This window comes from Strigops habroptila, chromosome 4, assembly GCF_004027225.2.
Source record: "Strigops habroptila isolate Jane chromosome 4, bStrHab1.2.pri, whole genome shotgun sequence".
NCBI lineage: Eukaryota > Metazoa > Chordata > Aves > Psittaciformes > Psittacidae > Strigops > Strigops habroptila.
In genome coordinates this window covers 72,521,364-72,583,126 of record NC_046358.1, presented here as the reverse complement: position 1 = coordinate 72,583,126, position 61,763 = coordinate 72,521,364, and the positions used below count along the sequence as shown (strand labels likewise).

Here is a 61,763-nt window from a genome sequence, read left to right as displayed (position 1 = left end):
ACAAAGTAAACCATGGTCCATCTTTGCAGAAGCTAAAAATAGTGCACGTTGGGATTTGCAGAGTGAAAGCAGTAAAGAAAAGCTTGGGAGTCAGAAGGGGAGCTCTTGTGCTGACAAGGTGACAACCAGCCGGGGGGAGGGCAGCTGCCACCCAGACCCCTGCCAGAGGGTGGGAGATGCCTCATTAATATCCTGCATTCCTGGGCTCTGCCCCTTATCTTGATGGTAACAACAACCAGCCATTTGTACCTGAAGCAGGCTGCCGGGCCAGAAAGGCCTTTCAGGTGTACAAGCTCCTGCAGCGCTGCCAATTCCTAATTACTATAGGAGGCATTTCACAATATTTGGTTTGTTTGGGGGGTTTGATTCTTTTAAAGGTCCACATGCCTGAATCTTGTCAATATGTGAGAATTTCATCCCAGATTTCACATGATTTTTTTTTTCTAACCCACAACTTGCTCTTTCAGAGACGGAAAAGTGAATCTCTGTGATTTTAGAGGCAGTGCTTGGACAAAAGCACTCCTTCTCATCTCGGGCTGAGCTGGGGAATTGTTCTCAGGATGAGACCCACCAGCCCAAGGAGCAGCTTCCCCAAAAACACTCCCTGGGAAGCTGAGGGATGAAGTGGACACACACAGCGCCGTACAGTGTTTGAAAGCAGGAAGAGGAAAATAAATACACTTCTCGCCTTGCAGAGGTGATGTGGTGGAGAGGCTGAGCCAGTAAGGACCACTCTGGTGGCAGGGATGCAGCATGCAAGGGGAACTTCAGGGATAGACCTGCTCGTCCAGAGGTTCCCATACACTGTGTGCCTCTCTCCAAACACAGGAGCCACTTTGCACAAGGGCAGCCAACCAGAAGGTTTAGCCCAGTAACAAACCTCTCTCAATTCTCTGGATCTTGGCACTCCCTTTACCGGCCTCTCCCCATAGGTGTGTCTAGGCAGACGTGTGCCCTCCGCACCCGCGGCACCCAACGTGAGCTGACTGCAGGTGCTTGGCTCTGAGGAGATGGGGAACTGAGCTGTGTGCCAGCGGCCGCGCAGCCTTCTGGAGGACCCTGGAGCAGCCCTGCAGACACTCATCCGTAATTCAGGATTTCTCTCTATAGTGTGACTCTCTTAAGTCACTTCTTACATAACTCATGCTATTTTCATTTCCCAAAGGCTTTTCTTTCATGGAAAAAAACACTTTTAAACAGATTCCCAAAGTTAGGGTTACATTAGTGTTTAACAATCTCTTAGGGTAAATTGAAATTTCCCACTTAAAACAGCAGGTAGAATTTAAACTGGTGGTTTCTACTGTGGGAAGATGTTCACTCTGAAGTTTTGCCGTGTGTGCAGTGCGATCCTACTTAGGGTTAATTATTCATTTTCTTACTTTGAAGTGCCTGGCGTGACATGTGATAACCCACGCAGCGCGGGGCAGAATTTATTTGGGAGGAAAAGTTATTCCTTGAAATTTCTAAATATATTATTGTGTCGATTTTAAAATGATCATAAAAATCCCTGAAAGGTCAGTGCATGGAAGCCTGAGGGGAAGGGTGACCACCCTTCTCCTTCCCTAGAAGTGGGCATTAAACTAATGAGAAAATCTCTCTTAGCCTTAAGTTACAAGAAATCATTTCAAGATCACCAGAGGAATACTCATCATACGCAGCGTTTGACTCAAGGGATACACACCGTCTGCAAATACTTTGTGTAACCTAGAGAAGCCCAGGATTCACGGCGCTGGTGCCTTATTCGGACACTGAGGCGGAGGCAGCAGTGAGCAGCAGGGAGCGGGAGCAGGCAGCAGGGAGGGGGAGCAGGCAGCAAAGAGCAGGCAGGAGTGGGCAGCAGGGAGTGTGAGCGGGCAGCAGAGAACAGAAAGAGGGAGCAGGCAGCAGCGGGCAGCAGTGGGCAGATGCAGGCAGCAGCAGGCAGAAGCGGGCAGCAGTGGGCAGCAGTGGGCAACAGCAGGCAGCAGCGGGCAGAAGCGGGCAGCAGTGGGCAGCAGCAGGCAGCAGCGGGCAGAAGCGGGCAGCAGTGGGCAGCAGTGGGCAGAAGCGGGCAGCAGTGGACAGATGCAGGCAGCAGTGGGCGGCAGCAGGCAGCAGTGGGCAGCAGTGGGCAGCAGTGGGCAACAGTGGGCAGTAGTGGGCAGCAGTGGGCAGAAGCGGGCAGCAGTGGGCAGCAGCGGGCAGCAGCGGGCAGTAGTGGGCAGCAGTGGACACATGCAGGCAGCAGTGGACAAAAGCAGGCAGTAGTGGGCAGCAGCGGACAGCAGTGGGCAGCAGCAGGCAGCAGGGGGCAGCAGCGGGCAGCAGCGGGCAGTAGCAGGCGGTAGCGGACAGCAGTGGGCGGTAGTGGGCAGCAGTGGGCAGCAGTGGGCAGCAGCGGGCAGTAGTGGGCAGCAGTGGACAAAAGCGGGCAGTAGTGGGCAGCAGCAGGCAGTAGTGGGCAGCAGTGGGCAGTAGCGGGCAGCAGTGGGCAGCAGCGGGCAGTAGTGGGCAGCAGCGGGCAGCAGCAGGCAGCAGCGGGCAGTAGTGGGCAGCAGTGGGCAGCAGCGGGCAGTAGTGGGCAGCAGCAGGCAGCAGCGGACAGATGCAGGCAGCAGTGGAAAGCAGCGGGCAGCAGCGGGCAGCAGCAGGCAGCAGTGGGCAGCAGTGGGCAGTAGTGGGCAGCAGTGGACAAAAGCGGGCAGTAGTGGGCAGCAGCGGGCAGCAACGGGCAGAAGCAGGCAGCAGCGGGCAGCAGTGGACAGATGCAGGCAGCAGTGGGCAGCAGCGGGCAGCAGTGGGCAGTAGTGGGCAGCCGCGGGCAGATGCAGGCAGCAGTGGGCAGTAGTGGGCAGCAGTGGGCAGTAGTGGGCAGCAGCAGGCAGATGCAGGCAGCAGTGGGCAGCAGCGGGCAGATGCAGTGGGCAGATGCAGGCAGCAGTGGGCAGCAGCGGGCAGCAGCGGGCAGAAGCGGGCAACCGTAGTCAGAAGCAGCCAGCAATGCACCATAGCTGCTCTGTCGCTACTGGAATCAGGCATGCTCAGGTGGTGCCAATGCGCTACACTGAGCAGCTATGTGTTCTTCTTGATAAACATCAGTATGTATAGCATATAAGCAAGTATAACGTTAACAATTTACGTGGGCCTTAGTCTGCTTTGGCTTCACAATAACGTCCCTTAGTGGAGAAGGTGTCTGTATGTCAAGGTTTTCAATAAATGCCAGTGATACTGGGTGGGCCACAAGACCTGTCTTCAAGAAGCATGAGCATTCAGGTGTGCCAGATGTGCTTTGGAAACACAGACGGCAGGTTTCTGTTCACACAAGGCTGGCTGGCAGATATCTGAGAGGCAGGGTCCTGCTCAGTGCAGTGCTGCAAGCAGAGCCTAGGCTGCAGGTCTGTGGGCAAGCAGCAGCAGAGTGAGCCTCTACCCGTCTCGGTAGAGTGGTAAAGTGACTGCTCTGGGGGCTCAGTCACTTATATATATATTTAGGTCAATAATCTTTGAACATCATGTCTCACATCAGACCTTCCTGTGCAGGAGATTTTATTTATGGATATAGACACAGATAAAGAGATACAAACTTCAGCTGGTTGTTCCTCATTAGACCCTTGGACCCAATTTCCTTTGGGATGTGTCATCTTAAAGCATTGCCAGAGACTGCTGTATTGTATCCAGAGAGAAAGTGACAAGCACTATATAACAAAATTATAAAATGAATCAAGTAATTTGATATTTGCAAGAAAAAATGCTTCTCCCAGAGCTCATCATTTATTAAAACCTGAAGTCAAGAGCTGAATATTTATAGTTTTGTTCCTCTTTCTGGAGCTCTCCAGACAGACATTTTGTTCAGTTGGCCTAAAAAATTAGATGTGCATTCAAAAGGAAGAAATCTGAAATGCTTTCCCAGATATCTTTCCTCTTGGAAGATATTAAAAATTTTGCCCATTTTAGTGGATAATTTTTCTCAGCTAAATAGCTGTCTGACCTTTAGTAACTTTGTGTTTGTCTCACACAGTACAATGTGGTGATATTGGAGCTCATGCGAACGGTGATGCTCACACCTTGGGGCCGTCACATCTCAGTCCAGGGTTTCTTGGTCACAAGTACTTGTGCACAAAGAGCACAGGAGCTCTTGTCCTGCAGAGCCCGTACACATGCCTTACAGCACACAATGCATGATTTGGCTGGGTCATTCCAGAGCATGTGTTGGAACCCCAGTGCTGGATCACAAGCAGGGAACTGCTGCCCTTGTGTCTGGAAGAGCCATGGCTCAGGTTAGTCCAAGGCCTTGTGCAGTCCCAAGTCTTCTCAAGTTTGCCAAGTTTTCCTCCAAGTCTCAGCTCCGTCACCTGCAAAGCACATCAAATTCAGCCGAGCGGAGGCACTTTCCTGGGACCTGCTTCTGAGACCACCAAGTGGATTGCAAACTGCCCAAGGCACACATTTACTCACACAAAAAGTCAAAGACTTGATTTTTGACAGCGTATTCTCTAACATACAGCTCAAAACTGTCATGCTGGAGTCACAGTTGTTTTAAACTGCAGTGGTACAAATAATAAGTATTTATAGATTATCACAGAATCACAGACTGGTTTGGGTTAGGAGGGACCTTAAAGCTCATCCAGTTTCAACTCCCTGCCACGGGCAGGGACACCTTCCGCTAGACCAGGTTGTTCCAAGCCCCATCCAACCTGGCCTTGAACACTGCCAGGGATGGGGCAGCCACAGCTTCTCTGGGCAACCTGTGCCAGCGCCTCAGCACCCTCACAGGGAAGAACTTCTGCCTAATGTCTAATCTCAATCTCTCCTCTGTCAGGTTAAAGCCATTCCCCGTTGTCCTGTCACTACATGCCCTTGTAAAAAGTCCCTCTTCAGGTTTCTTGTCACCTAAATAGGTATGTGCCTAAGAAATTGGTTGATTTGTTCAAAAATCTCTTTCAGGAGCTTTTTTTCCCCCCAAAATCATATAGAATAATAAAGTATGCATTATAGAAAGAGATCACCTACAATCATAAGCACACCTGGGCTTATTATTAAAGGCGGCTTGTTCAAATAAGCTCATGAGTAGTTCCTTAAAGAAAACAGACTGAAATTAAATTTAGGTAAGATAGATGCAGCAATTCACACTTCTTGTCTTTGTGCTGCCAAAGCTTAAACATTAGCAAATCCTCTCCAAATTCAGCTTGTGTCCAGGGGTGGGCAGCAGCTTTATTCTTTCCATCCCAGTGAAATCCCCACTGAGGAATGAAGCAGGTTATGTTGAATCCATAGACTTCATATTCACATTCAAAATGAATGGGCACATACCTCCACATGAAACAAAATGAACTGCATGCTAATTTTTAGATAGTGTTTTTAAACCCTAAGCTGAGGGGTGTTTGTGTAGTGTTCACTGCCCTGAAGAGGCAGAACTCAGCTCTATGGTATTTCTCATCCACTACAGTGAGAAAGGAAGGTGAAATTCAAGAAACTAAACAAATATGCATCCAACACTCCAGTGCATCAATGTCTAAGTGAACACAAAAAAGTGCTTGTGAAGAAGCCTTGGGGTTCAGCTCCTGGAATCTGCATTTTCCCACGTTGAGCCTGCTCAGGTGGCAGTGAATATTCCAGCCTCAACAAGTGACTTTCTGTCCACCTTCTGTTTCAGTGGGGCACTGCTGGACAGCTTTCCCATTGTTTTTTAAATGGAAGAAGAGCTGAAATATGTAGGTGCTATGCCCGGCTGCTTGTCCTCCTCTGCCACCCAGCCCTGCCACCATGGATGACTGCTGCACTGAGCCCAGGGAGCCCTTCTGGGATCCAGGGGCTGTTCATGAAATATTTTTTCCTAGTGATCAAAAGAGAGTTCAAAACGCCTTTTTAGAGCAGATTAACTTGGATATCCATAGCAACTGTAATCATACTCCAGGGGTTTTAAATGTTTGCCCAAATCTAGAGAGGGACTTTCGACAAGGGCATGTAGTGACAGGACAAGGGAACCTGTGGCTGCGCCATCCCTGTCAGTGTTCAAGGCCAGGTTGGACAAGGCTTGGAGCAACCTGGTCTAGTAGAATGTGTCCCTGCCCATGAAAGGGGGTTGGAACTGGATGAGCTTTGAGGTCCCTTCCAACTCAAACCAGCCTGTGATTCTATGATTCCCCTATTCACACAGCATGCACCCATGAATGTAGCCTTTGCAGGACCCCATCAATGCAGGAGCAGCCATACCTATTCTGCACAGGCTTCAGCTCTTTTCTGTCACTGCCAGACTCAACCCCTTCTTCAAGCCTGATTGACACACGTGTGAAATGACCACTGTAGTCATCCAATATAAACAGATTACACACACGCACAGATCCCGCAGTGCTTTCCAAAGGAAAACAGCTACATAAAGACCCCATAGAGGATTTCCCATTCACTGGGAGAACAAAGCTCAGCAGTGAACCTGCCGTAGGCTCCCAGTGCTGCCGCCGTGGGGGACAGCACCGTGACCAGCACTCCTGTGCCTGCTGAGCACGCATGGGGTGAGATGCACACAGCCTCTCCTCTGCAAGTAGACAAGCAAGATTCAAAAGACAAGTAGAAAGCTTTAATAAAACTGGTATGCTGCTGGAGGAAAAGGCCAAATCAGTAAGATTTCATCTCCTTAATATGGGCCACTCCTTGGACCAGGTCCTGCAGACTTCCTTTAACAGTAAATACTTCTGTGCTTTTAGTTACATGTTGAAGCCAGCTGACACACGCAGTGAAGTTTTAAAACAGAAGCACTCTGCATAAAGGCATCTGTGTGGGAGAAAAACTGGTGGCAAAAGTGACAGCTGAACTGGTTCCTCTGCACTGCTGCAGTTGGCGAATTCTAGTGCAAACATCAAAAAAGAGTTGTTTTCTTTACATAGGCAAGACAAAGCGCTGGCTGGAGCTGTGTAGAGTGTACGTCAGGGGTCAGGAAATCAGGGAGGGCATCAGCCCTGAAGTCAGAGGTGGCAGAGAGAGGCAAGTCATGAGCGAGATCCAGCAACCAGTCTCATCACGGTTGTACATGTTCATTCAGAAGGGCTCAGTACTGTGTGGTAAGAGACATCCACGGGTCTGACCTTCCAGCTGTACATGTGAGTAGTATAGGGGACTGACAATACACATGCAAGGATTGCACTCCTTCTCTGGGACAAAGATACCTCCAGTGGCAAGGTCTCAATCCTGATGGAAACATGCTTGAAGCGTGGTATTTTCTCCCTGCTGTTGAGGTGGAAGTTACTGACTTTGACAGATTTTTCTCTGCTTCTAAATAATGATTCCAAGTCAGAAGATACCACTATGAAAATCTGCTTAGCACACGGTAGCGGACTTCTACCACCAAGTTTTGCACAAGGAAGCCCAGAAAAGCAGAGGATCCACACTTAGGCTTCAGTGTAACAGGCTAAAAAAATCATCTGATTGTGGGCTATTCAGCAGGTGGCTTGCCATACACTTCCTGCAACATACACAATTATACAATGCAGCAGTGCTTGGCAATTACACATCCTCTTTCATTCAAGTGCCACAAATAATTTTGCAAGCATTCATTAAATAACTTGCACAACATCCTTGCTGATAAAGACCACATGCTAATTGTGTCTCAGCATCACAGGCTGAGGCGCAGAAAGGTTTAGGGACTCACTCAGGGTCACACTTTGAGGATACCAATAGGGATCACTGGCATCTTCCCTCTCATCACCTAATGCCGGTTCCTATATGCAACTTTCTCTGTTTGGATTTTAAATACAGATGACTGATGGCATCTTTATATTCCTGTTGGAAGGAATCCATGTGTCAAATCTGAGTGTGAGAATACCATATTTTGATACAAATGTATGCCATAAAAGGAGATCATGCTAGTAGAGCTTGCAAATTCATAGCCCTTTAAGTCTTGAAGCATCTCAAGGAGCTCTTCCCTGAGTATTTATATGATTTTCATTTTACCACCTCTCAAGTGGAACATAACATTCCCTTAATAGCACACAGAATACACAGCATAGAAAATGAGGAACCATATCCAAGGATGGGGCTGAGAATGAGAAGGGGTTTAAACCCAGAAATAGGTTAGTGCTTCATCAAAAGGCTTTATCTAGAATTCCAATTTATTTTCCCCTGCTTACTTGAAATGCTATTACAAAAATCTGCCTTATTTTCTGCTTATCACAGAGCAGAGAATTTCAGCTGCAAAATTTTATACTGGAGAGTGTGGAGTGTCCTGCAGCTTACACCCCAATACAACAGTATCCTTCTGGATAGCCAGAGTCACTCATTCCTGGGCCAGTCAGAGGGTAAAATGCTACTTACAGCTGGTTTGCTGAAAACGATCCCACAGTATGTAATTTCCCAACAGCTTTGTTTTTATTTATAAAGGGACAGTACTAATTTACAGACAGTTATTATTGGAAATGGATGAAACTTTGGACTCAGAAAGTCCATAAGCCACTGCTCTGTGTGTGTGCATCAGGGAAGAGATACTCTGTACTTGCCTCGCTGCTTGAGACAGCTGTCAGCCTCCTCTGCCCTACTCATGCAGGCTTTGTAGTGGGAACTTAGGGAATTCCTCAGCCAAAAGCATTCAGACCACTGCAATGCTGGTAATGAATCCCCTAGTTACTTTAATCCTTTTATTTCGGTTCTCTTGTATTCACAAGAGTGAGATTCTTCACTGTTTCACCCTCCTTTGAGTGCTCAGGTGTGTTTTTTCTCACGTGCAAACATTCCCTGCCAGAATGGCTGCAGCAGGCTCTGGGCAGAGAACAGCAGCCCTGCAGCAGCATCGCAGGAATGGCTGGAGAAGATGCTCCTGATCTGCTCCAGTGCCAGGGTCATGTCCCAGCTCATGTCCCCTATGGATGCCACATGAATTTAACACTTTGCCTCTTTATGGTGTGTACGGATGAAGGATATGAACACTGAGAGAAGGGGAGGATTGGATAAGGTGAGAGACAACATCTCAGGCTGCCTCAGCAGTTTCTGGTGGGAGCACCTAAAGAGATTCAGCTGCTCTGCAGCTGTGGGGCTTGCATCTAGTTTATAGAATAACAGAGTGGTTTGGGTTGGGAGGCACCTTGAAGCTCATCCAGTTCCAACCCCCTTTCACGGTCAGGAACACCTTCCACTGACCAGGTTCCCATTACACCATTGTTCCCAAATCTATTTGAGAAATATGAGTTTAAAGCTGGTTGAAATACAGTGCAGCACATATCCCCACTGTCAGTGGCTACGCACTAAGGAGTCATTTACTGTAAACTACATGATTTACACCATGTCAAGACACTGAATCTTAAAGAACAAAGGTCATCATGAGGGGTAACCATCATGAAGTCCAGACTTGAGCCTTCTGTCTTTGTCTGAGACACTGGAGGGGAACAATAGCAGGCACTTGGGCATCCATTTCCTTCTTTCCCTTTGTTGTTCTTCCCCAACGTTTTTGATATACTACATTCCTGACCCTTCTGATGAGCCACCTCTTTCACAGACAAGCTTCAAGGGCGGAGAGGAACTGCTTACAAACAGAGACCTTACCCTTTTACCTGCTACTTGTACAACCATGCCTGCCATCCAAAGGTCTGACACAGATAACCGCTCAGCATTTTCCCTGCTCCAGGAGTGCAGCCAGAGGAGGTGGCATTGCTGCTCCCATCTCCCCTCCTACACATGGTTTGTGTAAATGTGGGGTTTCCGTTCTATTTTTTAATTAGATGTCCTCCTGTGAATGCCATTGGGGGTAGAAATTTAGGAAAATGAGTTCTAAATGTTTGGATTTTCAGATCCTGTTAATCAAGGCCAGAGTTTCTTAATGAAGGAAGTTCTGAGTAGCACTTTCATTTCATTTTCGTTTCTGTGTGGAAGACTCCAGAAGTTAAGTGCTAATTTCATTAATTTATTACCTATTGAAATACACCCAGATCGGTGCAATAACTCAGCTAATGGCATCTGTAATTATTTGATTACAGTTGCTGAACTATGTTTCTCTGAATATTAAAAGTATTACGCACTACAATAAAGCCAAAACAGCCATAAAAAATCCTATGCGCAGTATTAAGCCCTCAAAATGAACACCAGGTGTACATGTCTTCCCTTCCCAACTCTAACTTTATGTGATGCTTCTAGGCTATATTTAGAGGAATATATTATTATTTCGAACAGGTTAACTAGCTTTTTCCCCCCAATATTTCAGTATCTGTGTACTGAGACATGTACATGTGCATCTTCTCCTCCAGCATCCTCATTCCCAACATCTCTAGAGCTGCTAGCTGTGGAATATTGTGAACCAAGACACTCAGCCTGCTCCAGTCAAGGAAATTTAGACATTTCTCACCCCATATGCATTTTTACAACCTGTTTCCACTGATTCACAGGTAAGGACCTGGTACAGTGATCTTTAAATGACAGAAATAAATAGAAACACACCTTTTTAAAGAGATACATCATGATGGTTCTCCCCAAAATGAAGAAACCATTATGTAGGAAACATGATGTGCCATGTGGACTAGAACAATTCAGTTTTGGGAAAAAAAGAAAAAAAAAAAAAGAGGTGACAGCAGCAAAGCGTGACTTCAGAAAAAGAATAGCGTGAATTCATGAGAAGCAGCTGATCACATTCCTGCCTCACTACGGAGATTATAGGGGCATAGGGTATAGGAAAACCACAAATCTAAAAGTAGTTTATTTAACAAGACCAAACTGGTGCCCCTGAAAACACGTCACAAGCTTTTTGAGCCAGCTTTTACTCATCGTAAATGCTAAGCTACCAAACTCGTCCTGCGAGGAGTGGTCAAGTACACACTCTTCAAACCTCTGACAGAGCTAAGCCAGCCAAGAAAACCAAACCAACCCTTCAAACTATGATAAAGCCCAGAAATTCCCTCCAGGTCCTGCAGGCTATTGGGCACTAAGCCTCCAGAACCTCTGCGCAGAGCAGACACCTCCGTTTCTGTCTTGCACAAGGGTATTTAATAAAGATCAGGAACTGCCTTGATGACAGTGGCAATGATCCATGGGGCTGGAAGACCATGTGGCTGATACAGGCTACAAAAGCTGTGCACTAACTGGGTGTTAATTTTAATTTTAATTCCCTGTTCCTAAGGGAATTAAAAATAGGTTTGAACTGAGTTTTTAGCATGCCTCATTTGTTCTGCAGGTTGTACTGGAATTATTTATGATTTTTCTTCGGCATCTCCTTAGGGAAGGCCAATGACTGAAAAACCCTCCTTCCCTATCTTATTCCCTTCTGTTTCCTCTCCAAAAGACAATTTAAAGGTGAATGAGTTAGCTAATACTTCCCTTACAGAAGAGAAGAATGACTTAAACCACTTAATTTAGCTGTTGTTGCTTGATGACTTCATATTGATTCAAGTCTGCTCTGTCACCAGAATATGTCTCACCATCTCCACATCACATGAGGCCAATAAGCCAGATCAAGGGACTAATATGACTGAAAACTGGTATTTTTTCAAATACAGTAAGATAAAAAGAATGTTTTCAGTCTGATGTGGTTTGGTATGTGATACACAATTGTGAATGCTGACATAAAAGAAATGGAAGGAAAAATCTTGCTGGGAAGGAACTTTATGTGAGTGCCTGTACGTTGCCTAAGCCTTGTTCTGTTTGACACTGCCCTCATCTCCCACCAAATGAAATGAGCGTGAGCTGGAGTGGTAAAACAGGCAGAGACGACCCAAACTATCTCAAGCTGCAAGGCCAAAAGCAGAACTTCAGATCTAGAGTGAAAGGCAATGAAAATACAGGGGGGGGAAAAAAAAGTGTTTTTTAAAGAAAGGAAGCTTATCCCATTTCCATGTTTATTGCATTTAAAGGTCTGTTTCTGTATTATTCCCAGGATTAAAATACAGGAAGAATTACAGAACATTTATTGACAACAACTGACTATAGTGTTGGGAGTAGATGAATATGCTCGAGTAAGTGCTCCAGCATCCTCATAAATCTGCACTGGAATAGACTCTAGCCATTGTATTTCTAAGGCTGTTACAACAGAGCACAGCAGGACATACTCTCACCATAGCAACCCAGAAAACTGCCCCATTAGAGTACATTTCCACTCTCTGCAACACCAATCTTTCCCTGTTTTTGTTTCTCAAAGGAAATTGATATCTTCAGATCTTGAAGTAGCACTCAAAGCTCGAGTCCCATCCAGTGCCACTGTACTCCATCGAACAGCAGCAATAGGAAACAGTAGTGTCTCTCTAAGCCGCAGAGAGTGGCTGAAAAATGGGGTCAAGCTTGGGATTTGGTGAAATTATTGAAATTTCTTCAATACACACCAACCTTCTGGAGCCCAGCGCTCGCTCTTTATGGTGTGTATTGGAGAGATTTAATCTGAGATGAAGTTCCAGTTGTGTTCTCCACATTACCCTCCCTCATGGTACCACTAGCCCCCACCATGAGGATGGGGGCTCAGTTCACATCCTGAGATCTGCTGAAAGTGATTTGAGACCAACTCACTGGGCTGCACTGTGGGAGCTGATGCTGGGGCTCCCATACAGCCCTGCTACCCCTGCTGCCATGTCTGTGGCTGCTGGCACATGTCAGCCAGGCAGCTAGAGCTGATAATGTCAAATTACATCTAGTAATCAGAACTTGTCTGTTAAACCTTGTATTCTTTAGTATTTTCACCATGTTTCATTTAAAATATTTTATCAACACTTTATGACAAAAATCTGTTCTTATGCAATCTTCCTGGTGAAAGAAGGTATTTCATTAAGCACTTAAAAAGTCAATAGGACATCGCCCTTTTCCTTGAACTAGCAAACCAGGCATTACAGAAGAGAAACCTTATACATTATCCACTGAGGCTGAATGACTCTATTACCATCCCCAGTTTACTGCATGTCCTGTTTGCTCAGGACAAATTGTTAAGAAGATTTTAAAGAACTGACACTACTGGGATCCCTGAAGGGCAGGTATTAATTCTATACTTCTTATGGAATAGAAGTGTATTATCTCCTTTATATAGGTGGAGAATTAAGCAGAGAAGCTACAGGACCCATTCTGGGGAGTGCTGTGCATCTTACTCCCACACAAGCTAGGTGAAGTCTTCCCTGGCCTGGGTCCCAAGAGATTACTGGTATTGGAACAGCTACTGAATCCTCCAATAGCTGAGCTGCAGAACTGCAAATATTACATTTAGCATTTGAAATGCTTTAAACTCAGTCAGTCAGTCATTACAACATGGGAGTAGGTGGATTGATTTCTTTTTTCCTTCTCAACTGGTTAGAAGAGTGTGGGGAGAGATGTACTTTGTGAATTAAATAATTTGGTAAGAACTGAAAGGACATTGTTATTGAAGCTGCAATCCAAAATCTGATGTCTAACCTCTGTTCGTATTACTGCTTAACTCTATGCACAGCTGTGCACAACATTCCCACTTGCTCTTTTCAAGAAAAAGTTCAAATTCAGTTGTCCTTGAGGAAATAAAATATTCAGTAGCCTCAGTGGGGGTTCTGCTGAGCCTCTAAGGTGTGATCAGGGAGCTTGCTTTTCATGGCTTATTCAGCCATCTAATTCTGCTAAAAACATTTCCTACGGAGCTCTGTAGGCACAACTGAACCAGACCCTCCTGCACTCCTGTTCATGTGCATCTAGTCCACTTGTGAGTACTGTCAGTGAGGCTGAGAGAGGCTCAGCTGTAGGACTGCTATGTGCTACCAGATAAAAGGAGGACATTCATTCTCATTGGCAACAATATCAGGTCTAAAAAGATTATGGGATCTCTGCTCTGCAAAGCTAACTCCAGCAGTGTAAAATGAGTGTTCTCATGATGGTACCCAACAAGGCTATGTAGTAAACTAATATACTAAACCTATGACCTTGTTTCTTGATTTCAGAAGCAGTGGCTTATGTGACATTACCATCTGTATGGAGGGAAGCTGACAACTCAAAAATAAAGCTACTGGAATGCGACTTTCTGCCTGGAAACAAACAAACAAACAAAAAAAACCCAAACCCAAACCACCTCTGAGCACAGGGTTAACTTAAGAATCTCTCACAATCTGTGATTCCAAAACACTCTGCAAAGAGTGACATAGCAAGATACTTTTTCTTTTGTAGCGTGTGATGCTCTAAATGAAGGAGGGGAGCTAAATGCCGAAGTGATTCTTAACTACCTCTGGGAACACATAGGCAACCCACTGTAGACCTCTGGCATCTTGCTGCTCCTTCAAGTAATAAATGACAGTAAGTGGTGAAGCACCTGGCAGCTGCAGCAATGTCAAACATCCCAACACCACAAGACTGCATAAAGAACTTCTACTTTCATTTATACGCCTTTAAGGATTTTTAAAAGCCTTGGCTTCTCATGAAGGTGCTGGAGCAAGTAATCTACTCTGCAAGCAAAGGAAACTCCACTTAGATGACCCCCACAATGTTTTGTTCCCCCCAATCTTTCATTTACTCTGCAGCCTCTTTGCTTTATAGGCCAGTCATATATCTGCAGTAAGTGATTAAGATGCTTTACAGTTAGACTTTGACCTGCAGTAGAGATTATTGAATATTGTTTCTCCTGCAGCTTTGGACATCACTTTGGGATTGAATTTTGGATAAAAACTTACATATTGGGACAAGCATAGCAGAAGCTCCCAAACTGACTTCAGCTTTGAGACATTTCTGACTTACTACTGACAACAGAAACACCAGCATATGCACACACTAATAAGGTTGTGTTATTGGAAGGAACAGTTATCTGTTCATTCATTGTATATCATGAAAATATGATGCACACTTTTTTCTTCCTTTTTGTTTTAATTGCTAGTCCTTCACAGCAAAGACCATCTCTTTAATTTGTATACAGCCCATGGCAATAGGACCTTGTTTGTGAATCAATGTGCTATGTAGAGACTGGTTTTAATTTGATGATGCACTAGAGATTTTAATCTGGAGGGGACTGGGGGGAAGCTGTTTAGAGAAATATTACAGACAAGTAGAGTTCTCCTTTCAGAGCAGTTCTTAAGGCATGAAGAAAGATTAGGTTGCTCTGAAGTACTGAGCAGGAGGACAACTGCATATTAACCATGTGCTTTATCCTGTTATGCAAGAAATACCATTTATTTCAGTGGAACCAAATATATAGAAAGGTACTACCCAGGAAAACTGAAAACTGTATCTGTGTCCTGGGTTCAGCATGGGCTTAAACCACAACAGCCTGCTACTCTTTTTGGAAGGGTTTGAATTCACATGTACATGATCTGTATCTCAGTGTAGTTATGCCGTTTTTCTCACAAAAGGGGAGTCTTCCTCCTTGTCTGGATTGTTTAATGATTTTGATATCAGAGCCCTGACATGAGGTTTTGAGAGTCTTGTTCCCACAGAGTTAAACTGCTTTCCTTCTCATCCTGAGCATGGATTTGGGGGCAAAAAGTCACCGGATCCCTACTTTAGGCAAAAATAAATTGACCAAGCTTTAATCACATAGTTTCAAATTGCTTTTATGTGACAGAATTTTAATCATGGTCTTAGAAGTGCTGCTACTAAAATGCTCCCAGGAAATTGCAGGAAGGATGCAGACACTTCATGGCAATATTCATTTTGTATTTAAGGTGACAACTTTTTAAAATTCAAACCACCATTCAGGTAGCCTTTTTGCAGTGCTTGTCTAGTTTTGGTTTTCAGAACATACCATCACCTAGGAGCACATACTGGAAAAGAAAACCTTTAAACCTATTTCCTTTCTTTCCTACTTCCCGTGACTCCAAACCAGGAGAAATCGAGGCTCTTGTGACCATAATGAACCCTCATATGTTGATGCTATTGACCTTTGTCAATCAGTTTCTGTTTCAGACTGACGAAATGTTTCCATGAAGGATGCTCTATCTTGAGGTTTTTCAGAGGGGAACAGCAGTTACAAGCCAGTGTACATAAAAGCCCAACTGACCACATCAGCAACAGCTTAAACTATCTATGTGATATGCAACAATAAGTGCACTGCCATTCTCTGTAAACCAGACTTCTCATAGGTACCTGCTGCTTGCTTGCTCGGACATACCACTTCAGATTTACTTGGGCTGAAAACTTTTGCCTGAGAAACATTACAATTTCCAGCTGAGTAATTTCCTTCCCTGCTGACCTTTTTTTTGGAGGACAGCATACCTGATCCCAAAGGACAAAACGGTAAAGAGAAATGAATATACTATCACTCGGACCTGGTTTTTGCCCTTTGGTGAAATGAATACCTGTTCCCTTCAGTTCCTCTAATATCTCAAATTGTCATGAACGTTCTCTTGCACAAATATCCACACATTCGGCCGCAGCACTGTGAAAACATTTCCATGTCTATATTCAACCATCTACACATTCAGGTATTTTAAAATGTTAGTGTTCACTTTGAATGGATTGCATTACCAATCAACTCTTCTCTTCCCCTGAGTTCATATTTTCATATTTAAAAAATGCCTTCCTTTATTTATCATTAAATTCAACTCTTAGTAAGAGTCTGCAAAAGGGAATAAAACAAGTCTTCAGAGCCTTCTACAATTAGCATACCCTCATCATGCCCCAGTAATTATCTCCCCTGAGATTTCAGTTGGGATGCCACACTGCTCTCATCACTGCTGCAATCCCATGGGGGAAATTAAGAGGCAAAACACCAAGATTACTCAGACACCACATTCACCATGCACACACCATTGAGCTCCCAGTCTTTCTGCGTTTGACTCTAGCCAACAAATTATTCGCCAGCAACCAAACCAGCACAGCTATATTTGTTCCATGCCACCGATGTCAGGTCAAAATGGGTTAGCATGAAACTTGTTCTTTATTTACAGGGAGGAAAAATTATTTACTGAATCAGTATTGCTCAGAGGATACAGGTACCAAGCTGCTTAGTATCAGGGAGAAGAGTGTTTGGTGTATTAAGAGGTTTTGCTCATGGTGCTTTTGTTCCTTTTTCTTCTCTCCTTTGCTGCCTCCCCCCAAATTTACCCAAGAGAAGTCAATTAATATTGTCTTCATTCTCCATTTAATGCCACTTCTCTGCCTGCAGGACTCCTTTGGTACATTATCCTTCTTGTCCCAGAAAATGCTTGACTCCTTTCCCAAGACCCTAACACCCTTTTTATCTTGGGGTGGCATAAAGAAGTCTGTAGACCAAGCCAAAGTGCTTCCAACCATTCTATCAAAAACGATGTAAGTTCTCTAATTTTAAAATTCAGGGCTACTAGAAAGAAAATGAACTCTACGCCAGCCAAAACCAGGAACCCAGTTCTCAGCTGCGCTAAGTCTGTTCACACTGTTATCCCAGAAATTGCCAATGGCCACTTCAAAACGATTGATACAGCTCCAACGGTATCCACCCCACTTGGTGTAAAAAAAGCACCCGCTGTGTCTAGAAAACAGCCTTCTTAAAAGCTCAGCAGTTTTTATCAGCTGTAGATGTTTCTGAGAACTGTGTGTAGCTGGGCTTCTCCAAGTTAAACCAGGAAATTTGGGTGCTACACTTACCCCCAGGACTACCTAGTGATGCGTTACAATTCCCTGCTTGATTTATACTGAATGGGCAGCAGTCACAGCCAAGTTTCAGGACTGTATGCTTGATAAATCACGACTAACACCACATTGTATTGCAGTAACCAACTGTTTATTTCACAGTTGCCAGCATTATGCAACTCTTCAGAAATATTCAGAAAAACAGATGTGCGGTACACAAAACCCATGACAGCCGTGTCCCCTCCTACATCAAGCTCCATGCAGTAACTTCTGATCTCAGATCTTAGAGAGCATCTGTAAAGTCCGCTGAAGTTGACTTTTTTGCTCACCTTTTAATGGGGGAAATGGATAAAGTATCCTATTTTTGGAGAATTACTTGAACACAATTCCATCACACATTCCCATTTGATGCCTTTCAATATTTAAACAATTTAAAAGTTCAAGGAATTAACATTTCCAAGTTGCAGGTTTATAAAAAAATCCTATTCAATAGAGAAGATAGTTTCCTCTTCTGTTGTTTTCCTTAAAACAGTTGCATGGAGAAAAATCCATGTTCCACCATAATTACTGGCCTACTGATCAATATATTATACACAAACCCAATTGTCATTTATGGTCAATTTTTTTTTTTATAATGTATTCCTTTCTTTTCTGTGCTATCTTTGTACATTCATAAAAGCCCAATCGCTTATACCTAGGAGCACTCCTAAACCTGCTGAAGTTCATAATCCTAAACAAAGATTGGACAGAGTTTTACCGAAAAAGGAACAGAATATGCATGCCCCTGTGTATGTGCATTAGTGTTATGAAATACATACCAAAAGCCAGTGCCAAAACTTCAGTTTAAGAATGTGTGCACAGAAGTACAGATAGTCTCATCCTTTCTACTCATCTGGAGTACCACGGCATAACCCACAAGCACGAGGTCCCTAGTAGCTAATCTCAGTGGTCTACTAAATACCTATGAAATAGTTTTCTGTTGTCCTTAGAGATACCCCCCATCCCAAATGGTTCTAATTATTTCCTCATCCCACCTCCTCCCTACTACATGTGATTTAGACTGGAATTAGACTGGAATTCCTGTATGTTTTAGGAAGTTGTACGAAGATCCAAAACAGGAACAAGCATGGACTGAATAAAATAGACTGTCAAAGCAGTAAACAATCCATAAAGCTTGTGTTTCTAACATCCAGTGGGTTTGTGAAGGGTGGGTTCACCAGGCTACCAGTTTGTGTGTAATACTGGTTTATGTGTAATACCAGTTTAGTAATATGGAAGAGCTGCTCGGAAACCCAGCTCTGCACACGCAGCCGTGGCATTGCACTCAGGACAGCGGATGCACAACCAGCTGCAGGTATGTCCTGCCTTTTGCACTAAAGCAACAAAACCCGAGAGATTAAGCTATTTTATAGAGGCTGGACGGGGGAATGCGAGGTGCTTGCGTGCTGGATTGCTGCTTCTACAGCAGTTAACGGCGTGGCTCGCATGCTGTCGTTGCTTTGATTGAAAGGAGCAGTGTGGCTGGGGGAGTTCGGGAGATTATTCTTACAGGAGCGTTTCTAGGAAATCGTGAGGTAAAGGAGTGCCTCGAACATGTGCAAAACGCCGGCATTTCCCTCTATTAGGATTTTTCCCGGTGCGATGCAAACAGACCGCAAAAAATGACAACTAATGTAAGAATGGCAGCGAGGGACTCGCAACGGCTCGGGTCCCCAGCGAACATCTCCCGGCCGGCCGTGCCCTTCCAGGCGCCGCCGCCATCTTCCCTCGGGCCTGGCCTGACCCCGGCCGCAGGCCGGGCGGAGGAATCCACCTCCAGGGGAGGCTCTGCCGCTCAGCGGTAGCGCGGCGGCCGCTATCACCGCACGCGTTCTGGCCCCGACAGCAGCGGCTGCGGGGAAGCCCGAGGCGGGGCAACGCCTCACCCCGCTCGGGGAGGGCCCCAGCGCCAAGATGGCAGAACCGCCCTGCCCTGCCCTGCCCCCGCGGGCAGCGCAGCCCGCCCAGCCCCGCGGCGGCCATGGCAGGACTCCGGGCCCCCAGGCAGCCGCCCCATGCCCTCGACAAGCACGACACCCCCGCCCCTGCTGCCGAGGGGCGCCGCCGGGCGGAGCCGCCCGCGGACCCAGCGCATCACACCAGGGGGCGGGACCAGCCCGCGCCGAGCGAGTTGAGCCCACTGCGCCTGCGCGGCGCGGCCGACGACACTGCGCATGGGTGTGTGACGGCGTAACCAATCTTGCGGCCGGGCACCCCCTGTTGGTGACGTCACGCCTGATTGACGTGCGTGCTGTCCAATGAAAGGTGGCGATGCCATCCCTATGAAGGGTGCCGGCGCAGCCGCAGCCAGTGGAACGCCGGGGGCGGTCGCTGGGCGGTGGGACGTTCCCGGGCGTTTCCGACGGGCTTTTACTGCGCTCGGGGCGGTGCCGGCGCTTAGTGTGTTTGGAGCCGGCGGTCGAGCGGCGGGGCTCGGCGGTATGGGGGTGAGGTAGAGCCGGCCCGGCTGCGGAGGACAGGCGAGCGCGTCTGACTGGCGGGGCCGAGCCTGCGCGGCGGCGAGGAGCGCGGAGCCGGCCGGAGGATGGAGGACAAGAAGGAAGAAGGCGAGGCGGAGATCCAGGAGCACGGGCCCGAGCACTGGTTCAGCAAGTGGGAGCGGCAGTGCCTGGCCGAGGCCGAGCAGGAGGAGGCGCTGGCTCCGGAGCTGCAGGACGAGGAGGCGGCGCAGCCTGAGCACAAGCAGCAGAAGCTCTGGCACCTCTTCCAGAACTCGGCCACCGCCGTGGCGCAGCTCTACAAGGGTGAGCGCCGTGGGAGAGGTGGGGGGGTACGGGGCTTGGCGGGCGGTGGAGCCCGGGCGCGGCGCGCTGGGGCCGAGGTCGGGCCCGGGGAGGTGGCGGCGGGGTGGGCGCCGCTGAGCCGCCGGTGGTGGGGTGGGAACGGGGCCGCGACGGCACAAAGGGGATGTGGCGGCCTGGGTAGAGGGAGGAGCGGGCTTCCGGCCCGGGGGCTCCGCGCCCGTCCATAGTGGCAGACGGGAAAACAAAATGGCGTGAGGGGGAGCCGCGGCCGCTGCCCGGACATCGCCCTTCGCGGCCTCCAGCGGAGCGGCCCAGGCCGCTGGAACAGTTGGGCCGGCGGCACCCGAGGGTTGGCTCTGGCGTCGGCCCGGCCTGCCCCCACCCCGGCTGGCGGACGGGTCGGCACGGGAGGGCGGCCGGTGGGGTTCGGCCCTGCTCTGCCGGCCCCGGGGCGGCAAGTCGCCTCGGCGGGGAGCCGCGCCGGGAGGGCCCCGGCCGGCGGGGGGAGCGCTGCGAATGCCCGGGGAACGACGGGCTCCGGGGACGGGGAGGGCGGGGGCCGGCCGGGAAGCCCGGCCCTGCCGGCGGCGGCTCCCGACGCCCAGCCCAGGGAAGAGGCTCCGACAAAATGGCGAAGTGAGGGGCCGGCCCCATTGTGCGGCGGGGGCTGCGGGCGGGGGCCGCGCAGGCCGCTTCCCCGGCAGGCTGGGGGCAGCGCTGCCGCCAGCCCTGGGCCCGGGCCGCTGCTGGCCCGCCCTTCTCGGCCCCGATCCCGAGTTGCCTTCAGAAGGTGGAACAAAATGGCGAAACCTAACATGGCCGTTCAGAGTTGGTGACTCCAAAATAAACAGCGTCTGTCCTTCCCTCCCTGCAGACCGGGTGTGCCAGCAGCCGGGGCTCTCCCTCTGGGTCCCCTTCCAGAACGCTGCCACTGCGGTCACCAACCTCTACAAAGGTAAGGGGCTGCCCTCCCCCTGCTGCCCCGGCAGCCTCTCCGCTGAGCCGGGCCCCACTCTGCCTTTTGCCCCGGCTTACTCATAAGCAGGACCTGTTAATGTCTCTTATTCACCCTGATAAAATCTAACCCGAGACTGCTTCCTGAATCTTGAAAGTTTTCCCTGGGCCACTTTAGCTGACAATAGCTGAATCTTTTCTGTTGCCTCATGTCAGTAACTAATAAATTAAAAGCTGTTTTACTTCGTGAACCTCAAAAGAGGGTATTTTTAACGTGTGGTGCAGTCTTGTGAATTCAAGGGAAGATGCAGCAGTTTATTAGAGTACTTAAATTTCCTGCATTTTGTTTTTTTTTGTGGTGTATTAAATAGCGAACCATAGTTTGGGTTTAGTGTTTGTAAAATTCTGCATAGATGTATGTGACAAAGTTCTGTCATCTTTGTGTCTTAAGTGACAGTGTCTTCTTAAGTAAGCTTACTAATTTATTCTAAGTGCTAGAATGTCATTATGACTGTGGCCAGGGTGGCTGTAACAAAGCAGTGTTAGCCAAAACTTAGCTAAGGGTGCACTCTGCATGTGGCTATGCTTTAGTGCTGTTCTGTGTGTTTCAGTCTGTCAGGATCTGTTTCTGAGCCCTGCTGTTCTTTGGGTTGTTGCAAGAGTTCTTGCGTGCAGAGGAAACACAGTGGCTTCCAATGTGTTTAAAAAAACTGTATGAAAACAGTAGAATGTAGAAATGGTATCTAGATCAGCGGAGGCTTAAACTGGCATGGTGTGATTCCCACTGTTAGTCTTTCATTCCTAGGAAAAACTTCTAAAGTTCCAAGTTGGTTTTTCTAGTTTGACTTTTTGAGTTGTGGGATGGTTGGGGTTGTGGCTTTTTTTTTTTTCTTCCCCCCCCCTCTCCCCTTGCCCTGTACAGCATTACCTGTAGTTCTGTCTGTATCTTTCATTTGTCTCCAGCTTTCCCATTTTGGCTTTGCCGTAAGCATTTTAACTTAGTAATGTGCTTGTGATGGCTGAGCAGGTTTCTGATAGATGTGGACAAAGCAAGGAGGAAATGTGGATGCATAAAGCTCTCTGCCAGAGACTTCTGTAGAAAGTGCATTTAAGTGTTGAGTATATATTACAGGTCATATAAAGGGGCAGCATGTCATATAACAGGGTAGGTTTTGGCCTGAGGGAGTGGGTCACTAGATAGTGGTCTGGGACATGAGTCACTTGAGCATGGTGCTAGAGTAGCAGCAGGTAGTGTTAATAAATTGCCTGGAATAATTGTAGTCTTTTTTTACAAATGGCATTGCTCTCCCTTGCAGTGTCTTTCCTACAAAGAATTAGGCTGTTTTTTAGTTAAATAATTTGATTACTTGTGCTATAGGCAAAACTAAGCCCTATTCTTCTGTAATAATGTGATTGACAGAAGAGTGTGTATGTGATGATTAGGGAAACTAGAATTTAAGTAGGAAGCTGTCTTCAGTCAGGTGTAATGTAATACTTCAGAAAGCAACACCTGAAACAAATCTTTTAAGCAGATCTTTAAGTGCTGAAGTACCTCTGTTACTCAGAACTGCTGTCTTTCAGTTCTAAATTTCTACTTCCAAATGGGTAGAAATTTGTTGAGAACACTGGCAAAACAGTCAGATACTGGCATACCGGATAAGTCAAAGTCTCTTAATGTGAATTTGCCTTCCCTAGTGATGAACATGGCTCTTTAAAAGTCTTCTGTTTCTCACATGCTCAGTAACATTTGTGTTTTGGAGGACTCTGTCAAAAAACTGGAGAGGTACTTGGTGTGGTAAACTAAACACCACAAACTGCCTCTTGCCCTGTCAGCTGGTTTCTGATCAGGTAAATGCTTGGATTTTTGAGGTGTCAGAATTCTTTTTAACAAGAGCTACATGAGGAATAGTGCATAAGCATAATAATGTTTAATATCGTGCACACTGAGAAAGTCTTGGATCATGAATTTCTCATTGGTGCTGGTGGTTGCATTTAAAGATATTTGATTATCATCCAGGTTGCACTGAAGAATTGAAGGCATGGCTTGTAATGTAGGATTCAGAATTTAAGGCCACTATAGAAAGTCTTAGGTATATAGTGGAATAAGATTTGTGAGGCTATAATTTACCTTATTTTTATATAAAAAAGCTGAATGTTTGCTAATGTTAATTTTCAGAATGTATGCAGTTTAAATGCTTACATTTTGCCAGCCTAACTTTTGTAAAGTAGTTCTAGCTTTTACCGTAAAAATCTAACCCTTCCTAGGGTGATGATGCTTAAAACTTGCTCAGGCTGCATCAGCAGTCAGGGAGTTTGACCTCGTAACTAGTTTATAGTTCTTTGTAAAGCATTTTCATGTACAAGGAAAGCAGGTTTTTGTTGTAAAGCTGGGCTCCTCATCTCACAGAAGGACTTTCTCATTTTATTTTAGGAAGTGATTAAAGGAATATTGTCAGTTTTCATATTGGCTCGAAAGTGTTTAGGTAGCTTTTACTGTGAGTGTATTAGAGTCTAAGCTGCTGTGGAGTATCAAATGGCTGGAGGAATGGTCTGTTGTGTTGCCATTGCTTTCACAGGAATTATCATTTGTAAATCTTCTAGCCTTTTGATTACAAACCAGCATAGGCAAAATACTCTTAGAGTGCTTGAAAGTACACTTAACGTGCTAGTTAGTCTATGTGTACCTGTGTAGCTTATATTCTAAACCCACCCCAAATGAAATTATCAGTTTGAGATGGTTTTTCACTATGTTGTGTTATGTTTGAAATGCTGCTTTCTGCTAGTGTAGATTTCAGTCTCTTTTGTGGACCATTGCAGTGGTGCCTTAAAATGTGAAACTAAGAATAGGACTTAATAGTGACGGGTTTTGTGTGTTTTTGTTGTGTGATAACTAGATTAGATAGGTAGGTCACTGTTCACCTGTAAACCAATATCTTGGAGAGCTGTTCTTTAAATAAATATTGTTCTGGGCAAATGGCTCTTATGTTGGACTTCAATTAGTAGAGCAAGTACATAAAAAGCTGCCTTAAATTGGCTCTGCCAGATGAACTATGGAAATAAAGTGAAATTGGAGTGGATATGTTGATGTCTTTTAATGGAGCAAGAGCAACATCACAATAATTATTATAAAACTGAAAAAGCTGTTCACAAAGCTCTAACAAATTTATGACAAACAGAATGGGCATAGTTGTGTAGTGAATATGGTTTTCTGGCTTGTTGCTGTTGGCTGAGGTATACTCAAACTAGTGCAAACTTCAGTACTTAAGTTTGAAAGCAATGTCATACAATGCATTTAGGTGTTTCTTGCAGGCACAGTTGTAACTGAGGTGAACAGTTATACTAATGGAGAATGGAATTGCATTTTGGAGAGGGATGAATTGCAAATAATGTTTAAAGCTTTTGTATATCAAATTTTCAATAGGGTCTAAATGGGAAAGGAAACTTTTTAGCCCTACTTTGTAAATGGTATGTTGCCTAATAGAAAGGCAATGGGGACACTTTAACTAGTTTTAAAACTGTGTCCTCTAGCGAATTGCCTCTGCAGTTGAAATTCAGATGAAACTAGGAGGACTCTAGAGAAATCTGAGTTTCCTGAAAATGCCTTGCCTTAAGAAAAGCTGTTATTTCTTTGTGGGGTTTCCTGACTATACTGGTGCACTTTGTGTGTCTCTTACAGTGCATTGTGTTGATTTGAGTAGCTTCCTCAGACTGACAAGCTCAAAGTGTGGTTTTAATGGCAATATAAGTGTTGTAAAAGGTGCTGTTGTACTGACCTGAAGTATGGTAAATGCTATTTTGGTGGTGCTAGAGTTACTGTTGACTTTCCAATTTATGAAGGGGTGCAACTCTAGCTAATGCTCTCTTTGGATTTAATAAGACTTTAATACTAGCTAATTTGTTATAGCTAACCTGGTACTATGTTACAATAACCTGTAGAAGAACTACTTCTTCCCCATGGTTGACAGGAAACGGTATCAGTGATGTGTCATACTATACATTGCTGTATCTGTAACACTAAAACGTTTTTCTGTCTCCTTGCAGAAAGTGTGGATGTCCATCAGCGAAGCTTTGATGTAGGAATTCAGATTGGCTATCAGCGTCGGAATAAGGATGTCTTAGCTTGGGTTAAAAAACGCAGAAGAACTATTCGTAGAGAAGACTTGATCAGCTTCCTATGTGGAAAAGTTCCTCCTCCAAGAAATTCTAGAGCTCCCCCAAGACTGACTGTAGTATCCCCTAATCGAGCTACTTCAACAGAAACTAGTTCATCTGTAGAGACTGATTTGCAACCCTTCCGTGAAGCCATAGCTCTGCATGGTAACAGTATTTCATTTCTTTCAATACTACTTGGTTAAAATTGTGGGGGGGAGGTTCTTAAAGCATGTCTGGCTCTTGGCCATTTTTGGTGCCGTATGTCATGTACCTGATGTTCCTGCTGAAGGTTTGGATTCCCTTAGAGAATGAGTGTTTGCATATGGAAGGTGCACTAGCTACTAAAAAGTTGCATAGTACAATATTTTGAATGAGGGAAAGATAAAAATGAGGCTTGGATCTGTAATATTGTACAGCAGTGAACTCAACAGCTAAGTATCAACTCTTGGTAGTGTGTTTGAAGCTTGACCAGATTTAGCACTTATACCAATGCTAAAGCAAATAGAGTTTTTTGAAAATGGTAATACTATGCTAGCAACTTTGGTAAATATTAAGATTTGGCTAGTAGCAAATAACTAGCCAACTTCTGTGAAGCTGGGGAGTGTGTGAAGCTCCTGTCTCTGGGCTACCATACTTTGCTCCTACTACCTTTGTTATTTGCTGGATAATGTGGTTTAGCATTCTACTTAAAGTACCCTAGAAAGGATACCTCACTTGCATGTCACTGCAATCATAGAATCATAGAATAGTAAGGGTTGGAAAGGACCTTAAGATCATCTAGTTCCAACCACCCTGCCATGGTCAGGGACACCTCGCCCTAAACCATGTGGCCCAAGGCTCTGTCCAACCTGGCCTTGAACACCACCAGGGATGGAGCATCCACAACCTACTTGGGCAACCCATTCCAGTGCTTCACCACCCTCACTGTAAAGAACTTCTTCCTTATATCTAATCTAAACTTCCCCTGTTAAAGTTTGAAGCCAATAATTGGGTCCTGTTTAGAACTTAGTGCTAATTCACTTTCAGGCTTAGATATCTTCAATGTTGTACTGAATTTCCTTCCTTGCCATCACCAGCAATGTTGGTAGTGTACCTTTTCTCTCTCTCAGATCTGAATATTCAGTAGTTTATTCTGTACTGGACTATTACCTAACAGGAACGTTTTTGTCACTTGCTTAAATTGTTCCTGAGGTGAAATGAAGCAGCTCACCTGTAGGATTTATACCATCTAAAATTCTAGAAGGTAGCAGATACCTTGAGGTATAAATAGTCGGCATTCTGAAAGAAAAAAATCAAGATATGTAGAAGTACAACCTGTGAAACTTAAAGGAAACTGTCTCAGTATTGTGTGGGGTGTGGAATTAATGAGTAAATTAGATGAGTGGATTCCTGAAAATGCAGTCTTTGCTTTTGCTATGCTGTGGTGATTTCTCAAGATACATAAGCCAGACACTGTTACTGTCTAGGTGACAGCCTAATTCTGATTTTATTTGCTGGCTGTTCTGTTGCCATTTAAATCAAGCATGCTTCCACCCAGTCATGCAGTTTTTGGCAGTTTTCCTCCTCATATTGGAAGTTGGATAGAGAATTTTGTGCACCAGTACTGCTTATTCAGTAGGTAAAGCTAGTTTTGTGAGAACAACTGCAGAAGCAGGCTCTTGCCTGATATGATATACACCCTCTTAAAAAAAAAAAATAATCTTGTTTTCTGACACCATAGTTGAGTCTGGTGTGCAGTTGGCTTTGTAATGGTAAAAGCTTACTCTCAGGTGGGAGTAAGCTAGTAGACTTGCTTCAGCACAGTGAGCTCTTGAGCAGAATAAACTTGGGCCTTTTTATTGGTAATATGGCTCCCATGTACTATTGTTTCTTAGCATCTGCTTTGTATAGAGGTGGTTCATGGAAGTCACTTCTCTATCTCATGGTTCAAGACTCCCATGCTATAAAGCTTTCTTTCATATTTCATAACCTAATACACGTTTGTGAGGACTGCAGGAAGTTCCTCACTGGCACTGCAGGGGCTGGAAGTGCACTCTTCCCCTCATCAGCTGGGTGTCCAGATTAAATGTCAGTCACCTTCTGGATTCAGTTCTCCTGATATTGGTTTCAGTCTGGTCTTTGACACAAATGCTTTTGTGCTAAGCCTTTAGTAACTGGGGTTGTATTTGGCCTCAACTGTTTTTAGGTTGTCTGCAATATCTGCATTCATCCAGCTTCTCCCCATCTTTATCATTAATGAAGTTGTGGATGATCTCCCAAACTATATTTCTATTTACCATAGGGCTTCTCAGAGCTATGTTTTGATTTTGAAATCTGTGTAGGATCTTCAGGTGTGTATGGATGAATGCCCTCTTTAGGGCTATGCTTATCTTCATTTCTGGCAGTCATTTGCTGCTTCTAGGTATTGTGAGGATACAACCTGATGATGGTGAGTGGCAGTCTCAGTAAGTAATCAGGACTAAGGCTTTAAGGGGTGCTTTGACTGGAATGTAAGGGAGCAAGGCTTTGTTTTGTGCTGGTAGGCTTCCTGTGGGAATGGTGTAATTTATTGGTAACATGGATGGGCTGAATTAGATTTGAGGGATAATGCTAGAGCTTTGCTGCCCTGAGCAAGACCTCTTTTAGTGAGGCATGAGTAGGTATGAATCTGTGACACCAAATAAAGCTTGGTGGAAGTGGAGTTGGCTCATTTGCTTCTCAAAATAAGACCATGGCGCTGCAACTTGCTGATCTTGCTCTTTGGGGGAAATAACTAATTTGATAACCTATAAATTCTTCACAGTCAAGTCTTAAAACTTTGATAGAAGCTGTAGTCACCAAGTAGCTAATAACTAAATATTTCCTGGAATACACAGTTCTAGGTGTATACCCTTAGACAAAGCATCAGAGAAGAGTATCTTCAGATACCAGTACAATCTTAAAACTGTATGCTGCATTTGAAAAGAAATCTGTTAATATTAGATTCTTAGCCTTTTATGTCAAACGCTGTTATAGCTGACCTATAATATAGCTCTGTGAGGTAGTTGACAGTTTAACCAAAGCTAGGGATTTTCAACCCAGTATTTAATCTTGTGATATTAGTTATCATAGTCTTTGTGCTGTAAAGAAACTTTCCTACTGTTGTGCTTTCAAGATTTGTTACAGTAGCTAAAAGCAAAATGATCATGACGAAACTATACTGACACAAGAATGTTTAAGGTGTATATGATCTGCCTTTTCCTGAAACTCTATGGCATGTATGCTGTGTAGCTGTTACTGAAGTCTTTACCTTAAGTGTACCTTAAAGGGTGCTAGAGAGTGGGTTTTTGGGTCTAAGTAGTCTCTTGAGAGTGTGAACTCTGGCAAATTAAAACAATAATCTTTGCCTTTAATATCAGCTTTGTTATTGTGCTGATTGGTAGCCTTTGAAACAGCATGGGTGGAAACTTGAACTGTGGATACCTAAAAATAAAGTCTTCAAGAAAAGCTGAGTAGGTAGCTCAAGATAATATATGCTGTTTTACTCTAAACTTAAGTGGACTTTGAAACTTGAGAAATTCTGCAACTGATGATGCAGGATTTAAAGAATTGGACCTTAAGAATGAGGCCTTTTACATGTGGTAGAAGATAAATACCTTTATTGTTTAACATCGCAAAGTCAGATTTTCAACTTTCACTGGTCCCTAATACATCATTGCAGTTAGCATGGGGTATGGGTGTATTTTCACCTGCTGTTTGGATGTGTATTGCCATATCCAGTTCTGTAGGAGAAGAGTTTCGAATGACAGAATTGCATCAAATGAGCTAAGAGGCATGAGATTCCTAAAAGCTGATGTGTACCAGGTCACTTGCTGCCTGGCTGTAGCCAGCATATGAAGTCTTGCAGTGCTGGTGGTTGTGCACAGTCCATGTTTTAAATAATGCTTTGGCCTTTTATTGTAGGATGTGCTCCATGTTTTATAAACTATTCTCCCAGTGCAAGAGGAGAAAATGCTATGATTTGAGGAAGGGGAAGAAGCAAGCTTGGGAAGGCAATGCAGAAATACATTAGATGTGAACATTCTTAACTAAAAATTAAGTGAATGGGCAACATGGTGAGGGAGTCTTAGGGTGGTGGGTTTTTTTTAAGAGACTTTAACTTCCATTAGGCCTCTTTATTCTCTTAAAGTATTAAACTGCAATGTAAGACATTAGCAGTTGTTACTGGGGTGGAGAAGCATCATGTGGTAGAAGAGTGGATGGGAGAGCAGAGCTTAGATTAGTTTGAGAGTTTAAGTTAAAGGTTGTGTGTGTGTGTATAGGTACATATATATAGCTATCATAGTTGTGTGTTGGTAGGTACTGCTAAACTTGCTCTTTGAGCAGTTCTGTGAAAGGGTATGAGACAGAGGAGTGACAAGGATATATCTGCATGCTGTGTTGTAGTTATCTGGGGTTAACTAATTCTTGCTTCAGTCACATTTAAATGTGAATGGTTGTTGATTCTTCCTGATTAAAACTTCTGGAAAACAATAGTTAATACTGTTACTGTAGTGAACAGTAGTTATCCAGTATCTTGTACTGTGGTAGTGGCCTGAATAACCATGTCCATTATGAGTTATAGTGCTGATAAAATGCCACTTCCAGTTTATTAGGCCAGTGTTGATAAACCTGCTAATGTTGAGTTGACAGCTTTATCTACCTTAAGTATTTCATACTTCATAAAACAGACCTTTAGCCAAGCATTCTAATAACTTGGTAGTTTTTGGAGAGTACTTAGTTACAAATTAGCTATCGTTGGTCACAGTTTCTATAAACTGCAGCTTTTCCTACTAGTACTACAATGATTTAGAATGTAGCTTCAAATAAAAGCAGTGTTTTGTGAAATTATTGGCTATGAAATGCCATATTGTTCATGACTGAAAGATACAACAGGAATGAGAATACTGCAGAATATTTCAGATATGCCCTCCATTTCAGTCCTTTGAAGTTTGAAGAGTGCCATGTGTCTGTCTTAAAGGCCTCTAGTAAAAAAGGAAATGTGAGGCTTAAGAGGTGGTCGTGAGATCTACTCTAGTAGCTGTTTGATCTCTATACTGTTGTATAGACAACTGATGTGCCTGTGATTAGGTCATGTTAATCATGATAAAGAAATCTGAGGTTGTGAAATAGTGTTGCTAACAGTCATCTTACTATTTCCTAGTACCTACTACTGCTTGATTTATTGCTTTAAATGGTTAAATGCTTCGGGAAGAGGTCAGAGTACACTGAAAACTTAGACTCTGAATAATTCACAATAAATGGGTCTTCTGAGGATTCTTCTTTGCATTACAACAACTTTCCAAGAAAAAATGAACTGTGGATCACAGCTCCTGAAAGATGCTTTCTCTGTCAACAAAAGAAGTAGATCTTCTCAATTGCATTGCTGACTGTCTTCAAAAATGTTGCTTCCATGAAGTGGCAACTTGGTGTCTCAGTGCATGCCTTGAATTTTCTTTCTGACTCTTCCATGTTAGCTTGATTACCCAATCCTAAACTGTGATCCAAATGTTTCATTTGACAGTTCTGCTCTCTTGGATTGATGTGTAGTGCTATGAAATATGGTTAACTGCCAGTAACTGATACCAAATTGTCACTCAGTCTGTTACCATACTTGGTAATGACTGTTACTCACTAGTTCAGTATTAAATACCTGTATGAGATACAAGATTAAACTGCAACTGGAAGTCCATGTAGTGATACAATTTCCTTGTACTCCTATCTTAGTAATAATTCAAAACTACTGCCTCTGACATGAGGTTTGATTGAAGGCTTTAGCTGCTTAATTATCTCCTGAAGGTTGTTTCTGTATTTAAATGTACAATGATTCAGTATTTCCTAAATATTGAAAAGTCAATGCCTGCTTGAGGCGCATTGCTTGTGAACCTTGCAGCTTGTTTAAGAATATGCTGCAGCATTTTGCAGATGCATCTTTTAATTCTGACTTCATCTACTATTTAAAAAAATGCTTGTTATTGAAAAGGCTCTGCTTCAACACAGTTCCTGAGTGATACCAAAAAATGTATTCTCACATCACATTTCAGTTTTGGGGTTTGTTTTGAATATTTCTTACTTGGGCAGTAGACAGAATGAAAAGATGTCATGATAAAACTTGGTTAGTATATTACCCATTTGGTTATGGGTTATGTAAGAGCAAATAACTACTAAGTAGTGTAAATAGTTGATTCTCAGTGGAAGTACAATGCTAAACTTGTGTCCAGAGCTTGGAATAGTGAGATGAGGGAAGTCTCTGCAGTCAGTTTGGATTGGAAACTGTTACTTTCTGTGTACTGTTTTCTTACAATTTAAATGTGCAGGATAAATTCTTTGTCTAATGTATGTTGTGCCTGTTGAAATGGAACTTGCTGTTGTCTTTGAATTGTGAAGTGATGTTGCATGTTGGTGGCCTATCCGAGCTATAGTCTCAAAATTATATATTTTGCTCATACATCTGTCAGCAATTGGCTGCTTTACTTTCTTTGGTAGATGTATAGGATCCTCTTTTTGTAATGGTTTTGAGCTTGACCTTAATCCTGGGAGTATTGGAACAAACCTTCTTTCTAAATTACCTTTTCATTCAGACAGCTTCTGCTGTTTAAATAATTTCTGGCATTGTGAATGAAGGGTGATTTTAATGTTAAAACCTGCAGGGTCCCTATCAGACTTAAGACCATGCTTCTGAGTTGTTGGAATGCTGTTTAGAGCTGTAAGCAAAAGCTCTAAGGAAGCATCAGTGATGTGTGGCTGGTTCTACTAGTGGTTGTATAATGCCCAATCTGTGTTTGAAAGAAAAAAAAAAAAGTATATCCTGTGCTGTTAGCAGGTCTAAGCTTCAAATGTTCTTTCAACAGTGATACAAGTTGGCCTGTTGTATCCTGACTTGTATATCAACCTGCCATTGCTGCAGATGGTTTTAGAATGTACCTTCTAATCGAGGTTTCTAGCAACTGATCTAGTAGCTCTAGCAGTCTTCACAGAGCCTCTGAAAAGGCTTATTTGGCCTGCCAGCAGCTAATAGGGTTGTTAGGCTTTACTTGTCAACATGTGAGTTCTGGCTGCCTTCTTGACCATATATGAAAATATGTATTAAATGGCTTTGCACATAGGGTGTATGGTGGCTGGACAGAGGTATAGAGTATGTGAGACTGGAGAGAACCTCAGAGGTCAAGATTTTGCAGGGTACTGAGGCAAATCTTCCTGGACAGCTTACGATTTGCTGCTTCTTATTGCTAGAGAAATACATAGATTGTGCTGTTCATCTTCTTACGTGACTTGTGCTTGACACTAGCTTTGATAGTTTATTTCTAGGGCCAACAGATGCTCTTATACTTTACTAATACTACTCGGATTTGAAGCAGTTATGATAGCAAAGGTGTTTGTCTTGCTTCTGAGCTCCTGTTTACCTACAAATAGAGCCTGAATTCCAACTTGACAAGAGTTGTTAGGCTTTTGTATACTAGCCCTTACTAAACTTGTTTTAGTATGTCCTACTTTTGCAAAGTTGTAATAGTAACATTACAGAAGACAAAGTATGTAGTATGAAATTCATTATTTTCTTGTATACAGCCTTGTTTCTACATGAAACAAACTTCTGTTTATTTAAACACTTTAATAATCTGAGTGCAGACTGAAGTATTTGCAGGGTACCTGTGACAGTGTTTTGGATCAACCTGTCAGTAGCAAATTTGGGGGGGTTGTCTTGTCTTGCTTGGCTTGTGTAAGTGCTCTTCTGAATTCTGGTAATACTAATGTGTTGGCTAATAGTGTTTAGCCATGAAATAAAGCTTTAACTTGCAAAACTAGCTCTTGTATACCTGTCAGATCTGCTGTCATACTGCATTTTTCTTTAGAACTAGTGACTGAGGCAGTGAAGGGGAGCAAAGTGGTGGTGGTTAAAACAAGACCAAATCAGGTCGACCTGGATGCCCTTGGTAGTGGATTTTCCTTCTGTGTAACTACTGGTCTAGCCTTTTATATTGAAATGGTCTACTCTGAGTATGTACACATTTTGAGCAGCATGTCATGTTTATGAAGTTAGCATTTGTCATAGTGTACTGTTACAACTTGGTGTATAAGCTTACCTTAATGTCATAAAAAGCAGTTCTGGTAATTTTTAAATGAATTAAAAGCTGGGAAGGTGTGGTCTGGATGTCAAGGAAGTGTGGCACAAATAGTAGGATGAAGTGCCTTTAACTTGTCTCTAGAAGTCAGATAAGTGTCATCCCTTCTGCCATACGTGGGAAATTAACTTTTCTTTACTGTTTGACCTAAATACTTCCTCTTTTTTTCCTCCCTAGGTCTCAGTGGTGCAATGGCTAGTATAAGTGTTCGCTCAAGTACCCCAGGCTCACCCACTCATGTGAGCAGTGGCTCCAATGCTAGTCGAAGGAGAAATGGACTTCATGATGTTGATTTGAACACTTTCATATCAGAAGAAATGGCACTCCACTTGGACAATGGTGGAACTAGAAAGCGTACCTCAGCCCAGTGTGGCGATGTCATTACAGACTCACCAACTCATAAACGCAACAGAATGATCTAAACTGCAAAAACTTCAAACCCACCATGCTGCTTGAAAGCCACTTGATCCTCAGAGTACTATTGAAAAGGAAACATGAGGCCATCTTTCCATATTCACTGTTTAAGACAAATGAATTCAATAATTGCCATAAAGGAAATTTTAGATATTACATTAGATGCCTCTTGTAACTGCAGCTTTCTTAAACTATATTCTTAGCAGAGGACATCAGATATTGTGTAGTAGTTAGCAAGATCATCATAGGCAAACATGTATCTGTTCCAAGGCTAAAAGTGACCTTACTTGTATTCTTAAAGGGAAAGGAAATTTCAGATGTTTATTTGGTTATAAAATGCCTTTTTTTTTTTTTTTTTTTGTCCTTTATTTTTTGCTGTGTTAAGTATTAGCTTAAACAGTATTGCCAGTTTGACTGAAATTGTCTACAACATGACTTGGCATCTTTGTCAAAACTGCAGGCTTCCATTTTTGCAGCACTACCATGCACCTAGTTTCTATATAGTAACAGTGTGCAAGTTATAAATATTGGACTGTACCCTTTTTAGTTTTAAAAGCAGTTGATAACTCTGGTTATTGTGTGATAATGTTAAGAGGTGCTATGATGGTCATGCAATTAATACTTAATATTGACTCAATACAAGGATCTTCATTGGATTCACTTTGTGTGTTTTAGTGCTCTGAAGTAGCAATATTAAACTTTTCCCCAATTAACTTCATAGGCTTTTAAATTGGTTTAATAAAATATATGTACTTATTGGTATTATCCTTGTGCTAATCTTACACAGTGCAGACTGCACCAGTGCGGACCTAAGTTTAGAGAAAGATGTCCTGTAATTGGAAAATAGGCTTTTCTGTTCAGTATTAGGGGTAGGTTTTGTGTACACCCATATCCCATTTTACATTTCTTGTGAAGTAATTCCCCATTGCTGGGGAGGGGTGGGAGGAGTGGGAATGAGGGGGGAATAGTTGGAAAAGGGGTGTGTTCTAACAAGTAAGACTGCTGGTCACATGTGGAAACTTGGACTAACTTAAATGAGATTCTGTGTGATGCATGTCACTCCCTCCTGAAGGAGATGGCAGGTTCTGTGAAGTGCTAAGAAAATAATTTAAAACTGGAAGTTGATTATAAAGCTCTGGATAAACATGCCATAAGGATGAATTACAAAGGATAAATGGCTTTCTCTGTGTTGAGCTTACATTCATAGGATTGAACTCTGGCTGCTGTAACTTAAGCATAGTCTAAAACTGAACTAGAGATCAAGACTGATCTGCTGCAAATCCGTTTCTGAATGGTGAAAGAAGTGTTGGGCTCAGTGTCCTAACTGTTTTTACATGTAGATGCAGCAAGTCTTTGGTGGAGAGCTCTGGCTCTTAGAGTCTCTAAATCTCTAGATTTAGCAAAGGAGTAATCCAGGAGGAATAAGAAAATGAAGAGCTCCAAACCTGAAATTTGGGGAGGGGTATTTAGTGAGGTGGTATGCATGCTTTAACTGGAAGCAGAGGCTGATTCTTGGATGAAATGCAGCTATGCTAGATTCACTGTACTAAAAAATTGCGGTGGTCTAGCTAAGTTAAGGCACCTTGAGCTCTGTGTTAATACACAACTCTTCAGAACTTTTGCTTACATGCTTGTGGAGTCAGATTTTTTTTTTTTTTTGTATTACATTCCCTGTTTGAAGCAGACTTCACTGTAATTTTGCTCCTTTTTACCTTGGTGTCCTCTCATAAGTGTTCTGTAGTCAAGGCAAGACAGCAGTGATGTGTTAAATGCTCAGAATTCAAGGCGCTCTACTAAGAGCATGATCTCCTTGCTGTGTGGTGCTTCCATCAAATTTCTTTACATTGAAGAGCTCTTGAAGATGTTGACAGTTGCACAATACTGTAGCTAGAGGTTCTGTGATTTATGGGACAAATTGACCTGTCCAAAGCAAGATGGTAAGAACTGTTCAAAACCTCCACCTGTGTTACATAGCTGAACTTGCACATCACCTGAAGACTTGGTATACATTAATTTCAGTTACTGCTATTAATGGCAATTCATAAGACTTATTTTATGTAAAATATTAATACTGCGTAAAGCTAGTTTTCATTTGGAGACTGCATTTTCCACAAAGATTTTTGAAGATGGTACCTAAATACATCTGTTAGTATTTATTAGGCTGTTGGCAGAGGGATTTTTCTGTTCCAAAAGGAAAATCTGGGGAAGGACATGTGTGGGAACCATTTTTCAGCTCTTCTGTTTATTCATTAACTGGCTTGTACAAGTAAGATGCTTATGCTCTGTGATTTTTAACACTTTAATATCACCTGTAGTAAAGGTAACAACACATTGTTATCAGTTCTGCATATGTAGACTGAACTGTAACAGAGCTTCTGGTCAATACACAGAGCCTGTTCAAATTACTACTTCCCTTCCTTGCAGTGAAATAAATCCTGTTAATGCTTTGAAGCATTAATTCAGTCTAGTACCATCTAAAACTAAATTTGTCTGGCTTATGATTTAATTTGTGCCATTTTTCTTTGGAAGAAAGCGGGCTTAGATATTAAACTGGTTGCATTAATGGTTTTTTTTTTTTTTTTGCTTGTACCTTAAATATTTGGCAACTTTTTGATTGCTTTTTGTTTAGCCCCCACTGTTGTTTGCTCTTTGTTAACCTCTGCCAGAATGATCAAAACTGCATGTATTCACCTGGTAAACACAAGGAGAACAGGTTGTCTCTTAAGGAAAAAAAAAAAATAAAAAAAAAGTCTCATACCTTTGCTTCGAAGACTATTTCTTGTGCCAGTGTAGAAAATTGATGTTCTGGAAATAGCTTTCAGCTGTTATCCAAACCATAGCTCCTGGAGCCAGAAGTGAGTTGATTTTCTGTAAGAAACACTGAACTGAACTATTTAGTTTGGTAAAAAGGTGCTTGCTTTTGCTTTCTCCTATGAATCATACAGTTGACCAGTCTCTTCTCTATGTACATCAGATCTAACATGAATGTGCGGCAAGTTACATAAAGTACGTCCTGCACTGAAGCTACTGAGCTTGGCTTGCTTATTGATAAACTTTAAATGTTAAATTTAAATCTATATTACAATAAAGTAATGCAAAAATCATTTTGACTGAAACTGAAGTCCTGCAGTTAAACTTCCTTTCAAATGTGGTTTACCCAGCTGGAGTAATAGAAACTCAATCAGGCTGCTTTGTAGTTCTGTAAGTTTCTAGGAAACACAGACCATCAGTAAACCCAAACCAAGATCTGGTTAGTGCCAGTTGTGGCAGACTTACTTGGTTCTGCAGAGCTGGATTTTTCTGTAGGAATGCCATTTGATGGTAAATGTTCAGCACAGCTCCACTGGTTTTCCTTTCTGTCTTTGAACTAATGAAGATTTTAAGAATTGGGGCATGCTGTTACATTTGTACAAAATGTTCTGCAGAGTTTAATATTGCTGATACTTAAGCGTTTTAAACTATATCACTTAAAAGCCTCTTTAGGAAGTGGCATTGACTTCAATAGTAGAGTTTTCCAATCTCTAGCAGAAGACTCTCTGGACTTAAGTGAAATGAGGTGCTTTAATCAGCAGCTTTTCCTGTTTAATGTTGGGTGTCCCTAAACCTGCAAGCTATTTTCCACCTACTTGCTGTAGCAGCAGGTCTGTGAATTTATGAAGGGAAGCTTTATTTTGCAGGAGCTTTTAAGATAATGTCTTTTTCCTCTCCTTATTAAATCAGTGTTAACGTTTTGTCACTTCTAGCCAGTGAAATGTTCCAGTGGGGATTTGGAAAGTACTCTTTAATGACTTCCAAAAACCCAGCATCTTTCCAATGTTAGCCTAGAGCTACTACTATTTTGGCAGCAATAAGTAATGCCCACCTGACTTGTTCCACTGGCTTCCCTGCCCCAGGTGAGGCTGGTGTGGTTGTCTGGGGTGGCCACAGGGCCCTGGGGCTTGCTCATTCCAGATCCTCTAGTTATTTAGGGTAATGAGGAGGGCACTGGCACTTGTCAGTAACCCTGCCTGTCTCTAAACTTTTCCTTGTCTGTGTGTAACTCCCATGGATAGTTTGAGGCTGGTAAAGCTTCTGTAGTCAACACTGGTGCTTTCTGCTGTCATTCTCACTGGGCTGCATTCAGACCATCTCAAAAGGACAACTAAATGTGTCTCAAGCTCACTAAGAGTACTAGAGTATAAACCAACCAGACTCACTTCTGTGTAGTATGGAATCATCACCTTAGCTCTAAGAGTCAGAAGCTCAATTTTTCTTGGTGGGCAATGAGATTCCAGCATTTCCTTTGACTGTTTTGACCAGTGATGCTGATGTGACAGCAGCTCTTTGGGGGCATTTTTGAACACTGGAATTGTATATAAGGTCTGTACATAATTTTTACTGACCAAGAAGGGATGTGGTGGGGGATCACACAAGAATTATGACCTTGTTGGAATCTGCTATGATCCCACTGAGCAGACACTATGGTTTACAGAAAAAGCTGAACTTCAGTATAGAAAGTATTGACCAATTGGTTAAGATAGCATGTAAGACCAGTCTTAATCATGCATTGTAGTATTTCACCATTCTTATATCAACTTTGGTGTAAGCGTAAAGGTGAAATTGGTTCTGAATGCTATAGAACAAGTTGAGCATAAAAGGAAGTAATACTGGAGTCCTTCCTGTGTCATCATGGCATAACATTATCTTGCATCTTTGTCAGGAAGAAACTCATGGTGCTTCTCGCCTCTGACACTTAAGCTTCAAGAATTCTTTGGGTATTCTGTACACTTAGTGTCCTTTTTACTAAGCACTAAAACAGAGGATACAAAATGTTTGCATTTAAGCTAAGTATACCAAGAATCTTGTTCTATTTCTACTGGAGTCTTGATGGGGTCACTTACAGCTCCTGCCTATACAGGCGTGTGTACCCTTGCTCACAAATTGTCGTCAATGCTGAGAGCTCCAAAGGTTAGCATTTGTTACTTTAATACATACTTTTGGCTTGATATTGGTAACTGAACGTAGCTTTCTCATTTTAAAGCAAGTTTGTTGTCTTATCTATAATGTACTATGCAAGATGAAGAGTAAGATGGGGAGAAAACACCAAGTTTGTTCTGCTGTTTAGCTGAGTAATTACTTGATGTTGTACAGCTGATGACTGCAGTTGACTGTAATGTTGCCTCTGCTAAGTGATGACCTTTAGACCACTTTCAAACTACAGAAGTCTTTGCATCTTTGGAATGCTTTAGGCCAGTCTTGGAGCTATTTTTAAAAAACATCTACAGTGCTTTTTTGAACGTAATTAAAATTCTAAAGCTCTGGGGAGGGAGTTTTGCCACAAGTTGGCAACAATGATATTGCCCTATATCTATTTCATAAAGCAGAGCTGAAGCTAACTTAGGTTGTCCTCAACGAAAGTTTTCTAAAACCTGTTTTCTCTAAAAGCACCAGCAAAAGAAACATGGATTGTGCTTAGAGGTGAGTGGACTTCTCAGCCAAGGTGAACCATCTTCTAGAGGCTTGCACTGAATGCCCTGCCAATAATCCAACTGTTATCTTACCAAGGGAACCATAGTTTGTATATTTTATTTCATCTCAGCTTTTCTGCTGGAAGAACTCATGCAGTTAAGTCTGCTCTGTCTTGACTATGTTTAAATGACTTCCCGTGGAAGAGCATCTGTTACCTCCCATGGTAGGCAGGCTTTCATCCTCTCCCTGGAGAAACTGTTGCCACTAATGTGAGTCACTGAAGATCTATTTCTTTCTGCTAAAATGAATTTTGAAGTCTTTGAATTTAGTGATTGTAGTTTTCAGAGCAGGAAACTGCTGAAGATCCTCTGAATATTGTAGCTGCAGAGGCTTGTGTGCTGCTAGATGACAGTGCAGTGGTGCAAATCGTTTGAAGCCTTAGATTATTTATTGAAAACTGATTTGTCTGCCCATTTGCTCTGTAACAGCTTCAGATGCAGTCTTGACAAAATTCAGATTTCCTTAGGCCTACGTTCATTTCCCAAATACAGGCAATTCATGTCTCACATGCAGAAATTTTCCAGGGTAACGGGTACAACATTTTTAAATGCCATTTGCTGGGGTCTTTGTTTCAACACAATAAGGCCTAAGAGTTCCTTCCAAGTTAGGTTTCAGGTTGATTTGATCTTTCCTAAAGCTCACACCCACAAGCCAGGTCTCTGTTTTTCTTCCTCCTGTTTGAGACCGTGGCCCATCCCAACCTCTTAGGTTAGGAGGGTCTCTCTGTACTGCATGCAGCGTGTCTGAACATCCAGGTATTTCTGGTGAGTGCTTGTATGTGATGTGTGGTGTTGCTTTTAAATGAGCATAATCTCAGATTGCCTGCAGGTTGTGGGGTTTCTGCCCCTGGAGATACTCGGGACTCAAATGGATACATTTTGAGTATGCTATTCTTGGACCTGCTTTGAGCAGAGGTTGGACCAGGTACCCTTCTGGGCTCCCTTTCCACCTGAATTACTCTAGGATTTGCTCTATACTGTCCTTCTCAATGCAGTTTTATCCATTGGGGGGTAAAAAGCATTGGTGTCCTTGCTGCTAAGTAACACCTGCTGCTCAAATAACAGCTGACCACTGGGGATAACATAAGGAATGGCTGAATTTTCCTTTCCTATGAAGCACATACTCTGCTGGAAACGTAAATGTTGTTCTAGCAAAATTGCTATCCCATAACCTCCTAAGGGGATATTCAGCCCTGCAAAGCAGAAACCAGTCCCAAATTTGACTACTTGAATTTCTTGCCTCTGTCTCCCCCGTTTCATGGGCTTTGAAGTAACTGGGTTGATTTGGGCCAAATTGTGAAGCTACTGCTGTGTGGTGGATGTTATCTGCTTGGCGGATGCAGATGTCCAAAGAAAGAGAGTGTCTGCCAGAGCCTGGTTTTGGTAAGTCATAAAAATGCCATTTTCTAAGAGGTGAAATGCCAATTAGAAGTAGCCAGGTGCTTTGTATTGAGGTCAAACCTCCATTAATGTTCTGACAGGCTGGCAGCTAACACTGAGAAATTTGGAAAGAAACTTCGCATATGTTAGTTTCTGTTGGTGTATGTTCTGATGTGATCTGATACAGGGGAAATGGGAGAAAAGTGAAACCGTCAATGCAGATTAGATGTAGAATCAATTAAAGCTCTAGTTGTCGTTATGTCTGTTTCTTGTATGACTTGTGGGAGATGAATGGTAAAATCATAGCAGTTATAAAGGTCTGAAACTTTCCACTTACTGGACAGCGTTTATACTGAAGATTCAGAAAAGCACCAGGTGGACTGATGGCTTCTTGAAAATGTTTGTCACGAACCTGGGATTTTGCCTGAAAAGCAGAACCTGGGTTAGAGTTATGCTGTTCCAGCCAAAGATCTCCAGAAATGCAGAGTTTTGACGTTGTTCCAATACCTGAATTTGTTTGCTATGAACTGAAACTGCATTACCATGGTGTTCTATTTCCTGAAATAGTCCTGGTATTCCACTGAAACTAAAGCAGTAGGTCCCAGCTAAGCTTCCTTCCTTTCAAGGATACTTCAAACGCACAACCCTATCTGGTGGCAAATGTAAAAATAATATTGAATGTTTACTAAATATTCCAGTTTGGGAGGAACCTAGATACTACCTGCTGACCACAGGCTCTCTCAAGTGCATACTGCAGTGGGGATTTTCCTTTTTTATGCTTGGACTCCCAGGTTATGATATCATTATGACAATACCAGGAGACTTTTAACACTGCCAACAGTTTCCTCCAGCTCCAGCTAGGATTTACAGATCAGAGATATGTCACTGGAGCACGCCAAAAATGGAGGCAGATGTGAGGAGGGTGGGTAGCTTTGGTATCTGTCTCTGCATCAGAAGCAGATCTGATGCCGCTTGGAATAAACAGGTATCTGTACATTTGATCATGCCAAGTTCTGCAGTTATATTTCATTGATATTAAACGTTTATATAGATGTAAAGGCACATGGAGTTCCTAGCACTGCTGGTGAGTAATGCACCAGATTGTCTTTCTATGTTGGCCAAACACCTTTCAAATGAGACTGACTTCCTATCCCATCGTTTACCTCTGCATGTGGATTTGAGATAACACTGTCAACTTTTTTTGTCCCCTTTGTGCAGCTATTTTGCTGTAGCTTTTCTGAACAGAGATGACAGAGGTGAAGGCAGATTTCCACAAGCTGCACAACACTAAACTTGCCCAGAGCAGTGCTCTAGGTCAACCTGTAATTTCTTGTGGTATCTGCAGTAACATGGAGCTAGAAGGCTCCACTGAGACCCCTAGACTATGTACAGATGATCAGCAGGAGATGGTCTTGAAGAATTTAAGGAATACACAGGCAAGAGGTGGTACAGGAGCACTGAGGGTGAGGTAAACTTGCCCTTCAGTTCTCATAGCCCTCAACCACAGTAACTATAAGCTCAGACTGGAGTAGCTTTGTATTCCTGCTGTCCCTGGTTCAGCACGGGCTGTAATGATCAACTGGTCAGCTTGGGTGACTTCAAAAAGTCATTTCTACAACTGCCCACATGCTGTATTACTTCGAGCTACATAAACCAAGTGAGTTAAGTTCCCAAATAAAGGCATGATAAACAGGTAGGGAGGAGAAAATCCTTTCTCTTTTTTCAAGCCATAGTATGGTACATGGTTTAGGCTCAGTGGAGGCATCTCTGTTTCTGTCAGCATGACGCTTTAAAGTATTTCTGAGTTTCTCGAAGCTCTAAAGCAATGCAAAGAGCTCTTGGGATTATTTAGCTGCCATGCTGAGTCCCTTTACCCCTTTGAAACCCAGTCTTTAGGAAGCAAAAATAATTCCTCAGGTGACTCTTGCCAAATATTTTGAAATGTTATTTGTAAGGTTATTTGACCTGAAGAATGAGTAGCCTCGTTGCACGTGAGGTGTCGGCGCTCCATGGCCTGTGGTGCAGGGCAGAGTGGCAGCACGGCTCCCACTGGGTGGCTACAGAAGGAAGCTCCTGGTGGTTTGCATTATCTGCTCTCTCCAGCCTGCCTGGCAAGCGCTGGGGTAGGTGTGAATAAGGATCTCTTGAAGGAATATGAAAAGGGCCACCAGAGGCCATCACCTTGAACTTGTCCTTTCAAGTGTTATCTCTAAATATGGTTCCCCAGAGCAATCCAGCTGGCACCCTCTAGCCACGCTCATCTTGGTCTCAGATAAAACTGCTGTCAAGTGGAGCCAGATCTTCAGCTGCTTTATGGAGCTGTGCCCATTTCCGCTGCTTGGGAGTGTGGAGCTGGGAGCTCTTTCCTGCGGTGCAGCCTCGGCAGCAGGAATCGAAGGCTGAGCCTCCCAGTGAGGGACGGACTGCAGCTCACTGAGGTTACAGTGTGCAGCCAGACAGGAGGAGGAAGAAATCCAACGTGGAGCCGATGTGCCTGCCATGTGAACCCCATGTGGAGGTGGTGGATCCCCGGGCTTTTTTGGAGCCACACCCCAGTGTGTACCCCTGTGACCCAGCTGCTGCCTATATAACATTTTAAAAAAGCAGCATGAGTCCCTGTGTTAGTTGGCAGAGAAAAGACAAGGTGACTTGGTGCAGGGAAGGAGTCCTGGCTCTCCAGAGCTCTGCAGGAGTTTTGCTCCTTGTGTTTTAGCCTGGATTTTCTTTTGGTACGTGGCATCCAGCAGGTTGTGCCAGTGGCTGCACTGCCCTGTGTGATGGCAGGGTCTGGGTTTGCTTCCTGATGCTTTTGCCTGCTAGCGCAATTGATGAGGAATCAATGTTGCTTTTCTAGCTGATGAACTCTACGATCATCATATGAACAGAACTATGGAACAGGAAATCTTGAATTTACTAGCTGTATTTGTGTCCTTAGAAGAGCAGTGTGCTGTCATTTGGCGTTTGCAAAGATCAGAATGTGTTTTGACAGCCTGCTTTCCTGCTTTCTCAGCGGCTGAAGGCAACTTTGCAGGCCAAAACTTGGTGCCAAAACTGTCACTTCTTGTTAATCCTGTGTGTTTCCTACATTTAAACTTTCAAGTATATCAGTAGAGCTGGTATAATTTCCATAATCATAACCTTATCATACAAGAGTAACTCTTGCATATCAAGCTCAAAGTTAACTCTTCTCAGACACAATGAAACAGTGACAAGATGGCCAAGATCTGGTACAACCTGTGGCACTGCCCAGCCCAGCCGGGTGAAACTCCGGCTGGTGCTCTGGTTGCTGCAGCGTGATGCACGAGGCAGCGGATGGAGTGATGCCATGTGCTTCCCGCTTCTGCAACTTGTATCTCATTCTCAGTTTTATATTTGTAGAGATATTGTTTCCATTCTCTGCCAGAGTGACACTTAATCCACGTGGTGAAATCCAGGCTTTATCATTTCACATAATGAAACTGGTAATACTTTGCAAATTAAATATTATTTGCTTTCTCTTCTCTGAAGTTTGTTTCCATACAGGACGTGCTCAAGAAATGCAAGAAGAATAAAGTCAATATTAATTGATGGTAAAACGTCAATGCTCCATTGAAGGCTGGAATAGAGTGCTTGCTTTCCTTCTGCATGTCCCCAGGCCTTGGGAAATTCCCTCCCAGGAGTTCACCCTGGCTCTGACACCTCAGGGTAGCACAGGATTTGCAGGTGAAGTTGGAGAGCAGAAGGTAGTGCAAGTGCAGGCAGGAGAGCAGGAATGTCTGACATGAGTGAGCAGGCATCGTCTTCCTCCCTGTTAGAGGAGAGGGTTGAGATGAGCAGAGCTGGGAGGAAGGGCTGGTCCTCATGTCCCAAGTCATGACCTGCCTGGTTTTGTGGGAAATCCTTGTCCTGTATTGGAAGAGCCTCCTCGTATGGGTGGTATGGAGAAGATGGCACTGTGCGGCGTTTCACTGCTACATCAGCTTTCACTTTGCATGTCCATGAGTTGTCCCTGCCAGCCTTACCTCTGCCTGTCTCTCTTCAGGTGGGCAGCATGTGCCTGCTCAGTCCCACGTTCGGTCTCGGGATCTTCGCCTTGCCTGCAGTGTTGGCTGATGCTGCTGGCTGGCAGGAGTCTGACCTTGGCACGTAAATAACATGGAAACCCTTCTACCTTTGTGTCTTCATCCTGCGCTGGGGTTTGTGTAGGGCTCTGGTATGATTTGGCTCCCCTGGGCTGGCTAAAGCTCTGACAAACCTTCCACAGTGAGGCAAGTGTCCATGTGGAAATGGTGCCCAGCCTTATCTGCTGCCATGCAGGTCCTGGAAAACTCCCAGCAGGCTGTGCTTGCACTGCTGTTGGGTGGATGTAGCAGGAATGTCTCTGCAGCTTCCTCTGGCCAGCACGGTCCCCCCGCAGCCATCTACCCATGCACACTCCATGCCACGCCTGCTCCTCATGCAGTGGCTGTAGCTTCCCTGATTTCTAAGTATCAAGAAAAAATGAGGGGACAAGAGGTGTTCCAGTACTGAAACAAGTAAAATTATTTTAAGTTATGGGCAAGGCTTGGAAAGCATTACTCAGGAAAATTGAAAGTGAGAAGGGTAGATTGAGATTAGACATTAGGTTGCAGTTCTTCCCTGTGAGGGTGCTGAGGCACTGGCACAGGTTGCCCAGAGCAGCTGTGGCTGCCCCATCCCTGGCAGTGTTCAAGGCCAGGTTGGACACAGGGGCTTGGAGCAACCTGGTCTAGTGGAAGGTGTCCCTGCCTGTGGCAGGGGGTTGGAACTGGATGAGCTTTGAGGTCCCTTCCAGCTCAAACCAGTCTGTGATTCTTATAAAGTGGACGAGGATTTTCCCCCCGTGTTGAGGCTGTCATCGTTACGCAGTGGTTCATCCTTCCTGGGTATGCAAAGGTGGCATTGTTAGAGCAGTTACCATTATTGTGCCAGAAACCCGTGTTGGTTGCAGGAAGGTGCAGACTGTCCCATGCTCTCTGAGGGCTGCCCTGGCAGAGCTGGCTCTGTGCTGTCTGCGCTGGCATGAGGGAAGCAGTGTCCGTGCAACCTGCACCGACACCGGGCACCTTGCTTCCCAAACCGCTTTGCTGCTCACACCAGGTACCTTTATTGAGGCTTTCGGAGTATTTTCTTCTTTTGATGGAGGCCTTCAAATAGGGTTTACGTGAAGGTAAGAAGCATGTTACTCCTGCCGCTGCGTGGGTTTCCAAGCCCATTCTTTGGATGGTGCTGCCACCTAGGGTGCAACTGTGCAAGGGCTTCGCTCCAGAAACAGCCACCTCCTTAAAATACCTTCCACGGTGTTTTCCACAGTGTTTACTCCCGGAGTGCCACTCGGGGAAGGGTTTATGGGCAGCCAGGCCAGAGCCCACCGTGGCTGCTGGGGCAGAGCAGAACTTGATGGTTAAACACGTATCTAGCATGTTACTGCAATATATTATTGCAAGGAAAATCTCCATTAACTATTGCAGAACATTGTTTTGTGGCTCAGGCATCAGTGTGGTGTTATGGAGATGGGGAATTGGTGCCTGGCATTGCTCTCTGCATGCTGCAGCACCATCAGCACCATCCCCTCCTTTGCTGCAGGCACAGTGTCCTGTGGAGGTCAGCACGAGGAGGCCTGATCTCACATCAGCATTTACACGTGGCTGGGCTTGGACAGGTTTTGTGGAAGAGAATGGAGATTGCTGGCGGAGACTCTCGTTTCAGCCATGGACCAGAGGCAGCAAACCTTACCCATGGCATGTGTTCTGCCTGGGCAAAGCGCTGCTGAGCGGCACTGGGGACAGGCTTGTGCACCTCACTACATTCTTTGCTTTTATCTTTTGAATAAAAGCTTTGTTTCTTTGCTTTTGGATCTTTTCTGTAGATCCAATAAGTTTTTACATGTGCTTAGAGGAAGTATGAGCCAAAGCTAGGCTGTGGGATGGTTTCTGCCCAGGCTGCGGGGCACAGTTAGGGAACAGATGTTCAATTCAGATTGAAATCAATCCCAAGCTTGAAATCTGCACTAATGGCTCTGACCCCACATCAAGGACTTCAAAGAAAAGGGAAATCTTTTTGTAGTTCCAACTCAGGTGTAACTGAGATTCCATTTTACAGACTACTTTCCACAGACTTTGTATTTGTAAAACCCAGCAAACAGGCCTCTCACTTTCTGCATTAAACTTAAGTCTGGTTGTGTGTACTGGGGACATGCAAGTTTGCCCTCAGCTTACCTTGGTGTATGAGTTAAAGACCTCACCAAATCCAGCTGGTATTTTACCCTGAGTTCATATTCCTGGTTAAATGAATTTACATACAGTCCTGGCTGTGTGTCTCAATCAGGGCTGTTTCCCTGTCCATTGGTACAGACAAATAGGTGCTTCATAGTCCAGATCAATACCTGCTGCAGTTCTTGCACGTCTGTGCAACTGTGACCTTCCTGATTGAAGGCGTGGCCTCTGCAAAAGCATGTGGACTTTGGAACAGGAGGTATGACAGCCATAAAGAAACAAGGATATTTTTTAACTGCCTTTTTAACTGTTTCTAGCAGTAAAACTAAGACAGTACAGTTTGCTGTGGATCTCACTGCTACAAATCCCTTCCTCCTTGTTCCCTCTTGGTGGTATCCCCATCCTCTGTACTTACTCAGCAATACCTCACATTTTCTGTCATTCTTCCCTTTCCTTACATCCTCTAATTTTTGCACTCCTTAAATAAGTCTGTGTTGAAACAATCTATATAGTATAGCGCATACAGAGCTGAGATAAACCACTGAAGGGTCATCAGGAATTAGGTGTTTTCATCTGGGTGGGAGTTTTATTTGATTACAAGTTCCCCATTGATTCTGATGAATTTCAGCAAGTTAGTACACACATTCTGCCATGCTTCTAGTGTGCTCTGGCTGTACAATGACCTATGGATCAGATTTTAAAAGCTGTATCACATTTGAAATGGTTTTACATATTCTTGTGGGAGGCCTTATAAAGTTTTTAAGCCATGCAGATAACTTTCCCTTCTCCCCTATTTCCTAGAAATTGATTCTGTATACAAATGCTACAACCTTTTGCTTTTTTGGTTGGGTTGATCAAACCTTAGTATGTGCTCAGCAGTGGAGGCATGATTTAAAACCTGCAAAATAATACTGGAGTGAACACGGCTGTTGCTTGTAATCCTGCATGCAGTGGCTCAGATTTAGAGCTATGTGGTTATTACACCAAGACTTTAGGCCTTACTTTTTACTTACAATCAATAAATCTTAGTTAATATGAGTATTTACTGATCTGACTTGCTACACAGATGTTTTCTTTCATGTTTTTGGAATTATATGAAGCTGAAAAAATATTCTTCCCTCTGAAAGAAAGCAGAAGAGTCTGCACGCCAGCAGCTCTTCGGTTGGTGCTTCCCTGAATTTTCTTTTGGGCAACACCTATTTTTCTCTTGCCTTTGGAAGTACATGGCAGAACTTACATGTTGTTGCTGTTCTGAGGGCATCTTGAATTTTTAAGGCTTCTTGTTGGACATCTTCCTCCTCTCTGGAGACACTTTCTGGAGTCCCATGGTGCTGGTAGGTAGGTGATTCAGTTCCTGGAAAATGCCTACCTGCATTTTTCAATGTGTGGGGTTTTAGATTCATCTCAAGTAAGTACGTTTAAAACTGTATTTATTCCAGTGTGCTTTGAACTTGACTTTTTAAAATTTATTAATGTGGATGTAGCTATTGGAGGTAGCTATGAAGTTTAAGTACTACAGATGGACTGAAATCCATCAGAGTGCAATTAAATGCTTCCTACTTTTAGGTACTTTACAGATTTCAGAGGCTACAAGGCTGGCAGTTCTGGTATGAATGCATTTTTTAGTTATCACAAGTAAGTATTATGCATTGAATATACAGTTTGTAGAGTTATATTGCGAAGTGATGCTTTTTGGCTGTGAACAAGAGATAAAGTGAGTACACCGCTGAGGAGGCTGTCTGAATGGGGAACATGAAGGATGTGTCCCTGTGGCAGTGATGCCGTATCACATCAAGTCCCTCTCTTGAGCTAAGCATGGCTACCCTTTCACAGAGGTAATTATTGTCTAAACTCACCCTGAGCACATGGCTGGAAATCGTGTTCCTTACAGAGCAGGTGGAAGGAAAATGCTGAGTGTCAGCAGTGATTTCATAGAGAAAAGCAGCTCGTTAGGCACAGGCATCAGCTGTAGCTAGAAATTTCAGGGGACACCTTTTGTGCTATAAATGGCTTTAAAGTCATTGATTGATCTGTTTATGTCCTACAGAGGAGGAAACCTTCAGCAGCCTCCCTTAGCATCTGTACAGAGCTTAAAAGAGAAGAGTCTTGGGGTGGATTTGCAACAGACCTTGGATTTGCACTGCCAGCAGTGCTCTGAATTTGCTTTTCACAGGCTGATGTGCAGTTAGGACCTTGGCTGTGGAGGACATGCCCACCTTCAATATCTGTTTTCATGGTCCCTGTCACCTCCCGAATGGATGGCTCCATCCTTGCCTGGGTTATGCCTTGGTTGGTACCCCATAGGGGATGCCCATACTTGTACACAGCACATGAATCAGCTCAAGGAAGCTCCCAGTCCAGCTGCTGCTGTTTTAGGCCGGAAAACTCCAAACCTGGTGGTTTTGATATAAAGGAGCTGCTTTCTCTATCGATCTGATGATGCACAAGGTACAACATAGGGTCCTGGATAGATGACTTTCCCTTCGTATTTTACATTGAGACACCTTTAATATCTTCTAAACTTCAGGTTATTTTGATGCAATATCACCATTGTTTCCTTGAGAGCTCTAAAACTCCTTCTTGGACAAACCTCCTGATTTCCCAAGGGGCTTTCAGCAAGTTCCACATCTGGTCCTAATTAGTGCTGTGTGAACATATGTTACATGAAGAACTGATGAAACCCAAAATTTGTCATTGGAAAATCCTCGATATACTGGTGATTTTTATGTAAGCATCCAAACTGGGACAAATTTGTTTTCTGTTGCAGAAAAAAAATGTAAAGATGTCAAAATTTGCACATGAGCAGCTGTGGATTACTCTTGGGCGATACCATCCAAGGCCTTTGCATCCTTGCTCTGCGCTATGAGCTTTGCTCTTTGGCTGGACCAGGGTTCCTTGGTCTTACCCCTGTGACCATGGCTCGGGTGTGGCCTCACTTCTCCGAGCCCTGTAGTACTGCAGTGTCTGCTGGAGTGTGTAACCAGGTCTCAACTCCCAGAAGGAGCTGACAGCAAGTAGGCTTGTAGAAAGATAGTGGCAGGAAACTTGGCAGCTGATAACAGAGAAGCTATATTTATTGTTTCTAACTGGCAGAACAAAAGCAGAATTCATTTCAGCTACTATATAAATTACCACAACTTTTTAAGCGAGGGACACTATATAAATATATTGCTAACAACATACTAGGTAATATTTTAGTATGAAATTTTGGCTGACACTGTTAATTTTATTTGGAGAACAGTACAGGAGAAATATAAGGAATAACACATCATGTCAGGTTGCCCGTCAGTAATCACAATGGCTCTATGCTGCTTGTCCATTGCTGGTTGCTGTTGGTGAGAATGAAACTGAAAGAGTGGCATGAGAGCCAGTTTGCAGAGTGAACTGCAGCTGCCAGCTCAATTGAGCCCTGAGTTTTAACTGGTCAAACTGGTACTGCTCCAGTTGGAGCACAGCGTCCTCAGTAGCAGAGCTTGACTTTGCCAGGGTTCCCATCCACCCTGGAGTCCTCATGGGATAATTTCTCTTGGTGCTGGTGGTGGTGGTGTCACCAAAGACCAGCAGCATCTCAAGGAGCTTTTTTTTGTGCACAAGTCTAACTGCAAACTTCCTGAAGCTGAAATGTGCTGAACATGTTCATACACTGCTTAACTTGCGTGGGTTTTGCTGTCCATGTTTTCAGCTTATTCTTATTCTTCTTTTCAGCCTGGTTAAATGTGTTCTCTGTAGAGATGAGACAGTCTCTGCACTTCTTCCTTTAGTTGAGAAATAAACAGTTTTATGTTTCGCACCCCTCCTTCTTTAGCTGTTGGGTGGCCCTGGCCACAGGAGGAATTGAGATTGTATGAGCACCGTGGCACAGAGGTGATGTGAGAGAAATGGTCATTACTGCGGATACAAATGCAGGTCAGGAACAAGAAAATCCTACTTGATGGAAGTATCTTCACTGCTCAGTTTGGAGTGCATTTGCCAGAGCACTTGTTCAGCTGAGCTCATTTTGGGGAGCTTTGGGTTCCTTTTATTTGTCTTAGTTTTGAGCCAAGAAGTGTTACAGTTTCAAGCAGTTCTCTCCAAACACGAAAGTTGGAAACCTTGGTTGTGATAGCTGAGTGGCTGAAATACCCAGATCCCAGGCAGTGTTGATTCTGAAGAAGGACAGAAAGTTTCCTGTTGTTTGAATATTCCTGTCTTGCACCAGAGAAAAGGTTTGCTGCTTGTTTTGATTCCTCCAGCTGTTTTGAGATGGATGATAATACTAGACCAGAAGGCAACTTCATCAGAGCTCTTCAGAAATCCTCAGGGTAGCAGAAAAGAGAGTTGTTAGAAAACACTTCATAGCATCACCACTGCCTTTGATACTGTGGTAAAATGAGGATGAGTCTATGCTGTTGTAATTAAGTGATGGTGTGGAAAATCTGCAAAGCAGTTCAGGTATAATGGGAGCATAAACTTCCCCAACATCAGACCTGCCAATAAGTCCCCTTTGCCTTCGGCTCCTTCCTCTGTGACTTTGCAAATATATTCAGCAGAGGCTGGAGTTCAAGTTACAGCCACAGAAAGTAAAACGAATGCCACTGAAGATGTACTCTGGAAAAAGAGCCACGCCTGCTGTACTTAATTGGATGAGATAATCTGGGGATTATTTCTTCCTAAATGGCCCAATGCAAGCCATTAACTTTTCTGGGCTCCAGTGGAGAGGATGCAAGTAAGTTCTACAGCGTTTTCACGTTTGCCTTAACCTTATATATACCATTTTTTACTAGAGGGTAGCAGAGTGTCAGGCTATGTCTGGGAATATTCCCACCACACTCTGCAGGCGTGCAGACGTGCTGTGGAACGAGCAGGGAAGCTGGTGTCTGCTGAACAGGAGAGGGCACTGGCACTCCAGCAGTTGTACTGTGCTCAGCACCCCAACCGGTGCCGAAGGACTGATGTACTGCATGCCCTCGTTACCGTGCACTCTTAGTACGAGACAAGAGCCTAAGGAAAGAGTGAACTGCATTTGTTGTCCAATTCTCTCTGGAGATAGGGAAATCACAGAGTTGGAGATAAATTGTTGTGTGCACACACTTGGTGGGAGCCTGCTCCTTTCCACGTAACATAGGTACATTCATCTGCTGGAGTCTGGTACACCTCTTGGTTGTGGTTTTGTGGTTTTTTTTTTTTGTTTGTTTTTTTGTTTTTTTGTTTTTTGTTTTTTGTTTTTTGTTGTTTGTTTTGTTTTTGTTTTTTTTTTTTTTTAAAACCCTCTGACTTAGTATCCTTTTTTTAGCACCTACATTAGGTATTCAATACAGAGCCTAAGGTGGCATTTCTGTTGTTTAAGGGAAGCTCAGGTTGTCGCAGTCTCTCCTGCAGTTGTAAAGTGTGCCGCCCTTCACCCTGAAAGCCAATATGTGCTGCCTCTCCTCCTGCCCCCATCTCAGCTGAATTTCCCTCCTGCTTCACAGCATCAACAGTGTGCTGGGCAGCAGTTACCAAGTGGCTCCGTGCCAATGCATGAGGAGCACTGGGTCAGGCCCCATCTCTCCAGCCACCATCCCAATGTCTCCAAATGTGATGCTGGTGAAGGTCTCCCTAAATCCAAGTGCTGGCCACAGACCTCTATTTTTTTCTTCATCCTTTTTTGTTTTCATCTTTTGCTTTTGCACATAGAATGGGTCTATTGTGTTGAAAAGAACCAAGTTCTGTTTGTTTTCAAATCTAAAAAGTCTTAATTAGACCCACAGTAAAGCTCTTGTGAAGCTTTTGGCATAATTACATGCTGGGAGAGCTTCTTTGCTGGAATCTAAATCCAGCCCCTGGCTTCCAGGTCCTGTCAGTGTGGTAGAGAGAAGGAGATGAGGCATGGTGGCAGCCGCCCCTTCATTTCTCTCCCAAGTACCTTTGCAATTTGTCTCTGCTCCGCATGAAGGTTTGTGAAAGGCAAAGCAGAATAGAACTGACTGCAGTGGAAGGAAATATATTTAGAAACATGAAAAATAGGAAGGGAAAATGTTTTATTTGCATTATTCACTAGGTTCTATTATTTATTACATTGCTGTGCTACTGTATCGTTTTATAACTCCCAGAGAAATGATCATGCCTCTGGAGGGAGGCTTTGTGCTGCAGTAGCATGTCATTTAAATAGGGTCTCTTGATATGAGATATTTGGCTATTTCAGTGCTGCTTAGTTTAAATGATAAATTTATCAGGTTGGGTTTTGACATATGCCCAGGAGAAAGGCAGTTCACACTGATGCTGCTTGCTGCCTCCCCCACTCTGCCTTCAGCTAAATTTTCCACTTAAACCAGAAGTTATCTTGTGAGGCAGAGACCTTGGGCAAGGGGAGCCAGCAAGGTGCAGCAGCAGGCTGATATCCAGGTTGTTGGGGTTTTCATCCTCCTCAATATCCTTTGTGTCATCACTTTGTCCTCAGGCTCATCTAAACCAGAAGGAACTTCCCGGGCAGCAAAGGCACATTTGGGTCTGGTACATGCATGTTTAGGAGTTTACTGCGTTTTGATGTTGTTCTTGAAGGGCTACAGAGCTGCTGGTATTTCTGGGGGAATCTGCCCTCATACATAACTTGGTGCAAGGGTAATGTAACAAGTTAGGAGAAATTTTCCTGCATTTTTGTTGCTATTCTTACAGAAATGAATATTCTTAGTTTGTAAGTGCGTGGTTGCTTTCTCGGCACAGGAGAAGATAGGTGTATATGTTGTCCAGTTCCTTATTGCTGCTTGGCAGGTTTGTGCGAGCAATCTCTTGGACAGTGTCCCCTTTTGCTGCAGCAACTGCTGCCTACCACAGCTCTAACATCTTGGGTGAATTTTTTTTTTCCCACCTCTCATGACATAGACAGGATTTTTAGCCTGTCTTAAACAGCTTATAGAGCCTATGCCTACCAATACCTTCCCATAGGCAAATATTAGCACCTTTGTTCATTTATGCACAGGAACTTATTCAGATCCACATGTGTCCATTAGTGAGGATCTGCCTGGAAACCCACCCTCAAAACTGTCCAGATTCAGTCTGAACCAGGTGAACCCTTAAAAAGCCTGGAAAAATTAAGGACTTAAAGTGTTTCTCTTTGAAAATGCATAAATATTCACATGCTAAACTAAAAGGGCTCTCGTCTCATCCCACAAGCCATTTGAGAGCATTGCTCATTCAGCTACATGAGGATTTTAGTACTTCAAAAAATTACCACAAAACATCTGCAGTCTGCAAAGAGCTGTTCTGCAAAGCGCCTTGTAGGCGTTCTGCGATGCATCCCTGAAGGATTTATTACCTCCAGCTGGCTGATTTGCAGCGAATCCTCCTGCCTTCATCTAGATGGCACTCTGCAGTCTCAAAAAGCCTTTTGCAAATGAACCTGGAGAGCGAAGCATCAGCAATCACAGCTGGGCTCCTGGATCTTTAGTTATAATTTTGTCCAACTCTAGTTACATGAATGGGCAGGAAAGGAAAGAGAGGAGAGGGGGAGAAAAGAAATTACACTGATGGAATTTTTTAGGGTTTATGAGCTCTGGGACACTAGGAATAGTCTCTTCTCCTGGAGCAGATGCTGGTCCCTAATGGTTGCTTCATAAATATGTGCTGTGTGTTTCATGAAGCTGCAGCACAGGCACACTTCCTCATCTGCTCTTTAACCAGTTCCAACCTTCACCCCCCTATTTCTTATCCTTGTAGACTGTTTCTGAGCCTTTCTGGTACTGGATATTTCTCCTGTCTGAGCTGGTTTGCTCTCTCTTTCCCCCAGGTCACTACATGTCATACAGATTGGCCTTTAAAGGCTTGCAAGAAAGCAAAGGGGTTAGAAAAATATGTAAAGATGCTTATTGTTTAAATACTGAGATACTGCAGAAAATAGAGCTATCCCAGGGTAGTACTTTCTTACTTTTAAAGCAAATTTATTGCGTTCTGCAAGTTTATTTTTCTGGTTATCTTCGGGCAGGAAGAGGAATGTCTGGGGGCTCCAAATACAAAGCAGGTTCCAATAAAGGCAGTTTGGGGAGGATGAGAAAGCATATTTGGGGATGTGCTAAAATGTCCAGGGGAAAATGCAATAAGGTAGAAATAAAAAGAGTGAGGGGGGAGCTGGGAACACCAATGTGCATTTTTAAACTGCATTAAAAGGCCAGCATCCCCAGTAGAAGCAGAATACCACTGGTGCCGTCTTCCTGATGGTCTGAGTTCATGGCATCGACTTCAGACTGAGAAAATCAAACATCTTAATCTTTGGCCAATCAGACACTTGGGAATGCTCTGGGTGCCTATGTAACATGTCTGTGTGATTCCATAAATTGTGTAATTTATTGGCCTGAATGGGGATGAAAGGTGATGAATATGTTGTATAATTTCCTGGTGATTTCCTTTCCTTAGCATGTGCTGGTGAAGCAAGATTTTTGTCTACCCATATGGCCCTTGCCTGCAAGGGGAACTATGTGGCTGAATATCGATGTCAGCACTTGTTAAATGTGGAACATCTCTGTCAGTGGCCTTTGCTTGGAGTGAGACTCCTTTTAATTGAAGGCATCAGTACTGGGAATGGTGGCTGGGGAGATTTACTGGAGATTTTCCTCTGTATGTCCTGTAAGCTTGCTCTAATTGAGCTCTCTCTGACCCTGGTGACTCCTTTAGTTTTCCTGCAGCACCTGGAGAGAACCCTGAGCTGCTGCGGAGACACACCTTTCCCCATGCTGGGGCACATGGACATGGCCTCGTCCCAGTACAAATCCCCAGTTGTACATTGTTCAGCTGTTTCCAGCGAGCAGCTTTTTGCTGGGTAGCAATTACCAGAGCAGCAGTGGGTTTGTCAATCCCATGTCCATTTTCCCCAGTCTGTGATTCTGCCCTGATGCCCACGTGCATTGCCTGGAGTGGTGTGAGCATGGCTCACCCGCTCCTCCTCCAGCTCCACTGGTCCTTTCCTGTGTTATTATCCCTGGCGTGTTCACCTGCGTGGCTGTATGCGCTTCCTGAAGTTCTCCTTCCCTTTAATTTCTGTGCCTCTGACGTGGGCAGCATCACGTGTATAGCTTTTTTTTTGCCAATTTGCACTGGTTCAGCTTGCAAAACCCGTGTGTCTTGTTTGTTGTTTGTGTTTACCTAATATTTGTTGCCTGTTTGAGGCTAACAAGAGCTTTGGGAAATGGTTTTGTAAAGCTGATGCACTGTCCTTCTGTAAATCCCTGCCCTCGAGGTCTGCTGCTGTTAATACAAGGTAGAAGAGGGTGAAGTGTGTGTGAATTGGAAGATATTACAGATAAAATTACAAATGGTTTAAAAACTTTTCCTACATCTGGTGCCCATTAACCAAGGATGTGTCAAAAGAAAATCTACCTATCTATCTACATCCGTATACCCATCGTCTCTCTCCATCCCTGTCCTTCCATTCCCTGTCTTTCAGGTAACCATTTGGCTTGCAGCTCAAACCCTCAGCTGCATTGCCTGATGTTTTTAAAATAAACAGATACTTCGAAGAGCACAGTCTATGGTGGGTTCATGTCAACCCACTCTTTCTTCAGAGCTGCTTCACCCTGGTCTGGGCAGTTTTAAAATCTGTTGTCTTTGGCTGCTACACCCTATCTCCTGGGATGTTTGCCCTGCAGGGATGAAGGCAGAAGAGTGATGGATATGGACCCGGTGGGTTGTCACTCGTCATGCCAGGCAGGAGGTGTGACTGGATGGACCACAGGGTTGCTCACACAGGATATGAGTAACCTGGAGGATCCATCATTTCCTGACCTGGAGCAAACAAGGAGTAGTGAGTAAGAGGTGGCCTGAGCATGCCATGCCATGGTGGAGCACCACAAGTAGCCTCAGGCTCCATAGAGGAGCTGCTGACTAGAGAGAAGAGGAATTTCAGGATTCTGGCAGCATGTTGCAGGGACTGCAGAGCTCCAAATGGGATTTCCCATGTTATGAGCTGGAGCACCCTCTGAACCTGCGCTGCTTTTACAGCAGAAATAGGTTTTCCTCTCAGTCATCCAAAGATCCCGCCTTGGTGTGAGGGGAGCACTGCAGGATGTGAGTGTAGTTGCAGATGTACTAGTTTCTTCTCAGGTGGCAGCACTTGCTGTTGGGGTTGAGGGGTTGACCTGGTAGAGGAGCTGCGTGGTCGTTCCCAGCTATGGTGTGGCCCCTGAAATAGTGTGGTTGAAACATAATTTAGGTGCACAATTTTGAAATATTTGGAAAATATGTCACAACTTTTTAAGTAGAAAACTTAAAAATTATTAAAGGAAGAAATAGGTGCTAGGATAGAAATAGGGTAAAACTTTTCATTTGCTTTGATTATCGAGACTGTATAATGGGCCATAGATACGGCAAAAAGTCATGCCCTCAGTCCCTGGTGCTTCCCCACAACCTTTCTTTTGTGCTGTGTCAAGGAGGGCCATGGTTTTGCCTTGTAATACTGTGTGCAACACATTCCTTAATTTATGTGCTAATTAACCCGACAGAGCGACTTGGTTGTTAGGAGCCTGCTGTCCTGGCAAACCGATCTTTGCAAGCAATAATCCTTCCCTTTTATTTCAAGTAGAGCAAGGAGCCCATGGCTGGAGCAGGGGGAGGCAGTGGCTCCTCTGGGGAGGCTGAGGATGTGATACGTGGTGTGGAGCAAGTGCTGTGGAGGATGCAGCAGCTTTAGAAATAGATGTTTTCAGCCTCCCCTTTTAATGGAGGCTTTATTTTAGGAAGTTTTAATTATCGTCATTCTAAAGTTTATTTCTATTTTATCTTTTAAATAAAGAAGCTCTAAAGCTTCTGGCTGGGTTTTCATTTTTGCTGGCTGGGAAAAAGAGAGGTGAATGGGTCGCTTGTCTCCTGCAGGGATGCTTTTGGGGCTGCTCAGCGTGTTCCTGCGGCAGCACCTCGCAGCCTGACCTACCTATGGCTGTGACTCATCCACCACCTCCCTGGAGCAGGTGAGGATATCAGATGGACTTGTGCAGCCTCCTGAGCTGCACCTGTGCATGAGATGTTGCACACAAACTCCCTGTTGCTTTTGCCAATGTGTCCTGGGGGCCACTTGGTTTCCTTTGCTTCCTGTGCTGCTGCTGTCCCAAACTGGGCATTGAGTCTTGCCAAAACCGCAGTTAATAAAAGGCAAGGTGAACCTGTGTGTGACTTGTGGTGCCAGCGCAGTCTTGGGTTTCATACAGTCATAGACTCATAGAATGGTTTGTACTGGAAGGTACCTTAAAGCTCATCTATTTCCAACCCCCTGCCATGGGCAGGCACACCTTCCACTAGACGAGGTTGCTCCAAGCCCCGTCCAACCTGGCCTTGAACACTGCCAGGGATGGGTTTGGTGCAGAAGTCTTTGTCCTGGCCTCCAGTGCATGGACGGGGGATGCAGTGGGCAGTGTGTGCTGGGGAGGTTGCTTGTAAGCCTTCACCTTGATGTCTGTCCTGTGGTTGGCTCAGCTGGAGGAGCTGCATCCCTGCTGCTCTGTAGGCTGAGAACTTGCACCCTCATCACTTGTGTTATTGCATGAATAAATCTAATCACATGGAAATGGATGGCTACTCTTTCTATGCTTTTCCTTAATTAGTCATTTCCTACATGTTTGTACAGCACAAGCTAATTTAAAGTAAATTCATATATAATTAATCTTGTTGTGAAGCTCTTCCTGAAGATGCCACTTCTGTGTTATGTGGGAGAATAGCAATGGCCAGTTCAAAAGTTGGACTTGGGGATGCTCAAGATGAATTCCCTGCACTGCTATGGGTTCCTTTCCTGATCTGAGGCAAGTCACTGAAATCACTGTGGGATTTTGAAGAAAGTTTGTGTGCTTTGAGTGCCCAAATCCCCCAGATACAGGAAGTATCTGGGTTCCCACACATACTTCTGTCGCTTGTCTGTAAAATGATGAAAAAGTGCAGCATTTTGGCTTACAGCTGTAATGAAGAATATAATGATAGTGAGGAACCTATATCTTGTGATGGTGTCCTTTTGCTGCCCTTACTCCTCTCTTCTCTTGGCTGGACTAGTCACCCTTGGAAAGACGTCAAGGTACAGCTAACCCATAAGTGCACTTTGCTACTAAGGAGGTTTTTCAATGATGCCAAGTTTGTGGTGTTTGAGTTGCAGGTAGGGCAACTCAGTTGGCGCAAGAGTGAGGCTCCTGAGCTGCGCTTCCAAGCAGTGGGAAAGTCAGGGTTTACCTATCCCCTTTGCTACCAGCTTTGCTCCCAGCAGCAGCATTCGGCACTATCACTGCATCGGCACTGATGGCAATGCACTGAACTGATTTATCCTGAAAACTTGCAAAAGTAGTTGATTTCTTAGAGGGCAGTTCAGTTCAGAAGTGGTACTAAGCAATGGGAGCAGACGTGGGTGGAAAGAGCTACGGTGAAGCCATGTCTGTGGTCCTAAGCTGAGTTTGTGGGGCTGGCAGGTGGGGGGAGGGAGTGATTTTCTTCCCTTTTCAGGCTGATAACCCACGTAAAGCACCAAAGTGCCACATCTTTTTCTTTTACTTGAATATTTCAGCAAAGGAATGTGTCTGATTGCATCAGCCTGCATTACCCACTGCATCACTAAGGATGTGCTGAGGATGCACAGTGCTCCGTGACATTTGCTGCTGTTTTAGAAACATCTTTTTCACTATAGTTTATTTTTTGTTGAGTAATATTTTTTATTCTTTCATATATTTCAGCATTCTCAGTCATTTTAGAAAAGAAAGACATTGGGCAAAATAACCTGCATGCAGAGGTGCAGGCTACCTGTGAGAGAGAATACTAAATCTTGAATAAGGCTGGGTCAGTGGTAATTTTGGTGGGCAGCATGAGATAGCACGAGATAGGTCCTGGCTTACAAACACTTGTGTAAATGGAGCGTATAGGTCCTTAGGCTGAGCCCAACACCAGTGCAGTGTTAGGATGTTTGGACTAATGCGCCCTGCAGGCTGGAGTCAGGGTTGCTGATTGGTTTGTTCTTTTGTTTCCTCTTCTGAAATAAGGGAAATGTTAAGCATTTTGAGCATTTGGATAAAGCTAAATCAAAATGATACAGCATTTCATTCCAGACTGAGGGCTACTGCACAAGAATAACTGTTCCAGAATAACTTATTGCATAGACAAACTAAAAAAAAATAAATAAATCTGTTTTAACCAGAAAAACGAGGGAGGTTCAGACCTCTGGGTGAAAAGCAGAGCTCCTGAAAACACATGAATCGCAGATCACAATAAGCTCCTTGAGAGCTATAGAAATGATAGTGCTGTTTTGGTAATGGCACATCATGATCCTATCTATAATATATTTGTACTATATACACATATATATTCCAATTTTATATAGAAATCCAATTTACTGGTGTGGGCTTTGATTGAGAACTCTGACTTGAATTTTTAGTAAAATAATGAGAGAAAGGACTATAATTTATCAAAGAAAAACTGCTGAATTTATGACAAGAATGGGAGATAATAGGGTTTCTGAGACTGTACGGATGCTCTTCACAGTGATTAGATAGGGCAGGATATGGGAGAACTTAACTGAGTTCTTTTTTCTTAAGATTGTTTCTAACCTAATCTCTTTACAACTCTTGTTTTATGGATTCACATAGGTGCTTAGCAATACTGAATTTTTAAGATAATTTATCATAATAAGTAGTTTTTGCTTGGAAAGGATCTCGTGATGCAGACCTCCATTACTAGCAATAATAATGGACATCCACTACTAAGATTAATAGAGCCAGCCTTTATTTCTTTTTAGTCAAAGCTTTCTATCAAATTCCAGACTTGAATTGAAACTTCTGTTCTGACATGTCAAATATTGCTTCATCATCTAGGAGGTTGATATTTTTTTCCTGTTTAATTCGACCATGTGTTGGGGTAGTTTGGAAAGCGCAACAGGCCTGTGACTGGAGAGGATAGTTCACATGTATAACAAGGCATAAAGGCTTGATGAGTCCACTGCAAACATCCAGTGAACTTGCTAATGAGCAGAAATGAGTGTTTCTGCCTTCAGACCAGGTCTGCGTCAGGATCTGCCTGTTTTCCATTGGCATAGTGTGGTGGGGGAGTCCCAGGTTGGACATCCATGCAGTAGGGAGTGAATTTGTCCTGCTCCTCCCTGCTGGTGGGTTTGCTGAGGCTTCATGGGGTTGGGTGTTGGGCAAACCATGTCATCCTGAAGAGAGGCTCTAAAGCTGCCTGGCGGCTCAGGCCTGGGTGGCACCGACCACCTGATGAGCAATATTGAACTCTGCTGCATTTTCTTGGGACCCTGAGCTGAGGTTAAGCATGTACATGCTCATATGCATGACTCTTTGACGAATGTTGTCTAGGGCTGTGTTACTGTCAATGTCAATGGCGTAGGTGGCATGGAGTTTGCAGCATGCCAGCTCCATAGCTGCGTTCCCTAAGCAAGGGGCATAGGCTTGTCACGTTTGCTTTTACCTGTCCACTGTGGTGGTGCTCCGAGGCATTCTACAGTGACCCAGTAGCATTTCTTATTCCTATAGGAGGATTCTGTAATTTTCGGGGACGTTTTTCCAGATACCAAGCTTACTCATGTTGTGTCATGTTCTTCAGCTGGTGGCAGTGTCCTCTGTATGATCTGACCTCTTAATCCTGTGATGGTCTTGGTGGGAAGCAACATAGCTCCAAAACATCCTCACATTGTTCATGTGCCCCCTTACAGGAATAAACACCTGAAGAACTCAATTTTCATGTGTTGCAAATGGCTCTGCAGGCAGCCTGAGCAGTTGGCTCCCCAGGTACTCTCCATGAAACATCCTTTTCTTTTATTCCCTTGGAAGTTTTATGACTGCCATTAACCTCATTCTCGGTTCTGTTAAACGAGACGGTCAC

General features: G+C 43.9%; 1 protein-coding gene across 2 annotated transcripts; it reads left to right on the top strand.

The window, feature by feature from the left end:
- The first annotated feature begins 19,774 nt into the window (after window positions 1-19,774).
- On the top strand, window positions 19,775-36,585 carry C4H16orf72 (chromosome 4 C16orf72 homolog). 2 transcript variants are annotated; one of them, XM_030482082.1, is made up of 4 exons: window positions 19,775-20,222; window positions 21,097-21,177; window positions 25,218-25,493; window positions 33,623-36,585. In XM_030482082.1, the coding sequence occupies exons 1-4, from the start codon at window positions 20,003-20,005 to the stop codon at window positions 33,865-33,867; spliced, it is 822 nt and encodes a 273-aa protein (XP_030337942.1). In that variant the 5' UTR covers window positions 19,775-20,002; the 3' UTR covers window positions 33,868-36,585. The 2 variants fall into 2 exon arrangements, with proteins under 2 accessions (XP_030337942.1, XP_030337943.1); XM_030482083.1 differs by lacking the exon at window positions 21,097-21,177 and having other exon boundaries at window positions 19,779-20,222.
- The last annotated feature ends 25,178 nt before the right edge of the window (window positions 36,586-61,763 follow it).

Coding starts and splice junctions, on each gene's coding strand:
- C4H16orf72 (XM_030482082.1), top strand. CDS start 20,003: ATGGAGGACAAGAAGGAAGAAGGCGAGGCGGAGATCCAGGAGCACGGG. Junction 20,223..21,096: donor CGTGGCGCAGCTCTACAAGG/GTGAGCGCCGTG, acceptor CCCTCCCTGCAG/ACCGGGTGTGCCAGCAGCCG. Junction 25,494..33,622: donor TGAAGCCATAGCTCTGCATG/GTAACAGTATTT, acceptor TTTCCTCCCTAG/GTCTCAGTGGTGCAATGGCT.